This window comes from Aplidium turbinatum, chromosome 5 (genome assembly GCF_918807975.1).
Source record: "Aplidium turbinatum chromosome 5, kaAplTurb1.1, whole genome shotgun sequence".
In the NCBI taxonomy this organism is placed as follows: domain Eukaryota; kingdom Metazoa; phylum Chordata; class Ascidiacea; order Aplousobranchia; family Polyclinidae; genus Aplidium; species Aplidium turbinatum.
Genome location: NC_137476.1, coordinates 1,537,704 through 1,597,894, shown reverse-complemented (window position 1 = coordinate 1,597,894; position 60,191 = coordinate 1,537,704). Strand labels below are relative to the sequence as shown.

General features: G+C 39.7%; 2 protein-coding genes and 11 non-coding genes across 13 annotated transcripts; 6 read left to right on the top strand and 7 right to left on the bottom strand.

The window, feature by feature from the left end:
* The first annotated feature begins 13,449 nt into the window (after positions 1–13,449).
* LOC145770290 (calcyphosin-2-like) lies at positions 13,450–24,687 on the top strand. Its single transcript, XM_082581888.1, has 14 exons — positions 13,450–13,633; positions 14,092–14,326; positions 14,829–14,936; positions 15,367–15,421; positions 15,677–15,750; positions 17,010–17,111; positions 17,270–17,457; positions 19,490–19,657; positions 20,069–20,227; positions 21,052–21,185; positions 21,848–22,002; positions 22,610–22,691; positions 23,080–23,214; positions 23,360–24,687. The coding sequence occupies exons 1-14, from the start codon at positions 13,578–13,580 to the stop codon at positions 23,530–23,532; spliced, it is 1,824 nt and encodes a 607-aa protein (XP_082438014.1). The 5' UTR covers positions 13,450–13,577; the 3' UTR covers positions 23,533–24,687.
* A 3,340-nt stretch (positions 24,688–28,027) lies between these two features.
* On the bottom strand, positions 28,028–36,595 carry LOC145770520 (pancreatic secretory granule membrane major glycoprotein GP2-like). Its single transcript, XM_082582190.1, has 10 exons — positions 36,460–36,595; positions 35,656–35,731; positions 35,018–35,162; positions 33,926–34,092; positions 33,067–33,179; positions 32,235–32,379; positions 31,227–31,328; positions 30,666–30,732; positions 29,554–29,749; positions 28,028–28,508 (listed from the first exon to the last, which is right to left on the bottom strand). Exons 1-10 carry the CDS (start codon positions 36,497–36,499, stop codon positions 28,279–28,281), a joined length of 1,281 nt encoding a protein of 426 aa, XP_082438316.1. The 5' UTR covers positions 36,500–36,595; the 3' UTR covers positions 28,028–28,278.
* A 3,932-nt stretch (positions 36,596–40,527) lies between these two features.
* Positions 40,528–40,600, bottom strand: Trnat-ugu (transfer RNA threonine (anticodon UGU)). The gene has a single exon. It is a non-coding gene; the product is annotated as a tRNA-Thr (tRNA).
* A 219-nt stretch (positions 40,601–40,819) lies between these two features.
* Trnat-agu (transfer RNA threonine (anticodon AGU)) lies at positions 40,820–40,891 on the top strand. The gene has a single exon. It is a non-coding gene; the product is annotated as a tRNA-Thr (tRNA).
* Positions 40,892–43,171: 2,280 nt separating this feature from the next.
* On the top strand, positions 43,172–43,243 carry Trnat-cgu (transfer RNA threonine (anticodon CGU)). Its single transcript has one exon. It is a non-coding gene; the product is annotated as a tRNA-Thr (tRNA).
* A 968-nt stretch (positions 43,244–44,211) lies between these two features.
* On the bottom strand, positions 44,212–44,283 carry Trnat-agu (transfer RNA threonine (anticodon AGU)). Its single transcript has one exon. It is a non-coding gene; the product is annotated as a tRNA-Thr (tRNA).
* Positions 44,284–46,324: 2,041 nt separating this feature from the next.
* Positions 46,325–46,397, top strand: Trnat-ugu (transfer RNA threonine (anticodon UGU)). Its single transcript has one exon. It is a non-coding gene; the product is annotated as a tRNA-Thr (tRNA).
* A 4,215-nt stretch (positions 46,398–50,612) lies between these two features.
* Trnat-agu (transfer RNA threonine (anticodon AGU)) lies at positions 50,613–50,684 on the bottom strand. Its single transcript has one exon. It is a non-coding gene; the product is annotated as a tRNA-Thr (tRNA).
* Positions 50,685–53,608: 2,924 nt separating this feature from the next.
* Positions 53,609–53,680, bottom strand: Trnat-cgu (transfer RNA threonine (anticodon CGU)). Its single transcript has one exon. It is a non-coding gene; the product is annotated as a tRNA-Thr (tRNA).
* Positions 53,681–56,946: 3,266 nt separating this feature from the next.
* Trnat-ugu (transfer RNA threonine (anticodon UGU)) lies at positions 56,947–57,019 on the bottom strand. Its single transcript has one exon. It is a non-coding gene; the product is annotated as a tRNA-Thr (tRNA).
* A 219-nt stretch (positions 57,020–57,238) lies between these two features.
* Positions 57,239–57,310, top strand: Trnat-agu (transfer RNA threonine (anticodon AGU)). Its single transcript has one exon. It is a non-coding gene; the product is annotated as a tRNA-Thr (tRNA).
* An 830-nt stretch (positions 57,311–58,140) lies between these two features.
* Positions 58,141–58,212, top strand: Trnat-cgu (transfer RNA threonine (anticodon CGU)). The gene has a single exon. It is a non-coding gene; the product is annotated as a tRNA-Thr (tRNA).
* Positions 58,213–59,322: 1,110 nt separating this feature from the next.
* Positions 59,323–59,394, bottom strand: Trnat-agu (transfer RNA threonine (anticodon AGU)). Its single transcript has one exon. It is a non-coding gene; the product is annotated as a tRNA-Thr (tRNA).
* Positions 59,395–60,191: the final 797 nt, after the last annotated feature.

Genomic DNA, 60,191 nt, shown 5'->3' with positions numbered 1-60,191 from the left:
CTTAGTCTGTCGGGGTGGGACGCAGGCATCCAGTCACAGTACGCAGCGCATCGTTGATGGCGGTATTAATATGGTGGGTGTGAGAACTGCGGCACCAGACTGGTGCGCAGTACTCAGCAGTGGAATGAACAAGGGCTAGGGTAGTTGTACGAAGAGTTTTGGCACCAGCTCCCAAGCAGGAACCCGCCAATCGCCTCAAAAGTGCGAAGCGTGTAAATATTTTTTTGCGCAGTGACTCCAAGTGTCGGCCGTACGTGAGTGACCTGTTCAGGGTTATGCCGAGATAAGTAGGTTCGGCAAGCAGGGAAGGCGTTCCCCGTCAATGTTGATGTTTATCTCGCGCTGTGCTTCCCAGTTGTTAAGGTGGAAGGCCGCCGACACTGTCTTAGCCTTGCTGAGCTGTAGCTTCCATTTCTGGAGGTATGCTGATTGCTGATAGTGTTTGCATGTCTTGGCTGAGGTTCCTCTCCACTGACTGCCAATTTCCCTCTGAGTGCAGGAGTGCCAGGTCATCTGCGTAAGCATATTTCGTGGAGATGGTGGGGGCATGTCGTAGGTGTAGGCTATGTGTTGAACAGGACAGGAGCCAAGATTGAGCCCTGTGGGACGTCGATTTTGAGTCGGCATAGTCTGTTTCGACGACCGCTACCGGTTGTGAGGGTAAAACTGCGGTTTTGCACAAGTTCCATCATCATATGAACCATGTGTCTGTCAGGGAGCAGACGGCCGCAAAGTAAGGCCGACTAGCAAGTAAGGCCGCTATGCCATACAGTATCATAGGCATTAGGCAGCCGTGAGATTGACAACACGGCGCCAGCCTTCTTCTTAGCCGAGAAGCTGTCCTCAATGTCTTGGGTCATAAGTGTGACCTGATCTACGGTTGATCGTCCGTGTCGGAAGCCAGCTTGTTCACGGGGGAGCTGCGGATCTTTTATTGGTTCGACACGGGCGTAGATGAGTCTCTCGAGGATTTTGAAGGGGATGCAGAGCAGTGACATTGGGCGGTAGCTCTTCGGGTCCCCTGGGGGCTTCTTTGGCTTAGGAACCGCAACCACAAGGGCTCTTCTCCAGATCCTGGGAATTCTCAGGCGGCGCAAGCAGCAGGAAAGGAAGTCTTTTAACCAGGACTTTGAGGAGGCAGCAGCATGGAGTATCAACTCCGGGCATAGGTGGTCAGGGTCCGGGGCTTTACCTGGCTTTATGTGCTGGAGGGCGGCGGAAAATTCGTCCGTGGTGAACTCACCCGAGATGTTGTCTCCGTCTGGGGTTGTTACCTTCCAGAGGTCCGTCATTTCTTGTAAGACGAATCTGTCTGATTCACGGTCTCTCGGTTTGTATTTCCCGTTCTCCACAAGTTGTGAGGCGATGGAATTTGCTGAAACGGGACGTTGTTGACGAGAGGCATGTGATCTGCCAGTTAGGTTGTTCAATGTACTCCATGCTATGCGACTGGAGTGCGTGAAGTTGATTGATTCAACGGCTTCTGTTCAGCGCTCCTTCCTCTTTGAGTCCAGCTTTGCCAACAGAGCTGTGGCTGAACTGTTGGTGTCATTGCCCTGAGGGGCGTGGAGGAAGTCGGAGAAGAGGCTTTCGCACTCCTTGTCCCAGCACGACATGTAGTTCTTTTGTCGGCCGCGGGGGATAGAGTGTTTTGCCGCTGATGTTATTGCATCACAAAAGTCCTAGTAAACTTCTTCCACGTTCTTGGTGTGTGGTGATGGAAGATACTGCCTGGCTTCGTTGGTGAGGAGGCTATAGTACTCCCAGTTAGCCATTCTGAAGTTCCATCGCTTAACAGGCTTGCTCGGGACAGGCATTGTGAGCGTTGGAGCCGTGATAAGCGAGGGTCGGTGTTGGGACTTGGGGAACTTCTCTAGCACACGTTTGTCCGGTTGGCCATTATCGGGGTCATCACTCACGAAGCCAGGTCGGGGTTTGTACCAGTGTTCCAGCGCCCGGAGAAGAAGCTCGCTGCACCCTTGGGATCGTGCAGTAGGGTGAGGTTATTATTGGCTGACCATGAGGCCAGGCTTTCTCCGTCTGTGTTGGTGGTGTTGTAGCCCCAGTGAACGTGGTGGCAATTAAAATCGCCAGCATAGAGGCTGGGTTGGAGGAACTTTGTTTTAATTTTCAATTGATTGGTTTTAATGCATTGCCATAGGCTACTTCATTATTACATTGTTATAGGCCTACCTAAATAGTCGAAGATGAGCTGCCATACTGTATTTTCTGGTTATAGGCTACGATAGAAGCTGACTTTTCTCACCCTGTGGTATTTCACCCCCATCCAAAGTAGGACTTGAGTATGGTATCAGCACCATACGCATGATAATCGAAATAGCCTACTGCAGCGGTCCCCAACCTTTTTGCTCTCACGAACCGTTTTTAAATAAAAATTGCCTTGCGGACCGGCGATAGGAAAAACAAAGTTTGACATCTACGTAGGCCTATAGCCCAGGTCCAATTTTTTATTGCGGTTTAAACACACTTTGAGCAAGATTTGTAAAATATAATAGACAATGTAACAGTTGAGGTCGGAAAATGAAGCTAGTTTAGCAGGGAGTCTGTGAGGATTGCTCCCCAGAAAATTTTGACTAAATTTACGTTGCTTTGATCGCATTTTGATGCACTTTTAGGCCCAATAATGATTTATTTATGAAGTCGCACACCTCGTAATTGATCAACATCATCAAATTAAAAATAGATTTTTAGAAGTTTGAGTGACAAATTTTGATTTAAAATTAAAGTTACTTTTTAAATATATTTTCTTTCTCGACTACAGAAGGATTTCAATAATTTATTTGTTAAAAGTTTGTATAGTAGTATATTGTATGAGCTTAAAGTAAAATTTCGAAAATCCATTTCAGGTGCCCCCACCTTTCATATATAGCTTATACAATGCACATTTCACCTTATACTTCAATTTTATTGTTGGGTAGTTGATTGATTGATCTTTATCCTCGGACTGGGAAAGCTTCTTTGAGAGCTTAATCCTGACAGTTTCGCGTACTTGTAGAGGCTTTGAACCAGCCGGTCACTGAAATTGACGGAGTGGTATTTTCTCTTGTGTTCTTCTTGGTGAATTATTCCATCTACTTGGTGCCACTAAATGGAGAGCTAAACTGAAATGCGTTGCTCAGTCAAATACACACCCCGAGAGCCGAACCAGCGCCGCTTGATCTTGTTTAACTGTAATTAGTTTATTCTATGGCTACGGACATACTGGGTCGCGCCCCGGTTATTGGGAACCCCTGGCCTACTGTACAGCATAGCCTACCCGCGATCTTCATATTTAAAGCTGCATCGAAGAAATAAAAACAAACTGAATCTCACAATGAAGATAGAGTGGAAAGTCTAACTTTTATAAGCTAACGTCTTTCTTATTCCAATTTTGCAGTTCGCAATTTGAAAAAATCGTATCTCGAGTTGGCCCATGTTTAGTCAAAACACCAAGTAAAATGCAGAGCTTTTTATGATTATATGACGATTCAAGATAATGGAAATAAAAAACACGATAATCGTGGATGCGCAGTGTGAAAAATGGCTTTGGAGTCGGAACCTGGCGTATTCAGACAATGCCTGGAAATCCTAGACAATGCTTGGAAATTCCCAACAATGCCTGAAAGTAGCTACTCTACAATGCCTGACAACCCCTGAAAATGCTCGACAATGCCTAAAAATGTTCTATAATGCCTAACAAACCCGTCAACCACTGATAATGATGGACAATGCCTGGAAATCCTAGACAATGCTTGGAAATTCCCAACAATGCCTGAAAGTAGCTATTCTACAATGCCTGACAACCCCTGAAAATGCTCGACAATGCCTAAAAATGTTCTATAATGCCTAACAAACCCGTCAACCACTGATAATGATCGACAATGCCTGGAAATCCTAGACAATGCTTGAAAATTCACAACAATGCCTGAAAGTAGCTATTCTACAATGCCTGACAACCCCTGCAAATGCTCGACAACCCCTGAAAATGTTCGACAATGCCTGAAAATGTTCTATAATGCCTAACAAACCCGTCAACCACTGATAATGATCGACAATGCCTGGAAATCCTATAGACAATGCTTGGAAATTCACAACAATGCCTGAAAGTAGCTATTCTACAATGCCTGACAACCCCTGCAAATGCTCGACAACCCCTGAAAATGTTCGACAATGCCTGAAAATGTTCTATAATGCCTAACGAAGCCGTCAATCACTGATAATGATCGACAATGCCTAGAAATCCTAGACAATGCCTGGAAATCCTAGACAATGCTTATAAATTCCCAACAATGCCCTAAAGTAGCTACTCTACAATGCCTGACAACCCCTGCAAATGCTCGACAACCCCTGAAAATGTTCGACAATGCCTGAAAATGTTCTATAATGCCTAACAAACCCGTCAACCACTGATCATGATCGACAATGCCTGGAAATCCTAAACAATGCCTGGAAATTCCAAACAATGCCTGAAAGTAGCTACTCTACAATGCCTGACAACCCCTGAAAATGCTCGACAACCCCTAGAAATGCTCCACAACCCCCCGAGAAGCCGACAATGCCCGACAATGCCCGACAATGCCCGACAATGCCTGACAATGCCTGACAATGCCTGACAATGCCCGACAATGCCCGACAATGCCTGACAATGCCTGACAATGGGTATTTAGAGGTACCCGCAGAGGAGCACATATTGGTTGTGGAATTATATCGGGTGCAACCTAGTTCGTACCCTGAACAGTTTGTAACCTCAGTTCATACCCTGAAAAGATCAAGAAAAAAAATTTAAAAAAGCCGAAGTCGCTGTTCGAAGTTTTCACAAACAAACCAACTGAAAAGATCGATAGAAAAAAATAGAACAAAGCCGAAGTCGTTGATCGCAGTTTTCGTTTTTTAGCAGTTACCGCAAACATTTTAAAATTTGTGGTAATGATCCTAAGAGTGTGCCAAAGTCGCTGATTGCAGTTTCCGCAAACATTTTGAAAGGGTTAGGGTTAGGAAAAGATCGAGAGAAAATTTTTTAAAGAAGCCAAAATCGCTGATTCGGGTTTCCGCAAACATTTTAAAAGGGTTAAAGTTAGGAAAAGATCGAGAGAAAAAATTGAAAAAAAAACGAGTCGCTGATCAGAGTTTCCGCAAACAAACAAACTGAAAAGATAGAGAGAAAAAATAGAACAAAGCCTAAGTCACTGATCCCAGTTTCCGTTTTTCTGCAGTTTCTTCAAACATTTTAAAAGGGTTAGGGTTGAGATCGGAGTTTCCGTAAACATTTTAAAAGTTCCGGTAATGATCCTGAGAGTTTTTGTTTGTTTGCAGAAACTGCAATCAGCGACTTCTGCTTTGTGCTATTTTTTTTCTCGATCTTTTCAGAGGGAAAATTTTAAAATGTTTGCGGAAACTGCGATCAGCAACTTCGGCTTTTTTTATTTTTTTTCTTGATCTTTCAGGGTACGAACTGTTCAGGGTACGAACTAGGTTGCATCCGATTATATCATCCTCTTCTTCTACAAAAAATACAGATGCAAAAGCACTGTTTAAAGCATTAGCAATTTCAGTATCGCCATTATCAAGTATCAACATTGAAAAAGCATCAACATCACAAAGATCATGAATAAACACAAAAAAGATTTTTAATTCTACAAGGCTAATCAATAAAGGATACATTAACCTTCGCCTCATGCCTTTCTCATGAAGCTACTAAGTTGTTGACTAAAAGGAACAGTGTTTAAAGAACATCACGAGACTGTGAAGAAACAGCTAAACCTGTGACAAGGGGATTTCCTTTATGAAGCTTGCTTGCCGTCCACAAAAATTAACAAAACAAACGAGAAAAACAGAAACATGACCTGCGTAAATTATGAATCCAACAGATTTTTTCACTAAATATAGCAGAGTTGCCATTCAAATTTCAAAAAAAAAAAAAACAGCTTACATCAATGCCTTATTACTATATTTCTTTTCACTGGACTCAAAGTGAATTTTGATTGTTTTCGTCAATTTTTATTACTGAAAGTTGCGGCTTTGATTTTGATCACAACTATCAGAGTCAAGCATTGAACTGAACTGAAAAAAGCATACTTACTTACTTACATAACTTACATACTTATTTACCAGGGATATCTAAAGAAGGGGATACGAAGGCTTTTATTACGTCTGACAATAGAAGGGCTTTTGTTTATCGTAAATAATCTGTGTTTATCATAAAATGACTATTGGCACCGATAGTAGTTTAATAAATTTTGTTATGATAACTTGCATTGCGCTATTAGCATCAGGCCTAAAATATTCACAGCATGCTCATGGTTGTTTGTTAATTCAACTACCCATATACTTGCTTTACATCTAGCTTACTGCGAAGGCTTTGTTCAAAAAAACAGCTTACTGGTAACTTTTCAACTGTCTTTGTAAGCAAGTATTCTTTAAATATGCTCTACGTAACATTTGCTAACTGTCTCCTGTAGCTCACTGTACCAGCTGCACTACAAAACTTTCCACGATTTTAAAAAGAACCACATGCTTAAAGCACTACAAACTACCGCCCTGGTAGTGTCACGAGAATAAGGCAATCGCTGAGAGCCTTCATATCCCCTTCTCTAGATATCCCTGTTATTTACGAGCATGAATACACCTACGGTTACGACTAAGGGGGACACAATTAACTGACTACCTGTATTATAAATGTGACTAAAAAATGAATAGCCTACAACAAATTATATATTTTTATGCTTTTTTACCTTAAAATATTCAATGTAACCTACGGTACCGTTTTTGTTAGTCTTGCAAGGCTTGGTGAGTTGCATACTGAAATGGCTTTGCTAGTGAGAGGTTTTCTTTGACGATCAGCACTTTTGATAACGCACCAAGGTCGATCAACATCACAACTGTCTATTTTATCTTGTTTTTGTTTTTTTATTCTAAATAACACAACATTGCATTATTTGTTGATTCATCATGAATAGCTCAGTAAAAGCCTACGCAAACATTTCTTTGCGTCAGTTTTACAAGTTAATGGATAAAATTGCTAAGCAGCTTACAAATGATGGTCAGAAATAAAAACAACTGAACTGAACTGAAATATCGCATTTGCTAAATGAACTATTGAAAGGACTTTTGGTGATACCGTAATTAAAGAAAGGTTATGTTAGATCTTATTTGAGTAATTTTCTATAATTATAATTGTTTTTATTTAATCGTCAATCGTCATATAGGCTAGCCTACTGCTTGTATAGGCATACCACCTTGTTAATGAATTCTGGAAAAAAGGTTTGTCAACAACCGGAAAATATGATTTTTGTTTTTATTCACAGCATGTTAATTTGTCTAATTGGCCCTTCTTATGGATATTTCCTGCTGAAAAAAGTTTCTATTTTCCAAAAAAAATGATTTCTGTTCTCACTTGCCAAGTACTTCACGTTGCATCTTCACGTTACATGCGAGAAATCATTGGGCACGTGGACATCTCAAAATGAATTCGGGCGCGCAATTGATGATGCATTGTGGGTAAAATTTTAATATGGGCACTGTAGGAACCTGGGCACTGTAGGAGGTTTTCCCCTACTCCTACTGGCCTTCTGGTTCTTGTGTTTTTTTGTCCACAGAAGTTCGACAGAGTCTGCAGAAGTTTTTCCATCCTCTTCGACCAATCGCCATCTTTCGGTGAAGCGGTGGCCATGTGCTCCAACCAGTTGTTTTATATCAATATCTTGGACTGGATCGTCATGCTATTGTCTGATTGTTTATCTATTTTTCTAACATGCCGAATTGGATTTTTTTTTCACTTTTGTTATGGTTTAACGTGTAAAACATACGGTAACCCAAATTTATCATATTACTGTGTCATGCCACTACTACATCCCAGCTGGCGATGCCTGTCGTTTTTGCATTGATTCAACGTTTGCTAACGTTGGATCAGTGTGGAGGTGACGAGTTTAGCTGACTGGGGTCTAAAATTATCGCTTTATCAACGCAACTTTTATCAAAGCACGCTTGATATCTTCAAGACATAACTTCCCTGGGTATAATTAAATTTCCGCAAGATGATGATGTTGTTTTTGCTAGTTTGTTTTATTTGTTTTTGTCATTGTTTTCATGTCGTCAAGTTATAGCCTATCTATTTTGTGAGTCGTGCAAGGCCTATGGTGCGTTGCGCTTGAAATGGCTTTGCCCGTGGTAGGATTTCTTTGTGGGGTTTTCTTTGCCTGCCTTGCTCTTCTTTGCTATGAGCTAAACGCATCAAGACGTGTTCCCCTTATGACCATCAGCACTCTTGATAACGCACCATGGCCGATCTTCATAGCAACTGTCCATACAAATCTTAAATATATCAGGTAAAGCTATGTGGGCTAATAAAGCTATAGCCTAAATATATGTTGTTTTTGTAACATTTTATTTTTTTTATTTTCCCTTTATATCTTAAATTTTTCTGAAGGTGTTGCGACCGTGCCAAATTTCTTTCAACTCAATAACTTACTTCGGTCTCAAGCACGTTTTAACGTTCGCGTTTTGTCGCTTCTACCTTTTTCTCGACCTTTGCTATGCTGACGTGTATTGTTTTGATATGATGGTCAGAAATAAAAAAACAACTGAACTGAACCAGGGCCTCCGAGAGAAGTCAGCGCTGGTCGGGAAACAATACAAAAAATGGGCCCCATAATATTCTTTAGCAAATATTGCGTTGCGTGTTCGTGATAAGCTGAAATTAGCCTACTTTTCTCAGCATGAAAAGAGCTTCGTTCAATGTAAAAATCATAATAATCACTGGATTGCACTTGCAGCAAAAACGCCATTGAGGCTAACTATTTTGTCTAGAAAGCTTTGTAAACACACAATAGGCCTACAGGCAACGAAAATAGTTCAACCAAGCATTTAATTCAGGAGTGTCCAAGCTTTTTCCCAGGCGAGCCAGATTTGATAATAAGTGTTCGCAGGCCAACAGCCACAATAATTTTTCTGAAAACTGCAAGTTGAATTTATATGATTTTTGTGTGTCTGCAGGCCAAAATTAACACATTGTACACCAACAGGCGCGGGTCATACAAAAACGTCTCGAAGGGCCGGAGTTGGCCCGCGGGCCAGACTTTGGACATCCCTGATTTAATTCAACCCTTTTTGGACTTTTTGCAATGCAAAGTTACGGATCACAGCATCAAATGATAAAAGTTTGCGGCGTCTGAATTGATGCACAACATGTATAGTTAGGCTTTTCAATCGGTTTTGAGTCACAGGCCTACTGGAGCGCAAACAAATTACAAATTGCTAAAACCACGTTCTCGAAGCGCAACCGTTGGAGGTAGCTACCGGAACGCAAAAAAATCATAACAAAACTATTTGGAAAAACCTTTCGAAAGTTGCAATCAACGATTCCTTGTGTAGAGGTTATGGGGTGGCTCGTTCTGGTTTGCAGCTGAAGTTTGCTGTGTGGCTTTCTGCCAAAAGTACCAACTCATCCAAAATGTCTTGAAAAATGTCATTTTTGTAGCCTACAAATGGTTTAAATTTGTCCCACATGCCTGCAACTGCACAACAGACATACGATGAAATTTTCATGGAACTTCAAACTCATCGACGATATGTTTGAGTTTGTTGATACATTTGTCAATTCCAACAACTATCGAATCCTTTGCAATGTAGCCTACGGCAGAATGCATTTCCTTCGAATGATTCAGCTAGTTAAGTGGAGTTCCAAAAGCGTTCTGTCCTCAGGAAAAGAAAATCATTTTCTTTTAAATTTATTGCCACTGCAACTTTAACTTGCGAGTAGTAGCCTACTCTTCTCAGCTTTCTCTTACTTAGATTACATCTTCCTTTAATTTCATTAAATTCATCAGTGAATCTTGTTTAGGACCGTAATCCACATAATGCAAAGCAGTCACAAATTTAAAACTGCTAGTTGTAGGCTACTTTAGCGTTGACTCAGCTTCCGATCAAGCTCTTGTTGGTTCCAACTTGATGCATTTAAGAAACGTCTTTAGAGCTTTAATTGCAAAAGGGTAATGTAAAGCATTGGGTTTGACTGCACCACGCCTTGATTACCCTCTGGAAGTCAATTTTCTTTGCAAGATGATAGGACAGCTTTCTTTAGATTTTTCAGAATTCTTCCTCTGACTAGGCTATAACTTTAATGATGCCACTAGCTTACAGATAATCAATTACTCCACAAATGATAAGACATTTGAACAACGCTGTCTGTAGGCAACATTATGAATTCCAACTAGATTCAAGCAACAACATCCATAAACAAAAACTCAAATAAAGAAAAAACTCACTACCTTCCAAAATCAGATCATGAGAAGCATGACCAACAAAAGGCTACTTGACCACACGAAAACAGAAGATCTTTTAACTATGACAAAATTACATCCAGTTGCAACAATAAGTTAATAAAATCAAAAGTTTTAAAACTGTTCGGCCACACTAAAAGATCACAATTCGGAATCAGCAAAGTTTGCACAGAAGGCAAAGTAGAAGGAAAAAGAAAACGTGGCAGACAACCAAAACGATGACAAGACAACATCCAATCATGGACCGGACTCAACTTGGCGACACTGGGCGAGCTGGCTCAAAATCGCCACTCTTGGAAGCAAATAATTCATGTTGATGCGCAATCTGCTGAAGGCGGAGATGATGACTGATGATGATGATGATCCATAAACAAAAAATATACAGGATTTACTTTCTTTAATCGTGCTTGGACTGATACCTCTTTCCCAGATAACTTATGTTGGATACAACATCCTATGCCTGGCCAACGCAGATTTTGAAGTTAAGGTTCAGTTGTCAAGCAAAAATAGTTCCCGCTTAGCTAAAACAACACCAGTTTTCAAGTTGACACTATCAATACAATCGAAACCGTTCAGTGATACAGAAATCATTTCAGCTTCAGATTTTACGTCTTGAAGCTGTTCAACATCGCCTACCTTAACACGAAAATGATTTGTTCTTGATGAGAAGCATCGAGAGTGACATTTACAATGATTGAGAAATACTTGTAACTACGCACTTCATTTAAGAATTTGTTGAATATTTAGTTGGTACATTTTTACTTTAGTACTAAAAATGGGCCCCCCTCAAAAGTGCAAATACAAAAAACTACTCGTTTTTCCTTTACAATGTTTTGCTAGGGGGGAAACTGGCCCGACTTCCCCCCCCTCTCGGAGCCACTGAACTGAACTGAACTGACCTGAACTTAGTTGAAGATTCTGCTGTGATGGGCTACTACTTTTGGGCTAGTTGAATATGTCATAAAACAAACAAGAAGTGTAGCTTATAAACATTATTGAAAATAGAAGTGTGGTTATTGAAGTGTAACTTGAAAAAGAAGTGTAGTTATAAACATTTATAACACTGAAGATGAAGACAGTATAGTTTTCGAAACGTTTGTTTGCTGAACATGAGTTTGGTATCTACATTTTGGGCTCTTTATTTTTTGATTAGATTAACCAGGCGTTCCAACCATTTTGCTCCTAAGTTTTACTTCTTTTTAGCATTGTGCATTTGCTGAATGCTACATTGTGCTTTTCATCGCTTGGAGCAATCCAATCACACCCGGTTTTTTTTAAACCAACGCGTCCAGAGTTAAACCAGAATCAGTAGGCCTATTGTTTTTCTCAGTCATTGATGGGTGGTGCATTTTTTTTCAGTCAGTTTACCACGGATTCCTTTTTCTTCTTGAAAGTCATCGTACCAGTTCAGTTGTGGTGGTTGACTGGTTGTTTATTTTATATTTCGAATCATGATGTGATTAATTTCATTACGTCCGGTTTTGGGGTTGGTAGTGGGCTAACTTTTATGAGTTAATGCGCCCTGATGATTTGAGGAGTTGTGTTTTTGCAATAAACTCATAATTGTAGAAATCCAGATATCATTCTCGGATCATCCTCACCACCAATGTGCATGGGATGTTACTGCAATAATTACAGCTAGATTTGAACGGATGCTCTGGACTATTCGACGTCCGCTACAGTTCGCATTTGCCCTTTTGGACCAGACACACAGAGAGTAAAAAAAACAAGAAAAAAAACTTGCGCTGTGTGTGTTAATGTTTGGTCTTATTAAATGTAGGCTATTAATTTATAACATTATTTCTCTTTAGCCTACAGTCAGCTAATCCTTAAATTCATTTCGTTAGATTATAGGCTACTGGCTACCTACAAAATTATAAACACCTTTTGTTACCATCAAAAATATGTTTTTTGCAGCAATCATGTGGAAAATTTGTTGGAGCCAAATAGCTAAATTATACAGAACTTCAATAGGCAGTCAAATAACATTAGCCTAATTTACTTTTATTAAAGTACAAATCATCATTAAACCTACAAATTTTTCCTTTTTCAGTAGGCCTACTAATAATCCAATCATTGGTACACAGAAAAGAGTCCATGTGGGGGACTTCATTTAGATAACCTCATGGTTTTTCGTTGTCTCCATAGTGTGGCTTCCATATCAACAAAAGAAATATGTTTATATTTTCTGCTATTTCTACATTGAAATTTGTGTAGAGCTATGCCAAAATAAACTTGATTGATTGATGGATGCACTTGATTGATTAATGCAGTGGCTGATCCACCTGTTACGGCCAATCTCTATACAAATCAAACGTCATATAAAACCGTTCAGGTCTACTGAATCTTACGTCATGGAATTTTTCTTAGAAATGAGCCAAAATTGCACTATCGTTCGTAAGACTTGTGTCAAACCTGTTTAAACATGAAATATTGCATCATCACCTTTGAACACCTGTTTGAATTGCGTGACAATGTCTTTCACTATTACGTCACAGTACTGCGTACGTGAGTTTGAGATATTGATATCTATTCTGGTCATTCGTGAAATAGTTGCTTGAGAGTTAGTCGCACATTTAACTGTTTGCTTAGTGCTTGCTAGCTGGACAAAAATTCTGTCTTTATCTAATTAGTTTGTATCGTAGTGACAAGTTTTAGCGGTATACAGTGTTGCAGCGCATTTTCGACAGCCAGGTGGTTAATTTTACAGAAATACAATTTTGAATAGACGTTTCAGAAGAGTGTTTCTCTTTCGGTCATTACATACAGACGAACGGATTCGGGAATCTTATGTTACAATTTTCCCACGAAGAGATTATGGTTTACCGCTGTGACCACCACCGGTGCTCTGATGTTTAGCGCCAACATGAGAGAAAAAGATTCAGTCCCAAAATATTGAAAGTAGGTTTCGAAGGTTTTAATTGATGCAAATGCATTTAATAAGAAATAAGGGTGTACTTTGTAAATTAAATTATTTATTATTAATTTAAAAAATGTTATCTATAAATAATATCTTCCGTTTGACAATATTAAACTAAAACCGAAGAAACTGTTGTTGGAAGACCTTTCCGTTTTATCTTTTTTGTCCGACATTCCAAACCCGTCACGGTACATGTCACAGCTACATTTAAGTCATTGTGAGCAAAGTAATCAAATCTCCCAAGTTTATTATTCTAAGCACAAGACTAGTTTTTATTCAAGGTTGATATGTGGGCTAATGTACCAAAAACAAATGAACTAAATTTTTTGAAAAACAGTTTGCATCTAATGTGCGTAAACGTTTTTTTGAAATAGGTAGCAATGGCAACTAGAATAGAAAAACCTGATTCAACCCAAAAATCTCCTAGACCTGAATCGTAAGTGGGCTACATTACATATCTACTAAAACATGCAGCATGGGTTATATTTGCTATTTAAATTGTTAATATATTTTTTGTGAAAAGAAGTATTTAATTTTACTCGTAATTATGTCACTATTATCATAATTATGTCACTATTATCTGTATTGTGAAAGTTAGTTTTGTGGTTTATGATAATTTTCTATTGAATTATTGTTAGCCAGTGTTGATGTTTGCAAAGCTTATTTTCCTTTAGCTTAATAGACGAATATAAGAAAAAGAAAGATTTCTTTATCTATTTATGTATTGGTTAGTGGTTACGCGCCTGGCTCAAGATCATGCGGCATTGGTTCGATTCTCAGGGTGTGCGCTTGAGCAATGCATTGGTAACATTGCTAATGTGATAACCGATTTTATGTTTAACTCACTTCATTATCCGATTTCGCTTTTACTCACCTGTTTTACCTCATTTTTAGAGTCCCTCCATTGAAACTAGAAGGCTTAGTAGTCGATGTTCCTGCAGACAAGGTGCTGGAAAAGTCAATTCCACCACGAAACTTATTAACTTCCCCGTCCTCTCATTCTGTTATCAGTTGGGGAACTCCTTCCTCCACTCCTTATGCTCTGACAACACAAGATAAAGAATTTGGTGGAACAGTTCATCGACCCTGCACTCACAAACGGCACCGACAAGTTCAACCACAAAGAAATGTAAGAGATAAAGTAGATGGTGAACGTATGTGCTGGTTCCTCGATATTATTGAGAATGAAAAGTTATACAAGGATCCTTCATTAAGGGTGCAACCGAACAATTACCGTAAACACAATAACAAAATAAAATCTGCCAAGTTAAGAACAAACTGGTATTATATAATTTATTAATAAAGCTTTCACCGCAAAAAATCAACTTCTTTGACATCTTATTCAAACAGAAGTACTTGCTTAAGAAACTCACATAGACTGATAAAATATTGAAAAATATTGCAAATATCTCCTGTACAAAACTGAGCAAATTTGAGACCGCTGATTTGATGATTGTGTTGCTTTCGCGTGTCTGTTGTGTTACACCTGTTTCTCGTGACATTTGCCTTCATTGTTCAATTACTGCAAAGTGCAGGCGAAGCATTGGGAAATTATAGTTTGCCATTAAGCAACGTACATTTTCATGTTGCTATGTTTATTCTGTTTTTGGCTATATGTTTATTGCTTGCAGCCCATCACTCACTCCAAGCCTGCCGTTCATAATCGACCCAAGGTTCAAGACAACACCAGCCAGGAGGCTGTGCCGAAGCAAAGGAACCCAAACACAGAGCCGAAGCAGGTACCTGAGAGTAGTTTTAGGGATGTTCTGAATATTTTACTGAGTAAAAGCTTACTTGTGTTTGTCCGGGGCGGACCTATATGATTGATGCTTGTAAATGGGTGCTGTTTTATTAGCAATGTACCCAACCTGTGTTAAGGAGAGTTATATAATTATGCTGTTTTGATATGACGCCACATCCCAAAGATTAAACTATGTTGCTGGCTGCTGTACAAGTGTACATGATGATAGTGATAAAACAATTCATGCGGTCTTAATGTTCAGTGAAATAGACTGTTTTCAAGCGAGTTTTTGGATTTATTTAAATTTATAGCTTTCTCTGTACAAATAGGTAAACAATAACTACAGCTGGAAGCTGCAATTGCCATATTGTATCTTACCCCAGAGTTGCACATTACAGTTTTTATATTTTACTTTATGTTTCTTTGAGGTCACCATCGTCCAATCGCCGAAGAAAGCAGACACAGAAAAAAAACAGAAGCCCGGTAAATATTATTCAATGCATCAATTGATAAAACTGAATTGGATAACTGGTGTATTTGCCTCCGTATTGATATTGTCTATACAAGTACACTACATATACCATATCGGTGCAGGTCTTGTGTTAGGTGTCAAAACATGGTGCCAGGTTTATTAATTTATTAACATTTCTCCCGTTCTCATTATCCTCAAACCGACCCTGTTTGCTGAGGCGCATTCATTTCAAATATTAGTACCGTACCTGTTACTTTTATTTCCAGAGATGAATCACCACAACAAAGGAAAGTACTGGTACCTTGACGAACAATTCCAAGAGAAAAAAGAGGACCAGAATGTTAGTGTTGGTATTGTTGCTTTGCGTTAGTCAATTTATTATTGTATATTATATGGTTTAAAATCACCCGATAATTTCATCTCCTTCTCTCGTGTTGTCGCTATATATCAGGGCACCAGTCGGTGAGCCACTGCCTGGTGTCGTCAATGGAGACTAGGTCTTCTATACCATGAGGTGGTCTGTACCACGGGCAATCCTTGATTATGTGGGCTGCCGTCTGCATTTCACCCCACTTACAGGTAGCGGAATGGTCCGTTTCGGCAAGTCCGATTCGGCGATTTTTTTAAAATCCAATGAAGCCTTCTGTTTATTTAGAGAATTTTGTATTTTATTCCACAATATCGTTTCTTTTGCATTCTGACAAAGAAAAATAAATTAAAATGAAATTTAACGAAAAATGTTTGAACTGTTAAATTAAAATGTTTACTCACATAAAATTGACATGTATCCTACGTCATCCATCTTCTTTGCGTCATGTTTATGTCATTTGTCATGTCATTCATTTTTTAAATAAGCTATTTGTTGATTTTATATGAAATTTCAAATATATTTTACATTAAAACAACCTTTTTCACAAAACGATGCTGTAAATCAAAACAGTCAAAGAGTTTTTGATGTCAACAAAATTTTTTGAATATAATGTAAAGGCAATTACATCGTTTTAACGTCGCCAGACGTTGAAATCGTGTACAAAAGGGAACTTTTGCTGACCAGGTATAGGTTGTACGGTACCTGTCTGAGAAACATTTACAAAAGCCATTCGATTTGTTCAAAGAACCCAATTAGCCTAACAGTTCGTATTTACATTGATTCAATGTCTGAATATTGAATAATATTCAATCGTTGGATTTACAGAAGGCGTCGTTGGATTTTCAAAAAATCGCCGAATAGGGAACTCGCCGAATTGGATTTGCCGAATAGTAGCAGACTCCACAGGCAGCACTCTTTGCCAAGCCCCAACGCAACATGTCTGCACCATAACGTCCAACATCACTGAGCAAACGATTACGCCTTCATGAATGATGAACAAGTCTAGAGAGCCCATGATCCAACTGGTTCTCAGATGGAATTTCAAATACTTGAAGATAATTTTTTAATTTTCAATGTTGTTTACACATCTTTTGGGGATAATGCAGTAGTGGTCCAAAGCCCTAACAAGAAAGTTTAGTTTGCGAGCACTCAGTGAATTCGTGAAACAAGAAAGTATCCTACTGAATTATAATATACCAGTTAATAAAGTAATAACAATTAACTTGCAGGTTGAAAATGATGAAGTTGGGATAGATGAAGCAGCGCAGATGCAAGCCCAGTACACAAGTCAGCCCTACACCGGCTTACATCAAGTTAAAAAGTTTGCGGCTGTAAGTATCAAGTTTTGTTGAAGTGAATCTCGATAAGTTCAACCAAAAGTGCTCAAACAGAAGTTTCATCAATTCAAATATTCAGACCAACTTACAAGGATCTAAATTGAGGTCGGTCTGATGTGTCATCTTCCATGTATATACTTCCCATTCCGCAGGAGGATGACCTGATCAATAAACAAAAGCAGGAAATCATGGAGCAAGTCTTGGTCGATCAACTGTCACGTCACGTGCTTAGTGATGCGGAACAGGATCGCGATCCAGCGCGACAGAACCCCGCCGATCCCACATCGAGTTTCAACACCGCCCCACTCAGGTTTCGAAGCAGGAGACTCCATGAGACCAGGTAAATATTCTAAGCTTTGTCTTTGTTGCTTCAGCTCGATATTCACTTGAAATATCATATGCTTACTGTAACTTCAGTATTTTTCTGTTGTTTTGTTAATCATGCTGATGGTGCGGCATGGTATGGTATTACGGTTGATTGTTCATGTTACCCCAACGTAATTACTTACTGCTTTATAGATGATAATGCCGAGACAGTTCACTGGTTGCAGCAGGTGGAAGATGTTGCTTGAATTGTTGCCTCATGAGCAAAAAAAACTGGCCTTGCAAAAGTGCATCAAGCTACTGACTAAATCAATAACACTGACTAAATCAATAACACTGACTAAATCAATATGTATAACTTCTAAAATATTTAAAAGGCTTCTTCGTGTGTCACACAACCGTAGCCTAGAGCAGGGGTTCGCAAATACTTGTTGGCGCGACCTAAAATACAATCGTTCGAAATCTTCCCGACCCAAACGTTTCAGAAGCATATAATTTTGCGCAAAAAATTTGCAATTTAATGTCCATTTCAATAGGTCGTCCCCGCTTATTCAGCCTACATCCGGTTCAGGACCGGACGATTTTGGGCTTATTAAGTGGGGGACAATTTATTACCACTCCTATACCTTCAGTAATTCCGGAATAGACCAAAATGGGCTTCTAAGCGGGGGGGACCTATTAACCGTGGGCTTCGTCGTCGTCGTGTAAGCCTCTGGGACCGAGGGTCTATCCTTTTATCACTCCAGATTCACGATGTTCCCGGACTACACTGGAAGGCTACTAGAGAGCAGCCAGTCTTATGTTTCATCATCCATGACGCGTAGACTTTCCACTCCATTTAGTGGCTTGAAGATGGTACAGTCATTGATGATGTGGTCTGCGGTCTGTTCCTCGGCACCGCATTCACAGGAGGAGGAAGAGACCATTCCCCACTGGTGCATGGTTGAGCAGAAAAGCCCGACACCCGTACGGGGACGGTTGAGGCGCATCAAGGTCTGTGTTTGTAGTGTCAGGCCGATGAGGCGTGTGTCGGCGTCGGAGACGAACGAATGGAGTCTGGTGGCGCTTGACTTCAGAATTCCATTTATGGTCCGCCCAAGTAGCTGAAAAGATGTCTTTTCATCAGCTTCGTTGATCAGAAGTTGAGCCGCTGGCACGAATTGGCGTCTTGATTTTAGTCGACAGAGGTGCTCGTTCGGGAGAGCAGAGATCTTGTGGTGGAGAAGATGGTTAGGCTCCAGTGTCCGTCGGCCGAGAGACAGAGTGGTTGTGCTTGAGTAGCGCAGCGCGGGATGTCAGTTTCTTGTGCAATGACACCAACTGGTGGTGGTATGCGAGCATTCTGTCTCGTGTCACCCCAAAATATTTTGGTTCGAGGCAGTAGGACAGAGGTTTTCCGTTGTTCTCAACATGTAGCTCACGATCAGCTTCCGGATTGTGTAGGTGGAAAGCTGCTGCCACAGTTTTGGTTTCGCTGAGTTTCAGTCGCCAGTTCTGGAGATAAGCTGAGAGAGTTTTAATATCCTGGCTCATGGTGTCTTCTAGGCTTCATAACCGTGGGCTTAATAAGCGGGGACTACTGTACTACAATCAAAAGTATAAATTTTCTTGTACAAAATTGTACGAAACTCAGCACATCAAAGAGTATATGATTGTATTTATTTTTTCCATACAAGTTAGGCCTATATTTATAGTAAGTTTAAACCGTTTTTCGACCCAGTGGCCAGTATGCATGGTCTCGCGACCCGAATTTGGGTCGCGACCCATTATTTGCGGACCCATGGCTTAGAGCACCACGCAAGCTCTTGTTATACTGGGCTATAATTTTTTTCTTAAGGCTCCTTGCTGAATTTTTTAACTTTTCTTTGAAAACCCACATAGTTGCAGTTTATGTGAAATAAAAATCATCAAAATATCATCTTCATTCTTCAACCTGCTTGGCTGTGGTAGCGTATTAGACTTCCAAGGTCATTTAAGTAATGTTATAACTTCTTGTGAACTAAAGTTGGAAACGCTGCACTCAACCGATGATATTGTTCCTTGTCTAGAGTGAGCACCCAGGGAGCGGCCACCGAGTCCACGTTGAAGGATCGAATCACCTTCGGAGCACGCCTCGTCACCAGAGGTGGCAGGGACGCACTTCGGGAGTTATTCGGCTTCTTTTTCCATACTGATAAGACGCTTACCGTTTATGAGTTTCGGCAATTCGGAAAGAAGTCAGTTGAGTATATTGTGAATTGAGAGCGCCACATGAACTTACAATATGTTTTATTTCTTAAGCAAAAGGAATAAAAGAGTTTCACATAACTTTTAAAAGTATTATAACAATATTTTTAATTCAAATAGAATGATTCTATTTGAATAAGGCACTAATGATGCTCTACAGTAGTAGAGCGAAATGCATATGCCATAAATAGCAGGGCTGTGCTGATTCTCCATCCATTTTTAATAAAAAATATTGAACTCTGAACTGATACTTGATGGAGAATCGCTGGCCTGTTGCTTCGTAGTCAGGAGATCCCCTATCTTTAATGGAACTCAATAAATGTCTTTCAAGTATATTATGAAAAGCATGAGTGAAGCTGATTGTCAAAAAAGAACGTTTATGTAATAATTTTACGTTTCAGCTCCCACAAGGCCCTCCCCCTGATAGACAGGGGCAAGTATTCCCACGCCCTGGGCCGACGGAAAGGGAAGGTCTATGGTCCAGAAGACTTTCAATTGGGAAGGAATTTGACTTTTCTAACGCAAAACCAAACTCACCTTCCTGACACCTTGCGGCAGCAGTAAGTTGCCATTGGAATTATAGAAATTTTCTTCATAGAAGCTTTTGTCGCAAGAAGTGTTAATAAAATTTGCTCCAACTTTATGGTTCTATTTGAGATAATTTTCTCTTACATTTGATATGATATTTGCTTGTTCAATATGTTCTCTTCCATTGAAGTTTCTTTATGACTCATATGAATAGTTTGTCAATTCCTCAAACAATAACTAAGGCTCAATACTGTAAAACCACGGCGACCTATATGCACACTTGCACAGGCCATGCCAAGTGCGAAGGCTTCAAATTTTGCTAGAGACCGATCTGATATTCGATAGCGACCAAAATCGTTAGTAGAAGTTGATAATCTGAGTAGCCTAGTATAGTTGATATAGTCTTTGTGTAAATTTTGTATAATTTTTGGCAATATTTGTGCTATTTTGGCCATATAAGAGTTAGACTAGAAATTGGTACTTTGTGAATATCCGAAGAGCATCTGGCAACAGCTGTAATAGGGAAAGATTTGTCATATTTTAACTTAAAACTCGGATTTTTCTGTGATTTGAGATTCACTGATTGTATATACTTTGATAATTTGGATTCTCAAAACTATGTCATATCAAAGAGATATAAAGCACATTTAGCCTAGAGATCGAAATTACATCAGCCTCCACCTTCCAGTCCAGTCATTATTGTAGATTCACACGTTGACAAGGCCTTTGTATATAGATGGCCATTGGAAAAAGTTATCTCACTGATCGCAGCATGCTCATCATTACAATTTGTATTAACCGATTTAACAACCCGAACAATAGCCACACGGGTGACCATTTTCTTCTGGCTTTCCAGAAAGGTCCTCACCATGAGGATTTGCGATGCGAGCAGCTCCGGAGCAGGAGGAGGTTGGGAGGAGAGCGATAGAACAGGAGGAAGCGACACTGGGCTGGAGAGGAACGACAGGAGGATCACTAACGATGTGCAAAGTGAGGCTTAACCATTGATACTTACTTCAACTTCTACCAAATGCTTATTTGAATTTTTTTTCAACATTGTTTGTGAGCAGAAAGCTAACTTAAAAAAAGGTACCTATAATAATTGCAGCGGCTGTTGGGTATTTTATTGCGGGTGCTGGGGTTGCTCGAACCATATTTCCCATCTTGTTATGTAATGACTTCTTTGGATTGTTTGGTCTACTGGAATTGTTTACCCAACGTATTACTATTTATATAAAGGCTGAAAATTTAAATCAATTCAAAACTCGCTTGAAAAGATTTTATTTCATTGAACGTTACGACTGACAGTACCACATTATTTTATCTCTCTCGTCATGCACATCGCCTAGGAGCATAGATTGCACTGTGGATGTGGCGCTATATAAATGCTATTATTGTTAGTTTGGACTTGTTAGTTTTGTTAGTTTGTTAGATTTATTATTATTAGTAGTAGTTTGGAGACAAAAGTATCAGTGAGGTTGATGCTGATATTTGCAGACTATGTAAATATTGATGGTTTTGAAAGCTTTGTACTTTTGCTTTATATTACTTTGCAACAGACCTCATCCTCAGCTTGTCATCGGCATTCCTGGCCATGTGCAACATGTTTCCTATCCTTTGTCGTGTCATGACTACTCTCATTGTTTTGTCAGAATACATCCGACAAAAGCTCGGCGACAGAAGCGTCAGTGTAGTGGTCGGATTAGGGAGGCTCTTTCGTCTCCTGGATGACTCTGGAGATGGAGTCCTCAACAAGGAAGAGTTAGGAAGAGCGTTGGAGGAGTTTGATATTTCGTTGCCTCAAAAGGTAAAGATTACCTTCAAATTGCTAAATTGTTATAATAAGTTGAAAATAAATCTTTAAATTGTTCAAACCCTTGACAGCCTGTTTCACCTAAAGGAGGATCATCAGAAGGTCCTTATTCAAATAGAATCTGATATTTAAAAAAATTGAAAATATTTTGAAAATTTGAAAAATAAAAAAAATTCAAATAGAAGATTCTATTTGAATTTTTGTATTCTATTTAGAAGATAGAAGATTCTATTATAGAAGACTCTATTTGTATTCTATCTGAATTTTTCAAATAGAAAATTCTATTTGAATAGAAGATTCTATTTTGAAGGACCTTCTGATGATCCTTCAAAATCCTCCTTTCAAAGGTGAAACAGGCTGCCAAGGGTTTAGATAGTAATAACTATATGTGATTTAATTCGCTCTGTTTGCTTTTTGCTTGGCATTAAGCACTTTTTGCAGTATTAATAGTTTTCATTGTTTAAATTGTTCATATATTTTTTATCTCGTTTATCTTCCGTTGATGTTGATGGTTATGTTGCCTACTAAGGACAAGTTTACCGTTAATTTCTTTCTATCCATACATAAGTTTTGTTGACTTTCAATCGTAATTATCCTCCAGGACTTTGACGCCGTCTGGAGAGTAGTTGATGAGAATGATGATGGAGCCATCGACTATGGAGAGTTCATGAGAGCGTTTATAGGTAACCCTCTTTGGTTTGGTGTGAGCTGGAAAGTGAAGGTTGGAATTGTGATTTCAACTTGTGAAAGCATCAAAACGTTACGAACTTCTTTGATCTGGTGAATTAAGATGTTGAGTGGAACTTTTCGCCATCGTCATCATATCCGTGACGCTGAGCTCGTACGTTTTGTCATTGATTCTTATGTCGTGTAGTGTCGGTGAATCATAGTTGACTTGGCCGAATACTGGGGTGGGTGGTCTATGTATCTTTCCCCAGGGGACGATATTAGTTGTAGCGAAGACCCCATCAACAGAACTTCTCTATCCTGGAGCGCTGGTGATATCATTCACACAAGTGGAGGCTCCGTTCCAAAGCCCGTGAAGCTTTTATTTTTTTTATTTGTTTGCAGGAGAAATGAACGAAATCCGGAAACTAATTGTGCGAAAAGTTTTTCGTAAACTGGACCCCCATAAAAGTGGAAAAGCCCGACTGCTAGACATTGAAAAGCTGTACAGTGCTAAAACCCATCCCATGGTGGTGAACGGTAATGGATGTGGAATTATATCAACTAAAAGATAAAATTTTCTCACCAAAGTTAATATTTTACGACTAAAAGCAATCAGACACTAAGTAGGCTATACTTCTATTGGTGGGATGAACAATTCTGAGCCATTAAATTTTTTTCTTAGGTCAACTCAGTCAGTCAGAGATGGAAAAGCAGTTCATGGCGGCATTTTCTGACCTTTGTTCAGGGTCAGAGGTCACGTTCACGGAGTTCGAAGAATATTATGAAGGGCTGAGCATTGTCATGAAACGCGATGAAGACTTTATCAATATGATGCGCAATTGCTGGGGCGTCTAAACTTCGCCAGTGTGGGTTGCCAACTTATCATGTGTGGTCCCCGCTGTTAGAGCTTGGTCGATGCCATGGCGGATGGTCCAGGACACTGAGCTTCCGCCATCAAAGCGAAAAGAACGAAGGATTGAAGATGCAAGTTCTTTCTGTGGCAATTATTAATCTGTTGGGCTCAGATGTTCAAGTTCTGTAGATTCGTGTGTTAAATTATTGCACATAATCATATCAACCATGTCCAAATCCATTATTCTTCTACAAGAACATTCCTGCACAGTATTGTATACAAATGTTAACTTAATTGTCTTCTAGCAATTGTGAAACGTGTTTTTGCAAATCGTTTTTGCTTAACTATATATTTCAATAAACATTTGAATGGTGATCACACCAAAATGCATAAACAACTGGATTTCAAAGAGAGTTGCAGTAAAGCATGGAAGTCAAAGAAAATGTCGTCTCGGTCGACCTTCAGGAGCGGGAGATTGGAGAAATGCCATTGTCAGACAAAATGGACATTCGTTGGCGTCTAATTCTCGCAATACGGGGAACTGGAGTCGTTAAATCGTATAGACGGAGAATAAGCTCACGGTGTCTGTCTGTAGGCCTATACAGCGTGGCTTAATATTCCGTGCGCGGACATTTTGCCGAAAGACATTTTTGTGTTATATGTATCGATATTCTTCACAATGTGTTTTAGTCTATCGTTCACAACCTTAGTCCTTTTGGCAGTTTGTCCATTCGGCAAAATGTCCGGGTACCTTATATTCGACAACGCTCATATAAACTTAGTCTACAATAACTATGAAATTTGGAAAATGCTTGTAGCCTGTATGGACCTACCATGGCGTTCAATAATGTGCTCAATGTTTGAGAATCTGTTACAATATTTCTTTTTAGATTATGACTTGCATGATTATTTGATTAACCAAAGCAATATACAGGCACCATTGTTCAGAAATAGTAGTTTCGCGTTAGTAACGTGCGGCTTTGTAAATTGTGGGCTTTTACAAACAGGCAAGCGTTTGTCTATTTTTCAGTTTATTAAAGATAGATTCTATGACAAACTTAAACATGGCATCTGGCAACACTTTTATTTAACCCACCCACTCATGTCTGCCCGTGTCCGACGTTTTCTTCGTAAACAGTTTTTCGTAAAACAATTGTTCGTAAGCAATTGTTCGTAAAAGCAATTCTTCGGGCATGCAATTGACCGTAATACTAATTGTTCGTAAACAAATGTTCATAAAAGTTAGGCTACAGCTTTAAAAAAAAAACAGTTACAATATTGTTTACGAACAATCAATTAGGGTAGCCTATATGCTAGAGATGTGCTAATTGTGCTTAAACACATAATTGTGCCACTGAAAGAAATCTGCAGCTCCTTGCCCGTTCAAAGCACTGGTATGCTGACGGCACCTTCAAGACAGTGCCTTCAAACACTTCAGTGCCTCTGGTGTATGCCCTGCTGGGGGACAAAAGGAGAGGGACATACATTCATGGAGTTGTTACCTGCTGTTCCAGAGACAATCATGACTGACTTTGAGATGGCCATGGTCAATGCAGAGAGTACCCACTTTCAACTCACCGTAAAAACATGGCATCTGGCAACTCAACTCACATGAGGTAGGTGTGAGGTACAAGTAGCACCTTTGAACCCTGGGCAGTCGCCATGGATTGTTACACTATGGGTCTCGGGGAACACTGGTCTTGATCACACACCAAACTAACAAGTGGGTCCACGTCCCACCTCATGGGCAACAACCTCGACTGGTTGGCTAAAACTTGTTAGAAATCCTGCTGCCTTGCAGGAAATACTTTTTTAAGTAAAGGCTAGGCCCACCGCCAATAACTGTGGTTAGCGTCAGGAAGGGCATCCGGCTGGAAAATCTTTGCTCCAAAATATTATTTAAATGCAGCAAAAGCTAAATACTAGAGCATGGAATGAAAATTGTGGAGCGAATACTAGAAAAGAGGTTGAGAACATTGGTGAAATTAAATGATATGCAGTTTGGATTTATGCCAGGAAAAGGTACAGTGGATGCTCTGTTTATATTGAGAAGAATGCAGGAGGAATACCGAGAGAAGCAGAGAAAACTATATATGTGTTTCGTCGACTTAGAAAAGGCATTTGACAGAGTACCAAGGAAAGTGATGGAGTGGGCAATGAGGAAAAGAGGTATACCGGAGGTAATAGTGAGAGCTGTGATGTCTATGTATGAGGATGCAAGAACAAAAGTGAGAGTTGGATCAAATTATTCAAACGAGTTTTTTGTGAAGGTTGGTGTACACCAAGGATCAGTTTTGTCACCTCTGATATTTGCTATTGTGGTTGACGTTGTAACTGAAGGAGTGAGGGAGGGCTTATTGAGTGAAATTTTGTATGCAGACGACCTGGTCTTGACAAGTAATAGTATGGAGGGACTGGAGAGAAAGTTTGAGAAATGGAAAGAAGCATTTGAAACTAAGGGTATGAAGGTGAATCTTGAAAAAACAAAAGTGATGGTGAGTGGAGCAGAAGGAACAGTTGTTGAGAGCAAAGTAGATCCCTGTGGAATATGTGGCAAGAGAGTGATGAGAAATTCAATGCAATGCAAGGAATGTGGAAAGTGGGTACATGCAAGATGTGCTAATGTCAAGAGAGCCGCAACAAGATTGGCGAAGTGTTTTGTTTGTGGGAAATGCAGTAAAGGAAGGAATGAAGTGGAAGGCCATGATGATGAGTTCTGCCATGGCATCGAAACAGTGACAGACTTCTGTTATCTGGGTGATCGGATAAATGGAAGTGGTGGATGTGAAGCAGCGGTGACAACAAGGGCAAGATTGGGCTGGGCAAAGTTCAGGGAATGTGGGGAAATGTTGTATGGCAGAAAATTCTCACTAAGGATGAAAGGGAAAGTATATCGGAGCTGTGTGCGGCCTGCAATGCTATATGGTAGCGAGACATGGATATTGAGAGAGAGTGAACTGGCAATCCTGAGAAGAACGGAAAGGTCAATGGTGAGAGCAATGTGTGGGGTGAAAACGAGAAGGGAAAAAAGGACTGAAGAATTGTTGGATATGCTAGAGATGAGAGAGACCATAGACCAACTGGCAAGGGCAAATGGAGTAAGATGGTATGGACATGTGATAAGGAGGGAGGAAGGAAGTTTTCTTAGAAAGGCACTAGATCTAAAGGTGGATGGGAAGAGGAAACGCGGTCGTCCAAGAAGAACGTGGAAACAACAAGTGAAGGATGAATTTAAAAAAGTCGGACTGAAGGAGGAAGATGCAAGGGACAGGGTGAAATGGAGAAAAGGGATTAAAACAATTGCTGCGCGGAAACAATCGGCCACCCCCACTAGTGGGGAACAAACCGACGATGGATTATGATGATGATGATGAACTCACCGTGGCTGTTTCTTCTATTTGTGCCAGTGCATTTGGAGAAAGACGATGGGAATGGATTACCAGATGTTGCTCAGCCATTAATTGACTACTTTGAAGACACTTGGGTTGAGCGCCCAGATTGTCGTCAAGGGCGCCGTCCTCCAATGTTTGCAATTCAAATGTGGAACTGCTATGGTGGCGTCCTCAGTGGCCTTCCCAAAACTAATAATAGCATTGAAGGATGACACAGAGGGTTCATGTTCCAGGTATCTGCAAATCATCCAGATATTTGGAAGTTCATATCTGCAATCAAGCGAGAGCAAAACCTAAATGAGGTTCGCATTGAACATTATGTCAGTGGCCAGGCAGGACCCCCTCCGAAGAAGAAGTACAAGGACAGTGCAGAAAGACTAACTAGAGTCGTCCGAACCTGGCGTCAAGACTTTCAAGATAATGAAATTTGTGATTACTTGCGTGGAATTGCACACAATACTTCATACTAAACTTGGCTCGTGGACAATTTGTACGAAGTTACTTAAAGTAGTATTGGTAGTGTAAGCAAAGAATTGCTTAACACAGACTATTGTTGCATTCCAATAACTAACAAAAAATGCGCTTTTTCATTGTGCTTATTTGTTTATGTCGTCGTAACTTGGTTATTCAGGAAAATTTGCATTATGCACCTTCATCGGAAATTGTAAGACAAACCTTGCTGTTGCGAAAAATTGTTCACGAACAATTCACCTATCACCTGTTTACGAACAATTCACCTATACGAAGAATTGATGTATACGAAGAATTGCTTTACGAAGAATTGCTTTACGAAGAATTGTTTACGAACAATTGTTTTACGAACAACTGTTTACGAACAATTCACCTATAACCCTGTCTGCCAGCTTAGCCCGTGCTTTATTTACCTCTTTATGATAAGGTTCAATAGCCTACTTTCGACGTGGTCATTATTGAACAAATTTGTACATTAGCATACTTTACGCCAAACCACATCACTGGTAAGAATTTAGAATGTCTCTACTGTAAAGAAAATATTTGTCCAAGAATGCTTCAAATCATTATCACAAGGTGGAAATTATTTAGCGTTGGTGCAGGCAGTAATAGAATGTAAAAATAAATACCAACACGGTGTGGAAATGATGTTTATTAACGTTAAAAATGCAAACACACAGACCAATACTGCTAACTGTAGATAGAAAAATCTTGTCTTCAGAAACCAAGTTTTTATTGCAACACGTCATCCTATCATAAGATCAGGATTAGCCTACGTTTGTTTTTCTGTGGTTGATTTTGCATCAATCAACATCAATTTATCGTTAAAGCGATATGAACTTCATTATAAGTAGCCCTAACTCCAGTCAATTCATGGCAATGTTTCTAACTGATGGGCAAGCGCTTCTCCTTGTGAATGGATGAGTATGGAGTTAGGTCGGAGTGTGGTGAGGATCCGGGGGAAGAAGAGCGGTATAGAGGAGGAGGAGACGAAGGAAGCCTCGTTTTCTTTTTATTCTTCCTTTTTTTCTTTGATATTGTAAGAAAGATAAGTGCGATACCTACGATGATAAGGACTGCTGCCAGTGATCCGAATATGTAAGCCAGGAGAAGTTCTAAAAAAAATGCACAATGTGACAATCATTGATTATACTGTAGCAAACCACTAAAGCATTGGCTATGGCAATACTGTTTTCTAATTAGCCTACACGTAATGGCTTCGCAGGCACATTCAAATCCTGCATGAAGAAATTAGACTTTGCATTGCTTTACAGTAAACGAGACCCAATAAGCCATCGTCCGCCCCGTTAGCTCAGTGGTTACGCGCCCGGCTCAAGATCACGCGGCGCAAGTTCGATTGGTGTGCGCTTGAACAACGTACTTTCAGGATTGCTCTCCATTCAGCGGCATTTAGTGAATGGAATAATTCCCCTACAACAACATTTCAACAATCGGAAACATCACTCTGTAAATCTTGGTAACCGGCCCTGCGTCAAGAGCCTCTAGAAGTATGCGAAACTACCAGGAATAACTTATCAAGGCTTTGTTAGTCCGCGGATAAAGATTCAAAACCAACCAATGCGATACAAGCACGTTAAAAGGACTTCATTTTCTAACCATGTGGAGAATAGTTGGCGTGCATAGTTTGTGCATTTTCTTCTATAAAATGCTTTCATATAAATAGGGGCATGTTCAGTTGTTCACCACATGATGCAAACAGTACACAATAAGTTCTACTAAACAAGCATCTAGCTTGCATGGAGAATCAGACGAACTGTAAAACGTATTCATTCGATATTTGTCTATCAAATTAATTTTATTGGTTATAAGTCCTAAAAAATTTATGAACATCTTCTGATTTAATTTGTAATACAAATTTAATAACATAAGCCGTACAGTATTATGTGGAGTTAGACAACTGAATTATACAGACTTCCATCAGGCGGTCAGACAAGATTAATTTACTTTCATTAAAATATCAACTGTCTTTATCCCTGATATAAATGTTTACCACAGTATGTATTGTTAATAAGCATTTTCATTTGCAAGAGATATCTTGGCATCAGACAATCGTGATACTTATCATAGGGAATGAAAACGTTGTAGCGTGGCACATTACCGAAGTAGAACAAAAAACATGTGAAGCAAAAAAAAAATTACTTTGATTCTTTTCTGTTACTTCCACATCCGGGACCTTTTCGCTTTCAACGTCAGAAATAGTTGCTTTTCCGTTTTCTAACTTTGCAATAGAGATTGGGCCCAGACTAAGGAAGCCAGTGTTCCCTTGTACTTCAGGCGAAGATCTTTTTTTCCTTCTAGCAAATGTTTCTTCTTCCTCCAATCCACTGCATAATGGCTGGGGAAACAAAGCAGCAAGTTTTAGCGCACCCATTCAAGGACAGGTATTATTTCTATTTTGCAGTATTTTACTGCATATGAAAAACTATTTGAGTCGTCCCTCAAAATTGCGGTGACTTTCAAATTTAGAAATCTTGTATTGTAAGTCTCCCTATCCTCTTCTAAAACTTCCTGTAACGCACAATTTTTTGAAGCTTATTTGTTTTTTCTTTTTGAAGGATTAAAAAATAGTTCTTTACAAACACCAAAAATATCAATACCAAAAGATATCAGTCATCCGGACGGCATTAACAAAAAACTGAAGTGATTGAAAGTAAACAGTGAAACAATAGCCTACTGGCTCTACCTTTAAGAAGGCGCCTTCCCGCAGGTAAAGCGCTAACGAATTAGGTGACGCGTGCGCAGACACAATTAAACAAATGAGCCTTGGGAACACTACAGTATGTCAAAAACAGAACGACACACTTTATAAAGTTCAGTCATTAGGCACGCAATGATCTTCAGGTAGATTGGCGACATTTCACTTGTTCATGAAAGAGAAACTTGCTTTTGCAACTTTCCAGATTTTTGCAAGATTCCATTCTTGTAATGTAACTTATGGACTAAAAGTTTGTTAACAATTTTTTTATGAATCATGCGCTGACGTCATGTTGAGATGCATCTTTTTAGAGACTGGTCACTCTGAAGCCTACTTGCTAAATGAACATGTGCATGGCAGCCCTATCAAGGCACTCACTTTGCTGATTGCTTATTCTTCAGATGAGCTGGAATAAAAATGATCTTTTTTGTAAAGCCTACAGAAGCTGGTGTTTTGATTGGCGACACTAACTCTGATAAATTTGTGATAAAGAAGTTATAATAAAAAATAAATTAATAAAATGCGTAACAAAATTTGTTCAAGTGTTTCAACTCACCCCAGATCCAGAGCAGCTTTCTTCAGTTTTATTGCAAACTAGAACCTCGCAATGTAGATACACATACCTGAAACATGTTGCTCATGATAAATTAACAGCGATTGTTGGTGTAAGTGAGCGTGAGCCAGTCTTTACTTGCCATTGACATCCCATGTTACAATAATGTTCTTCGTTGCTTGATTGTGACGAAACAAAGCGAAAGATCAAACCGAATGAAATCCAGATTTAACTTTTACCTCAAACCAACAATAAATTTATCATTGCAGGTATTATTCATTACAACAACTTTTCAAGTTATTCAAGCTTCATACCAACAGATTAGCTACCGATTAAAATCGGCCCATTAAAGATATTGGACTAAGCTTTTCCTTCGGGCACAAATCATAATCCACTAATTGGAATCGCAGATTGCAGTTCCTCAGATGAATTTGACGTCAATTGGTTTTTAAATCTTGTTCTAATAATAAACGATTAATCTCATTGTCCACTTAAACCGCTTTTGTTGGTGAGTCTATCACTAATTCTACATTTCAAGAGCTTCACTCTGCTACTTCGTCTTACTCAACACCATCCTTCCATTGGAACATTTGGAATGAAAATCTTGACTGGAATCCGACCCCGTTGGAATAGATGCGAACAGTCCCGTCGTCATAATTGGCACACCTAAAGGAGAATAGTTTTATGAAACACAAAAACAAAAGTTAGATTACGGAAAACATAACAATGTGTGACATTTGTGTGACTCGTAAAATCAAGATAAAACCTAATTTTTCCCAATTAGAAAAATAAATCATATTAGGCCCCCACGTAAATCATTTAATTTTGTATGGCCAAATTATTGGCAAACTACTAAACAGCAGAGCAAATTTGGCAGCCCTGATAAGAATCAATGAAATGCCGCAAGCTCTGCATGGTTGAATTGAGTGGCCATAGAATGAGTTAGATTTTGCTTTTGGTATTTTTTTTGGTAAGATTTTAGAGTTCCTATACTATGGTTGCCGTTGTTTCAAAAGCATTAAAATCATAAGTTTGAAATTTAAATGTCTAAAAATTATTTAAGGAGCACGACTTAATTTCTCTTCACTGCGCAGGTGCGCCACTTCCCAAATCATTGAAGAGATTTTCTTCTCGAGAGCTATCGCGTTTATGCCAAAGAACGAGAAGGTCCAGAACCAAATGTTAGGGGGCTTTTGTCAGTGAGAAGAAAATTTTCCTCCAGATAAAAATTATATAGATACGACACACTTGGCGATCAAAACATAAATTATTATCATCAATCCATCAATCTATTAAGTTTGCTTTCAGTATAGCTCCCCATTCATTTCAACGTACAATGCCAGATAATACAACATATTAATGTTGTTCACATACAAGCCACACCATAGAGGCACCGGAGGCACGTTACGAAGCTACAGTGCATTCAAGGCTAATAAGGGCGACAAAATTGACTAGAGACTATCTGATCTTTAAAAAGAACACAAATGGAAAAATTATACATGTATGTCCATTACCATGTTTGAACGGCAATGGTTGCACCCTGAAAGGCTACGTACACCATCTGGCTCTTACCTTCCAATGATGAGGTAGTGAAAGTTTTCCGCTGGAGCAACCCCGTAATCGTCACTGGTTGTTGCATAACAACTCTGCATTGTCATGGCAATCTCATCCGTACCAAACACGTCAACCATGTCCACAGAGACATAGACTGGAACGCCTGCAGAGCAAGGACAACCATTGGCCTAAAAGTTTCAGTTTTTCAGTGACGGGCCAGACGGTTTTGAGAAAATCTGTTTCATAATTTAAAACTTTTGCATAAATTTACTAATAAAGCTAAGAAACATCTAATGTGTTTTACTGAATTGGTGCCAACTTAAGAATTTTGGTCCAATAGATCTTTATGACGATGGGTCTTGACAATATTGGGCGAACTAGCTAAAACTAGCCGAACTCAATTTGACGACACTGGACGAGCTAGCCAAAAACCGTGACTCATGGAAACAGATAACCCATGGTGATGCGCAATCCGCTGCAAGCAAAGATGGCGATTAAATACAGTAAGCTTATAGCCAGGGCCAGATTTAGCTGATGGGGGGCCCGGGGCACTTTTAGATCGGGGGCCCTGCCTACCTACCCTACCCTACCACCTACACCCTCTGCCCCCCCCCCCCCCTTAAATTGGGGCCTGAGTATAGCCTATGTGTTTCGCAGAAGGTCGATGTAGAATTTGAATTGTTCTACATTGCATGTACAGCCTACTTTTATTATTTTCTAGCGGTTCAAAAATAAGCTTGGAGCAATTAGCAATCAGGCAATCACATAATTTGGTAATTTTTTTTGTTTCCTATTTTCGTTTCTGAAAGCCTGGAGCAATAAGGCATCACAAAAATCATCTTCAACCTACCTACAATGATCTTTGGCCTGTATCCAAGTTTACTCTTTGGATGAAAATCACTTCTTTGGTACAAATTCATCTCCACAGCCAAAGTTCCTTGAGAGGTGATAAAGTTTAAAGTCCTGAAAGAAATCAATATATTTTTCGGTCAGTTTCATTTTTCAATGCTTAACTCATTCACATCTTGAAGGCCGCACTTAAATTTCCTCTGCAATGTTGAAGGCTCCGGACATTCGATTGGCAACAGCAAAACTGAACCAATCAAGCAACGGACCATGATTTTTATGCAGCTTCTTTATTTCAATCTTAGATAGTTGACTGAGATGATTTTAAAATGGACGTAGGGTCGACATACAGAAAGGTCACCTGATTGTGCTTTGGCACAGCACTTAAACACGCTTGAAAGTGGACGCAAGGAATGGCTCCTTTGCCTTCCCAGCTAACGTACACTAAGTCTTCAACCACCAGCAATTACAACATGAACAAACGCGCATAATCGTAGCCTATATACTGGGAAGTGGAGGCTTGACAACTAATTACTAACTCTAGCGTAGTGAGTGTAGATTTCAAACATAGGCTGCGCCAACGCACGGCATGAAGCATTTTGCACGGGCAATTGTGTTCATACATCGACGCTGTCAACTCAGGTTTTAAGATTGTCTCTGATTATTTTTAACTATTATATCAAGACCCTTACGTATTAATTGGTACACACTTTATTGTATGGTTGACCGTGGGCGGGCCTGTGACTTCTTCTGTGAATTATTTGAAGTATTATTATTATACTAACCAAACATCCAAGATTGAAATAAAGATGTTACAAAATTCCAGTTCTTCGTTTTCTTGAAGCTAACCACATGATCCTCACCTGATGTCAGGAGTAAGCGCGAACTCGGAAGATACATTATATTTGTCTTCATAATCGCAAGTGAAGTTGAGGAGAGCTTTTGTGGTCAGCAAGGCGCCATCTTGTGATGGATTACCGTCTTTGGAAAAGACAATGACATTTCTGTAAATGTAGTTGTCGCTGTTGTGCTGAAATTAAACGTTAAAACAGTTAAAGAAGAACGTTATATAATGACCCCAACCTTTTTTAAACAGACAACGAGAAAATGAAACAGAGTAGCTCATTTTTCATTCACAATTGCTGGTGCATTTTACGTGACTCGTAGCAACAAGACTAATGCACATAATAAATAACTCAGTAAAGTAGAGTTCTGTACATACGCCATAACAATAATTAGACCTAATAACGATCAAGTTTGATGGATTGCCTCATTATGGGAACAGATTTATTGTTTGACGATAATGTCTCCTAAAGTTTTCAACACCGTCTTTGCGCAATGTTTTTCTAAGAATTTGTCCGACATTTTAAGAATCCTAACATGACTTGTTTACAATAAGCATTACAATGAAGATAATGCCTTTAGCCGAGTAGCACAGCAGCTCATAAAAAGTAATATTTTATTTATAAAAAATCGTTGATGCTTGACAATTACACTTCGGTTATAAGCTGAAACTTCAAACCTGTGTCACTCGCACAATGTCTCTATAACGAACAAAACCGCCAACATCACTTTTTTATGCAATAGATTGAGTTTCTTTGTGGTAGTGGCAGTTTGCACTACAGTAGCTTTGGGATCACAGCTCCCAAGTCATAGCACATGACTAGGAAACTGTGTTCCGAAAGCAAGTGCAAACCACCACTATCTCAGCGAACTCGCAGCATCAGACTAAAACAAGTTCATTGTTAGATTCTTAATTGGGCATTATTATTATGAAACTTAATGGTTTCTAAAAGTCTGTCAATTATGTTTTGTGATGACGCAACAAACATTATTTTACGAAATTGTTTAAATTAAAATAATTGACAAAACGCTTCCTGTCCTTTTACAATTAAATGAAAAGCAATGAAATGTTGGAGCTATGCCTTAAACTTCGAATGTAAACAATGAAACACCTCAGGGGGGGTCCCACAACCACTGAAGGGTTGATAGAGGGTAAGTATGAAGCCTTCGCTGTCTTCATCGGCGTGGCATTGTGGGTTGCTGTTGACATGGATCTGTTTGGCCGAGGTGACGTCGATTTCGTTAGCCGTGAAGTAGCTAAACATTTGGAACAAGAGTTACCGAGGAATGTCAAGCGTTGTCAACATTTCATGACATAATCACAGCTTTTTGTAGGCTACTGTCCATTATCATCATTTACTTTTTGGTCCACTCACAGGTTGTGTTGACATTTGTGTAAATAAACTACATACCAATTCAATAAATAAACTTCATGCCAAATAAACTACATACCAATTCAACAAAGCAGCCTAAAACATTCAACTGCATCGACGAATTGCTGATTTCAAATAAAATGTGGTAAGGTATGTCAAATGCTATGCATGTATGAAAAGTCTGATTAAAATGTTTTTAACAACGTAGGTAAAGCGTCTGAAACCGTAGCAAACAGACTTAATCATATTTCATTTTGTTTTTGTTGTTGTTAGCTTATATAATCACTCGTTAGTTGTAGCCTACAATGTTGGAGTTAATTTTCCACAAAGCAAATAGTAATTTATTTCGTTCGTTCTCAGACATTTGGACAATTCACCCATGACTGAACGTTATCACGATGCTGTTGGAAAGGCACTCCAAAGTCACTTCTTCTTTTTCAGCAAGAACTGCCCCTGTTGGAACAAAACAAGAAAAACCTGATGCGAATCAAGATTGAACCTACACTAGGGATGTGACTTTTTTGAGGTTACATGGTTAGTTTGCAGCCAGTTTGACACAGCTCAAGAGCATGTGTCTGTGTCCTTGGCCAAGACACTTAAATGCATGCCGTCGATTACGGAGAGGCGCCCTTTCGACTATAGCCGTTGCTTTTGCATGTATGAATAGTACGCTGCTATGGAGAGAAATGCCTACGGCCTTTTTTAGGGCCATGGTCTGCTGAAGTAAAGTTTGGCAGGGAATTAGTGTTCTCGTAAGTATAAAAATGGAAATGAAAGTCATTTTAGAGTGGAAATTATTAACATTTAATTGTAAAGTAACAGTGCAGACTTATGAGAAGTTAGAAACTGATGCAGTAGGCCAACGCAATGATGTCTTAATATGTGGCATGCTCTAAAAACACTCCAGTCAATGTTTCTCTCATGTCATATTGTGTAACTTGAGCGTTTAAGGAAGAAAAATTAATTGTGTTGAAAGTTCAATAACCTACCTCAACTTTCAAATATCAGAGCAAAGGGCAGATGAATGTTCTAGCAGAATTCTTTTACAACTTTTTGGAGATTCTTTGTTGATTAAACCGACAAACTTCAATTTTTGCTTATACTCGATTCAATGAAAACTTTCGCTTTTGGTGAAAGTAGCTATTTTAGAAAGTTGACTGAATCGTTTATAAAGGTCTTACCTGCGCACAATGCCAGCAGCAAACCAACTCTCCAACTCATGACCCTATTCAATATTCGAACAATACACAATAAAAGGCGTTTGAAGCAGTTTGGGATTATCAAAGCATATTTTTTTACATTTAAATAATGTGAAAATCTGAAACTGAAAGAAGAAACTAAAATATCATCCGTAATCTGTTACCTCATGGATTTCCAAACTACGGATCACTGCAGTGGATAGAAATTGACATGATGATTAGAATCAACTCAGATTTTAGGTGAAAATATATTTCACTCTGCAGAGCACCACATAGTGCTTGTTGAAAAAAAGTCTTCAAACAATGGTAACGAGTTCTTTTTGTTAATAATATTTTGCTTAAATTAATTATTATCGTGATGGTGACAGCGTTACAAACCAGTCAGGTTGACAATGGCTTCGGACTGTAGCCAAATTTTGGGGCCTGGTACTACATAATATTAGGGGCCTAAAACACCCTTTGGAAAGAAAACCGTATTGTATTTTGCTATACTGTAGAATAGAGCGTTCGCATCAAGATCTTTTTATTTAGGAACAACTTAAGACTGCTGATAAGTCTGCTAACAAACCACCAACGTCTCTTTTCTGGATTTTATTGGTAATTCTCTTTAGGTATTTTCAAAGCTGTGACTTGTTTGCAGTTGTTGTTTTTAACAGTGTCTGGTTTTATGAGGCCGGAATATCGTATTGATATCGACGGCCTTGATGCTCACATGACACATTCTGTCAGTAAATGCAGCTGGTTTTGTGGCAAACACTGTAATCTAAACTACTAGTTAATCCATTCATTAAATTAATAATAAAGAATGGGCTCTCAAAAGACTGGTTTCTGTTGTAGCCCAAGTTTTTTTTTTTCTTCTTATGGCTTTACCATACTTCAATGTTGGTTGTTGGTGTAGATTGCAGTACTCCACAACATTCTGTCAGCAGTATCTTCTTCTTTCACTTCCACTATTTCTATATCTTCTGCCACACATCTCGCCATATTCTCTTCGGCCTTCCTCGCTTTCTTTTACAAATATCCAACTGTCATATTTCTCTTCCAACATAATCTTCGTCTCTCCTACGACGTGACCCAACCATTGAAGGTGTGTCTCTCTCAGCTTGTCTTCCAGCTCTTCAACTTGCATTCGTTCTCTGATGATTTCATTGCTTGTTCTGTTATTCTTGTAAGTCTCAGCAGCCTTTTAAGCTCTGGAGAGCTTTCTAAGCATCTCTATTTCTCACAGCTAAACGAACCTTTCATTTGTGATCAATGCTGACTGAAAAATGTAGTCTAGCTGTACACTTGTCGAAGCTCAGTCATTTAAAAGTTAATTACTGATCTACAAAACATTTGTAAAGGTGTTCTCCATGACCTAATAAAAACCATTTAGAAATCTAGTCTGCTCAAGTTGCAGTAAACGCAATCGCTGTATGAAGCCGCGCTTGGCTGAGGTCTTCGTTTATGACGTCACGAGCATTGATAGTCAAAACCAGTTTGGCTTGCCTCGGGGCTATTCCAGATAACTCAGCAAAGGATAAGTTTACCTCTTAACAATTATTATTTTCAGGTTTAAAATAGTTCATAATGAGATATCATAATGAGGGATGCGCAGTGACAAGGGTGCGTTATAGATGGATCTGTTCAGCAGCGGAAACGCCGCTGTCAAAGAAACGTTTATTCGGATGGTCACATTCCTTTTGTGATGCAAAGAAGCATTGTGTAGAAATTAAAGAAAAATTAAACCCAAAGTAGTGGAGGGTCTGAAGGGACGTGACTCCCAAGATATCTTGACCAACGTTGCTTTAGTTTAGTTGTAAAAATTTCCTTTTGTTTTAACTTTTGTGTGGGGACTGGGTTTTTGTGCGTAGATTGTTGCACACTTGAATCCTGATCCATTGGTGTCTCTGCTCCTCAGATGGTGCTACTGGTTGTCGCTAGGAGGCGTTACATCCAAACAAGAACCACGAGCTTGAGCATCTTGGTTATTAGCAGCAACATCATCCTACTGGGAAATTCCAACTTGTTGAAGCGCAATTGGTAGAACTTAACCTTTATCCCTCCTCCGCATGTAAACCATTTCCCTCCCCAGAAGACGAGGGAGCTCATCTTTTTGTCTCAAATCACCGCCACCTACACTTTGACGTGCGCCGAAGCTTAAAATGCTCTCACTGATAAAGTCAAATACTCGGTTCCTTTCAGTCACCTTTGTATCAACTTTTCATCATCCACAAACAGTTTACATGTTCATCCGCCCGAGGCACTCCCACCTCCGTTACCAGCCGTCTTTACTTCTGTCCAATCATCAATGACAATAACTGACCAACTGTGGGCAGCAATGATGACCATGTCCAATCTCTCTCCATCCAACATCTACACCACACCTAGACGCCAATACGCGGTTTGTTTTTACAAGAAATGATGATGTGATCCACGACAGCTCCTTCCATTCAGTGAAAGTTGCCCGCTCTGAAGCATGGAAATAGCTGTCTTCAAATAAAATGTTTCCGCCAACATCATTGGTTTAAGGTATGAACAACCTCGGAGGTGGGTATCCTCTACTTTGAAAGTAGCGCGGTATCATTGTGGTTATACGTTTTGATGAGGAACGAAAGCAAGTACCGTACGTGGTTCCGACGTGGTCGTAGTTTTGAAACTAAACTTGCTACAGCTATCACTATAAAATTATTTGATTAAGATGGACGATATGGTGTAGGCATGTTGCATTGGAGCTTGGCAGAAAGTGCTACCTGTGAGTGTGGTGAAATGCAGACGGCAGCCCACATAATCAATGATTGCCCGCGGTACAGACCACCTCATGGTATAGAAGGCCTAGTCTCCAATGACGGCACCAAGCAGTAGCTTGCGGGGAAGGGTGACTAGTCCTCACACCCGTTGATCGACGTTGCCTTACATGAGAGATTTTTTTTTCATTCGCGCAACGCTCAGAGTTCAAGATGAATACCATTGCATCTTGCGGGTTTATAATTTTCCACATGAAATGGATTTGTTCCCGGTCTCATCATTAGTGCGTCCGCCCGTGAGTCGTCCACACACCCAAACACTCAGCAGGCACACCATACTTACCTGGGAGATACCTACCAGGGAGACGAGGGACTCACTACGACCGGAGCAAGAGTGGGAGCTCCCGATGTTGGGGATTTACACCGAAGGCAAGTTGACCCCATGTGTTCTATCAGAAACAATTTAGGTTTGTGGTATAAAACGAAGTAAAGCGAAATCCCGAAAACGGATTTAGCTGCTGCGTGCCACAAGCTCACCGACTGTGCCCTGATATACATAGCGACAAAACGAGAGAAGAAGAAAAAGAAGAAGTACCTTGTGAAGCCAAAATGACCTTGAAAACGAATGCTATAACGTTTCAGTAGCTTACTAGGCTACATCTTCTACTATAGTATTTCAACGTTATTATGGGAAACAAGTTGTACTTGACCATTTAGTGGGAAGACGATTGAGCTCTACCCAGTTAAGCTAAACAACTGAATTAAATTTCACCACTGCAATTAAACTGAGTCAACAACGAGAGTTGAACCCGGGACCTTCTGTTTACGAGACAAGCACTTTACCACTGGGCCATGGCGCCACTGAAAGGATTACAAATTTTGAAGACTTTCCAAACGTGGATTCATTCAACTTGTTAAACTTTGATTGAATGATTGTGAAAACAAACATCGGCCTATTTTCTTGCAACTGAAAAAGTATTTTAAGCATAAGATAAACATCCACAGCAAGGGTTCTCGAATTTCGTGTAGAAACGAGCGTTCCTCTTGACTGTCCTTGCCAGAACTCTGCGCTGTCTACATCTTGAAGGCATAGCTTGAGATGAGATTGAATGATCGATAATGGGAGTTTTTATCCTCGAATTGAGAAAGCCTAAATGAGAGCTTAATCCTGACTTTTTGTATAGGCTACTTGTAGAGGCTTTGAACCGTTGACGCAAGCTCGGTTACCGAGGTTGATGAAGTGACGTTACCGCTTGTAGGCCTAGTAGGCCTACAATTAGGCCTAATATTAGTAGACCATAATACAAAAATAATAAAAAAAATTAGCCTCCAGTGAGAATCGAACTCACGACCCCTGGTTTACAAGACCAGTGCTCTAACCCCTGAGCTATGGAGGCTTGCCCAAACATAATTTGTTGAGTGAAAGTGATCGTTTTGATCAATTGTTGACAAATCTGTGAAGCCCCATCCAAGCCACTTGTCAAAATGAATTTCAATGATACAACACCAAATTTCCTTGATACATCACTACACGTATATATAACGTTGAAACAGTTGCAGTTAAATGAGTTTGGTAATGGTGATATGATTAGGTAGAAGTTTGTTGTCATCCATCCGGCGCCATGGCTTAGCGGTAAAGCGTCTGTCTAGTAAACAGGAGATCCCGGGTTCGAACCCCGGTGGTGCCTCGTTTTTAGTCTAATCATCATCAATATGCTCCTTTCTCGTATTGGAGATTGGATACAATGAGCTGCTTGAAATATATTTATAATTTATTTTTGTCCATTGAGACATATTTGTGTCCAAATCATTCTTGGTCTACCCTTGTTTCTTTTACCATTTATCTTCCCTTCAATTAATGATCTTTGTAACTAGTTTTGCCTCATTGTCTGTCCGAAATGCTTCAATTGATTTAAAGTGATCGAAATTTAGCCACTGAAAAAGAGTGAGAATCGCACTTTGCATGAAATTAAACCCGTTAAGTAGGCTATGTAATCCAACCGGCCTCCAGTTTTCTACTAAAATGCTGAAGCCGCCAAGAAATATGGAGATGTTGTAGGCTATTTAATAAAGAGACGTTATAAATCTACACTAAGAAAATTCAAGTCCTTTGCTTCTGTCAGGAAAAATGCCTCCACAATTGACTTTTTTTTTCCGTACCGACGTTTCATGCGATGACATCAACACACCAAAAAATTCATCCTCGTAATTGCAACTTGTGTTTACTTTAAAAATATTGCCTATGCCAAACTGCCAAGATGAAGCTTTTGAAGATTTGTTCTCAGTTCAAGATAATACGTATGCTTTCAGGGGCGCCGGAACGATTTTTGACTGGGGGGGCAAGATTAAGAAAAAAGGGCACTTTTGTTTACTAAAAGGCCAATTTTTTTCAAGTTTTAAGATAAGATATAGCGATAATGCTCATCTATCAGCTCATTATGTATTGAGTAATGATAGCCTACAAGTGTCCGGTATACAAAGAAGGGCATCATGCTATGTTATAATGATGTAACCTACTGTCAAGCCTTAAAGCAGTCTGCGGCCATGGCCGCTAAGTAGTGCTTGAATGACAGCCGGTGCTACCTCCTCAATCGGCCAAGTTTGGCCGCCAGTCTTTTCTAACTAATTATTTAATTTCGCAATAGAATGATTGTGGATTAACTGTCGAAAACATGTATAGTATCAAAGAGTGACGCAAAATTAGGTCAGCGCGTCATAATCGCCACTGTTGCATTGTGCGGGAATATTTGTTGTTGATGGAATATATCCATCTGCGATCACCAGCGCTGTAAGTCTTGTTTGTAATTCCCGACGTTTCTTTTAACAATATTGCTGGCAATATTGTCGTTTTTATGTCGACTCGATGTTGTCGGACATTGAATCGTTGTTAAAAAGAAGAACTAGATTAGTTGACGTCCGAGGGAAAAATATTTTTTGATCATATTTTGCAAAAATTATGCTTCTTTTAGTAATGTCCTTCACATCATTGAAATACTTATTTTATTACCTTGCCGTCATCGTCAACACATGTCGAACGTTGCTTTTCGTTGCTAAAAAGAATTCTAGGGTAGTGGCGAACCTTTAAAATCAGCCACATTGGAGACACTTCAGTGGCGTAGCTAAGGAATGTGCCACCCGGGGCGGATTCAGATTTTTCCGCCCCTTCAAGAAAAAGCATGTGAAAATGAAATGCGTTTTTTTATCAGATTATAATCAAAATCAAAAATCGTAGTCTGAAAGTGCCGCCCCCCTCGCCCTGCCCTAGCTGAGACACTCGTGCGAGTGTCGTTAGATGGTCCGCAGTACTGGATTACAATCCCGATAAAGCAGTTATTGCGTGGTGCAACGATTCTATTGTACGACGTCGCCCAGGCCCAGACTTCAACAACGCTAAGTGATCATTTTAGCATTGTTGCAAGTTTAATTCTATTTACTTGTGCCATCGTTATTTTTAGTTTGTATTTTGGCCTTCAAGCACGCAGATTTGGCCGCCGAGAAGGAGCTCCCGGTAGGCCACGATGGCTGCCGAAAAAAAACGAGTTTTAAGGCCTGTATCCTACTGTGTTGCAAAATTTTGTGCCGTAAATATTATTTTGAGGCAAAAATGAAAGATTATAATTAGGCTAAAAGCGAATAGCAGAAATTGTTATATTGCAAAATGTGCAGTAGTTTACATGACATTAAAAGGACACCATTGCCCCCCTTGCCCCTGAATCTGCAGAAAAATTGAGAGCAGGGGGGGCATCCGCCTCCCTGCCCCCCCCCCCCCCCCCCCCGCTTCCGGCGCCCCTGTATGCTTTCTTTCGGAATCGGTTAATTGAATTTTAACAGAATATCGTTTAACGAATACGTTAATATCTACATTGTGAAGTAAGCAACGATCATGCTGCTAAAAGAGAAACTCAATTAATTACATAACTTTAACAAGTTGAATGAATCAAAGTTTGGAACTATTTAGTGTTTGCCGTGGCGCCATGGCTCAGTGGTAAAGCGCCTATCTCGTAAACAGAAGATCCTGGGTTCGAATCCCGGTGGCGCCTGTTGTTTAATTGGAGTTGTTGGATATATTTCAGTTTTTCAGAATTATTGGTTTTGGTATTATTGGTCAATAAGCTGTGATTCTTTTAAGAGTCGGATGCACCAACAACCACGGCCTCCGAGAGAAATCAGGACTGGTCTGGAAACAATACAAAAATGAGCCCCACCAAACTAAGTTTAAGCAAAACATCAAAGCAAATTTACCGCTAAGCCATGGCGCCTGTTGCACGGGAAGAAAGTTCTTACATCACCAACACCAAAGTCATTCAACTGTAACTTTCCAACGTTACGTTACATACGTGTAGTCAGGCGCAAATCTAAGAGTTTTTTTCGGGGGGGGCCAGAAAATTTGAAAATCAATTAAAAAGAAAGAAAAAGCTAAACAGATATGAACAATGATACTACGACATATACGATATGCTAGAAAATAGACATTAAAACAACCATTTTCATCAATTTTGATGCCGAGGGACTAATATCAGCTGTTTAGAAGCATATCAAACCATTTCATGCGGAAACATACAATTTTTCACAAAATTTCAGGGGGGCCCGGGCCCCCTGGGCCCCCCCATAAATCCGCGCCTGCGTGTAGTTACGGTGTATCAACAAAAACTTGCGTTTCACGATGCAAGCAATTTCGATAAGTGGCTTGGTTATTGCTTCTAAACTTTCAATTAAACAAACATTAGGCTACCTAGCAACAACACCATACTTAATTAACATTATACTGTAAAAACAATAAGCAAGCGTTTTCGGCTAGTCATACAGCCATTTTCAAGCCTATTTACATAAGAAATACTAAAGAATCATACAGTGTCACAACAAAAATTGGTCAAATGTAAACATTTTTCTTACAGGCTAGAATGGCTAAGGTTACCCTGTTTATTTACAATTACTGCAAAGTACGATTGTCACCCCATTTCCAGATAGGTTTTCATTCATAAATTTCGATCAATTCTGATTATAAGCGAGGCACCACCGGGATTCGAACCCGGGATCTCCTGTTTACTAGACAGGCGCTTTACCGCTAAGCCATGGCGCCTGTTGCAAGGGAAGAAAGTTCTTAGCCTATAACTCATATCATTAACACCAAACTTGTTTCTTTGTAACGTCGTCGTCGTCGTCGTCGTCTGAGCTTCTGGGGCCGAGGGTCTATCCTTTTACCACCCCAGATTCACGATGTTCCCGGACTACACTGGAAGGCTGCTAGAGAGCAGCCAGTCTTTAGTTTCATCATCCATGACGCGCAGACCTTCCACTCCGTTAGGTGGCTTGAAGATGGTACAGTCATTGATGATGTGGTCTGCGGTCTGTTCCTCGGCACCACATTCACAGGAGGAGGAAGAAGCCATTCCCCATTGGTGCATGGTTGAGCGGAAAAGCCCGACGCCCGTACGGAGACGGTTGAGGCGCACCCATGCCTGTCTCTGCAGTGTCAGGCCGATGGGGCGTGTGTCGGCGTCGGGGATGAATGAATGGAGTCTGGTGGTGCTTGACCTCCATTCAGAATGCCATTTATGGTCCGCCCAAGTAGCCGCAGAGATGTCTTGTTCGTCAGCTTCGTTGATCAGAAGCCGAGCGGCTGGCACGAATGGTTGTCTTGATTTCAGTCGACGGGGGTGCCCGTTTGGGAAGGCAGAGATCTTGTGGTGGAGAAGATGATTAGGCTCCAGTGCCCGTCGACCGAGGGACAGAGTGGCTTCTTCGCGACGAAGCTCAGCAGGTTGGATGCCAGCGAGAATGGGGAGATTGTCCAATGGTGTTGGACGCAGGCATCCGGTCACTGTGCGCAGGGCGCTGTTTATGGCAGTGTCGATGTTGTGGCAGTGAGCACTGCGGCACCAGACAGGTGCACAGTACTCTGCTGAAGAGTAGACAAGGGCTAAGGCTGCTATTCGCAAAGTGTCAGCCCTCGCCCCCCAGCTAGAGCCTGCCAGGCGCTTCAGTAATGCAGCGCGGGATGTCAGTTTCTTGCACAGTGACACCAAATGGTGGCGGTATGTGAGCGATCTGTCTAATGTCACCCCAAGATACCTTGGCTCGGGGCAGAATGACAGAGGTTTTCCGTTGTTGTGGACATGTAGCTCACGATCAGCTTCCCGATTGTGTAGGTGGAAAGCTGCCGCCACAGTTTTGGTTTCGCTGAGTTTCAGTCGCCAGTTCTGGAGATAAGCTGAGATGGTTTGCATGTCCTGGCTCAAGGTGTCTTCTAGATTTTCCCACGACTTTGTGGAGTGGAGAATTGCCAGATCGTCCGCATAAGCGTATTTTAAGGAGACCGTGGTTGGCAGGTCGTGGGTGTAGATGTTGAAAAGAAGTGGAGCCAGGACCGATCCCTGTGGGACGCCGTTTTTCAGGCGTCTCAGTCTGCTTCGCCGTGGGTTGCCGGTGGTGAGGGTGAAGCTTCGATTCCTGACAAGTTACATGATCATATGGACCATATGTCGGTCAGGAAGCAGGCGAAGCAGCTTGTAAGTAAGGCCGCGATGCCATACAGTATCGTAGGCAGCTGTGAGATCTAGAAAGACAGCGCCGGCCTTCTTTTTTGCCTCAAAGCAGTCCTCGATGTCCTGGGTCAACAGTGTGACCTGATCTACAGTGGATTTTCCGCGCCGAAACCCAGCTTGCTCTTTTGGAAGGAGCGGGTCGATGATTGGGTTGACGCGGGCATAGATCAGTCTTTCGAGGATCTTGAAAGGAACACAGAGGAGGGATATCGGACGATAGCTCTTTGGGTCCTCTGGTGGCTTGTGAAGCTTAAGGATCGCAACTACTAAAGCTCTTCTCCAGATTTTTGGGATTGTGAGGTGGTGCAGGCAGGAAGAGAGGAATCTACGTAACCAGGACTTTAGGGCATGGCCAGCATGGAGCACAAGCTCAGGGTTACACAATCATACGTTACACATATGTGTTACACATTTCCAACGTTACAACGTTACACATATGTGTAGCAACGTTGTATCAACAAAAGCTTGAGATCCCCATGGCATGCCATTTCGACAAGTGGCTTGGTTATTGCTTCCAAACTCTGTTAACACTTGATCAATGTGATCACATTCAATCAACAACTTGTGTTTGGGCAAGCCTCCATAGCTCAGGGGTTAGAGCACTGGTCTTGTAAACCAGGGGTCGTGAGTTCGATTCTCACTGGAGGCTATGAAAAATTTTTACATAGTTTTTAATCAATCTTCTTATCATAATATAAACTTTGATCGATTGATTAACAGTTGATTAACAACAATTGATCTAAGTCTCTAAGGGTCGAATGCACCAACAGTGATTAACTTAAACAATGATTAAAGTTAATCATTGATTAACTTAACAGTGATTAAAGTTAATTCGTTGTTGGTATGCACCAACAAAATTTTGTGCATGATTAGCTAATCAATGATTTAATCAGACTGTTGATGGTTTTTGCTGAGTCATAACTCTAGCAATGAGTATTTCTTTGATTTGTTATGGGGTTCAGTACAGTTCAGTGGTGGAAAAAGGTAGGCCTACATACATTGTTTGTTCATAGCAATGGCAAAAAGCGTTACATTTGCTGATAAGTTATTTGGTAGAAACGTAAGCTGGACCGGTATTCACAAATTTGCTCGAAATGATATCTGGTGTAATATGTGAGCCAGGCACTAAGCAGCCCTTTTGTCAGGTGCCAATGAAACACCTTTTTAAAGTGCTCCCTGGTTTTAACTACTTAAGTTGGTGTGCCTTAACTTTCACTACATTGCAGAAGCAGCCTGAAATCAGCTGAATTTAGCAGTTGCAGTTAGGCTACAAGGTTGTACATCAGAAATTTGAAAGTGAATCTTTGAGACAATTCCACTTAGAACAGTGTTTTCTAACCGGGGGTAGGAGAGGTGTTATGACAGTCTAATATCAAGAAACCATTTCTCATGCCTTTTAGGAAGTTGTGAAAGGGCAGTTCAAGTGTCAGCGACGGTTGTGCAAGGTCGCTTTGCTTTTCAAAACTTTAGGGGCCCGGATTTTTGCTTGGTACCGGGCCCGAAATGTTCTCTCAATGGCCCTGATAGAAACCATCGCATTTTGAAAGAGGTTTATCTTGTTTTTGACCATTTTGTGCTCGAAATACTCAGAATGAACTAAATTTAATGTAATTTTTTCAAAATTCCCTGAGGGAGGCCTCCACCTCTTACTGGGGTTGCCTACGTCAACACACTGGAGGGGGTCCATCTGCATGGATTAACTCCTTGCTGTTTAATCTCCTGGCAATGCCACTACAAGACTACAGGGTGCTAAACTGTCCAGACAAGTTTACAGTAGTGCTCAGGCTTTGTTAAAAACAACATGTTTTATTTTACGCCCATTGCGACAACATACAGTACACTGCGATTACACATGCAACACAACAGACGACTGGAAGCAGCGAAGGAACCATACAGTTATCGAGCAGACGCTCTCACCACTCAGGCGGCTAGATGTTAAAGGTGGAGGTAATAGAATGCTTTTCATCAAGACACAACTGCCAACTAGAAATTTATTTTCATAAACATTGGGCTAATGTAAATTTTTCTGAAATGATTTGACTACATTATTCTACTGTTTTGTATTTCAGTGTAGAATAAATATTTCACAATTTTTTCTTGACTGTTAAATTTAATTCATTTATAAAATCTCAAAACAACGATTGCAAAATTTTTCTCCACACGAAAAAGACCTGTTTCTCACTTGCATTGCAACATATCGCAATATTATTGAATGCAAGAAGACTGATGGTGTGACCACACACAACAAAAATGATGCCTGGCGGGAACTCACCAAAGATTTTAATGGTGTCTCAACCTTCGCAGTTAGAGAAGAGGGTACTCTTCGAAGGTTGTGGACAAACATGAAGGCCCAAGCAAAAAAAAGGGTCTCTTTGGCCCGCCAAGAACGCTTCACCACTGGCGGTGGTCCACCCCAAAAGAGTAATGACACCGAAAAAGAAAATTTGAATTAGCTGAACAACTGATACAGGCACAAATCGAGCAATGTAAAAAATAACAAATTTGAGCTTTGCTACTCTGTTTAAGTATTTATGTGATAACTAGGGCGATTTTTGTAACCAAAGTTACTTTTTTATAGTTGTACCAATTAACAAAAGAAATGTATAACCAAAATTTCATGGTTGTGTGGAGTCAATGTTTAAGATGCTATAAAGTTACCAAAAGTCACTTTTTGTGTTTTTAGATTACTTTTCATTTGTTAGGTCACTTTATTTTGCATACTTTTTTGCCTAATTCCCCTATTTGTATATCTTTTATTGCTACTGGAGAGATGAATTTACATTTTATGTAATGCCAAGACTTTTAAAATATCTTCTACTATGGTATGGATTTTAGGTATGCACGAGCCCATGCTTGTTCGTATCACGTGTATTACCGAAAACTCGTTAATAAATTTTTGCGATCAAACAAATTGTGTTAACTATATTTAACCAATTGTTTTCCCTGCAACAGCTAAAGTGTTTGTTTTTTCCTGCTGTTTTCCCTGCAACAGCTAAGTTGTATAAAGTGTTTGTTTTTCCCTGCAACAGCTAAGTTGTATAAAGTGTTCAATTGACAGAAACTTCTTCCCAGAGAATGTAAAACATTACATTGTGTAATTTGAATGTGTAATTCTGATTTGAGTACAAATTAAAACTAATTTAGATGCTTTTTTATGTGGAATTGATGCGATTTCTTTCGCTTTCTTGTTTTCGTTGAATAAAGTTACTTTTTGGTGACTTTTTTTGCAAAATTGAAGTCATTTTGGTTACAAAAAATCGCCCTAGTGATAACATTTTGTATATGTACAATTGAATGGTTGTAACTTTTCGCTGTTCGTAATTGTTATTCATACAGAACAATTTAGAAATAAACACACCAGGTAGCTGTAGCCAATGCACATATTGCAATATAACAATTTCTGCTATTCAATTTTAGCCTAATTATTATCTTTCATTTTGCCTCAAAATAATATTCACGGCACAAAATTCTGCAACACAGTAGGTTACATCATTATAACAAAGCATGATGCCTTTCTTTGTATACCGGACACTTGTTCATTACTCAATAGTGAGCTGATAGATGAGCATTATCGCTATATCTTATCTTAAAACTTTTAAAAGAATTGGCCTTTCAGCAACAAAAATGCCCCTTTTTTCATAACCCTGCACCCCCCAGTCGAAAATTGTTCCGTCACCCCTGGCTACAATAGCCAAATTTTGGTAAGCAACTCATAACCTCAACTATTTTATATACAATTATAAATCAGTTGCTGTCCATGAAATGTGAGGAACCTTTACAATTACATTTTGGTCATTCTAATCCTATCACACATCACACCTTCCATAGTTCAAAAGGTGCAGCGTGATGTTGCAATTACCAAGAACTAATACAATACCTGTACTAGAACCCTTTGCTGGAAAGTTAATCAAGTTTTAAACCTACTCTGGAGCTGTATTAACTCTGTTACTTAACTTGCCTAGTTAATCACAGTTTAATCATGGTTTAAATAGCCCTTGGTGTTGGTGCATACAAAGTCTAACTTAATTGTAGTTTTATTCAAGATTAAGTTAAATGCAGTTTAATCACTGTTGGTGCATTCGACCCTAAGTGATCGCTATCAGTCAACCACTTCTGTGCAGGTGATGGAATGGAAGGCATATTTTGCGATGAAAGTTGGAATGAGATGGAAGATTTGGATGATGGCATGGAAGACAGTCTTCCATCATTCCATCTCAATTCTATCATTAACTTTCTAGCCTAACACGGTTAAAGACATAAAAAAATTGCCGTTTGACTTCGCTTCTTGAATTAAACTTAAAGAGCACATCGCCTCTTGTGAAACGTGCACTGACAATGCATCGATCGACCAATTTAAAATCATCTCTCGAGGCAGACCTGATTTTCTGACTAAGATCATGGAAGCCTTAAGAATCAAACGTAGCAATCCATCTTTCAATCGGCAGCTATTCGCCTGTGGCTTATCATTCTTTTTGTGTGTGTTCTAATTGTTTGTCACATGCCTGTAGTTTACACATGTGACCTGTTTCCCGCCGTATAATTTACTCGTAATCATTCTTGTATCATTTGTTCAGTTTGTGCTTATCAGTTCAGAATGGCATTACAGTTGTAGTGCAAAGTCAAATTTATCTTACAACTTCTCATTTTATGATTATTGCAGATTTAATTGATGATGAGGACACACGTGTCGAAAACGTTTGAGCTCTTATGTTATATCTTTTGTTTTGGGTGTAATACATTGTGTTAAACCCGCTAAGGTTACTTTGTTTTGCTTGTTTATTTACAATTACTGCAAAGTACGATTGTCACCCCATTTCCAGATAAGACTTTATTCAAAAATTTTGATCAATTCTGATTAAAAGCGAGGCACCACCGGGATTCGAACCCGGGATCTCCTGTTTACTAGACAGGCGCTTTACTGCTAAGCCATGGCGCCTGTTGTAAGGGATAAAAGTTCTTACAACTCATATCACTTGGTGCAACTTTTTAACGTTGCACATATGTGTAGTAACGTTGTATCAACAAAAGCTTGCGACCCACATTGCAAGCCATTTCGATAAGTGGCTTGGTTATTGCTTCCAAACTCTGTTAAAACTTGATCAATGTGATCACTTTCGATGAACAACTTGTGTGTGGGCAAGCCTCCATAGCTCAGGGGTTACACCATTGGTCTTGTAAACCAGGGGAAGTAGAGTTGACAGGGATGTTTAGGAGGTACTTTCAGGGGAAGTAGAGTTGACAGAGATGTCTAGGAGGTACTTTCAGGGGAAGTAGAGTTGACAGGGATGTCTAGGAGGTACTTTCAGGGGAAGTAGAGTTGACAGGGATGTCTAGGAGGTACTTTCAGGGGAAGTAGAGTTGACAGGGATGTCTAGGAGGTACTTTTAGGGGAAGTAGAGTTGACAGGGATGTCTAGGAGGTACTTTCAGGGGAAGTAGAGTTGACAGGGATGTCTAGGAGGTACTTTCAGGGGAAGTAGAGTTGACAGGGATGTCTAGGAGGTACTTTTAGGGGAAGTAGAGTTGACAGGGATGTCTAGGAGGTACTTTCAGGGGAAGTAGAGTTGACAGAGATGTCTAGGAGGTACTTTCAGGGGAAGTGGAGTTGACAGGGATGTCTAGGAGGTACTTTTAGGGGAAGTAGAGTTGACAGGGATGTCTAGGAGGTACTTTTAGGGGAAGTAGAGTTGACAGGGATGTCTAGGAGGTACTTTTAGGGGAAGTAGAGTTGACAGAGATGTCTAGGAGGTACTTTTAGGGGAAGTAGAGTTGACAGGGATGTCTAGGAGGTACTTTTAGGGGAAGTAGAGTTGACAGGGATGTCTAGGAGGTACTTTCAGGGGAAGTAGAGTTGACAGAGATGTCTAGGAGGTACTTTCAGGGGAAGTAGAGTTGACAGGGATGTCTAGGAGGTACTTTCAGGAGAAGTAGAGTTGACAGGGATGTCTAGGAGGTACTTTCAGGGGAAGTAGAGTTGACAGGGATGTCTAGGAGGTACGTTTAGGGGAAGTAGAGTTGACAAAGATGTCTAGGAGGTACTTTCAGGGGAAGTAGAGTTGACAGGGATGTCTAGGAGGTACTTTTAGGGGAAGTAGAGTTGACAAAGATGTCTAGGAGGTACTTTCAGGGGAAGTAGAGTTGACAGGGATGTCTAGGAGGTACTTTCAGGGGAAGTAGAGTTGACAGGGATGTCTAGGAGGTACTTTCAGGGGAAGTAGAGTTGACAGGGATGTCTAGGAGGTACTTTTAGACACGTGTCCGGGGGATTTTAGAAGCAGTAGACCGTAACCTCACTTTGCGCCCCAGAAACTTGAAATACCACAGCATATTTTTTGGATATCGTGTCCTTTTGTTAGAAGTATCTTGATTTGAATGCCAAAGATTGTCATGTGTACCGGGCCCAAATTTTCCTCTCCACGGCTCAGACCAGATACCGTTAGTTCGATTCTCACTGGTGGCTAAATAATTGTTTTACATGCTTTTTAATCAATCTTCTTCTTTTGTTTTAAATATTTTTTAACCAATTGTTTTACATACTTTATAATCACTTCTAACAACTGATATCACCAACACCAAACTTGTTCAACTGCAACTTTTCCAACGTTACAATTACGTGTAGTGATGCATAAACAAAATTTGGTGTTGTATCATTGAAAGTCTTTCGATAAGTGGCTTGGATGACCCTTCACAGCTTTGTCAACAATTGATCGAAACAATCACTTTCGGTGAACAAAGTGTTATGTTGTCTTGTATTATCTCTTTACATAATTAAATTGATTAAGAAGATTATTGCAACAAAATTAATAGAAATCAGTGAATGTTGTTATTGAAAATGTATTTCATTCTCTGAACATTCCTTTACACCCCTTTCCATAAAGCATTACTTGGAGAGGTCTATGAGTCTTCTATTGTTTTTTTAGAGCTGCACTGGGCCCAGTCGGGCTTGCTTTTATTGTTCATCATCTCAAAACGCTAATCTAATAGAAATTTATGCTCACATTTAGATTCAGCACCACCCGAATTTGCGCAAATCAGTTTGATGTAGAAATAGAATCAAAATATTTTTTATTGGCCTGTGTTATTAAGCTATGTCCTTGTACATGTTACATCCCATTCAAAATTTTCTTCAAACAAATTAATTATGAACAAGTGGTTTTATTTGTTTCTGGATAAAAGTCAATTGTCTGTAGGCACTACGCTCTTTTAAATTTTCCACAAAAACATTAAACCAATGGTGACCACGACTTAGGCTATTTTGCTTTCGTTGATGCAACAATACTGTATAGCACACATAAAATAATTATGCAAGTTTTGTCAAAATTGATTAAAGCTTTGATTTTCATTAACATCTAGCATTTGATTCTCACTGGAGGCTGATACTTAACTTTTGATTAAACTTAAAATTTTATTTCACTTAACTTTTGAGCGAAATCTCACAGAGAAATAATATAGAATATGCGATGATATAATCTCTGATGAAAAATGGATACTCTTCAAAAAAAGATCGGCCAAGATAATCACAGAATGGACACCAAAATATACAAAAAGAACTAGAGGTAGACCGAAAAGAAGATGGCGGAATGACATTGAAGAAAGCCTGGCATCACCTGGATGAGAACAGCAAAAAGCTGAATTGTAGAGGTCGTCTCCCACCAGTGGGATGATTGGCTGATGGTAATAATGATGACTCCTCAAAACAACATCACTCTTGGTGGTGTGAGCCTAATATTTATCTCTTTACAGATAGTGATAGAGTAAATAATTTGTTGTTGGTGCATTCGACTCCTATAACACATTGATCAATAAGTTTAAGACCATTCTTCACAAACCGAAATATATCAAACTACTGCAATAAAACAGCAGGCACCACCGGAATTTGAACCCAGGATCTTCTGTTTACGAGACAGACGCTTTACCTCTAAGCTATGGCGCCACGCCAAGATTACCAAATTTTAAGTATTTACCAAATTTTTTTCATTTAGTTTTTATTGACTATTTGTGAAAACAAAGGTTGATTGATGTTTATTAGCTTACACAAAGGACATCACACAGAAAGTTCAAGCAAAATACGGTCGTCAGTTCGTCACCCAATTCCAGGTAGGATTTTTTCAGTCAACCAATTTTGATTAAAAACGAGGCATCATCGGAATTCGAACCTGGGAACTTTCTTATCTAAATGAAGGGATTTCTACAAGTACGAGATACGAAATTACCTTTTCAGAGTAGGGTGCGTTAAATGAAGAAAGTAGCCAGGCGTTGTTTCAGCAAAAATCTTTTCATGACTTTCTCAGATATGAACTGATGCTTGTTTGGTGAAGTTATGCCAAAGTTTATAAAATTCCACAACGTTATTTTATCAACCTTTCACTGCGACATTATTTGGAATTGGAAGCTATTCAAACAATAAGGCTCCTGTGAAAACGGTGCCCATTGTGTTCTTTCTTGCATAACGCTGACAAAGTAAATCGGGTAAAATTGTGATCTTGATATATCGTCTTACGTACATCGTAAATCTGATATATAGGCAGTGGTGGATTTCCAGAAGATTAGCTTCCGGAGCGCTAGTTTTTTACTTTCCAAATGCGCTAGGTGCTGTAGAAGAAATTCAGAAATATGTCTTTATAAGACTTTGAAACAACACACTTGATGTACCTAAAACGTTGCTAAAGTAAGTATCATGTTCTATAGATGGTATAGCGTTGTTCAATGCAAATATTCATATTTTAGTGAAACAATAATACAAAAAAATACAAGTTATAGCCTAGAAAAAAGAAAAGGAAAACATTTGTTTTTAGTTTTTTCCACTTTTGATTTTTGATTTTTCAAGTTATAGCCTACAATTTTTAAGACACTTATCGTATTCAAAATCATAAAACCTCTGGCGACTTCGGGTCTCAATTGCTGGGTTACGTCCATGGCGTAATCAGGATCCAACATACTTCGCTGGTTAAAAATTTCTCAATGGAAGACGGATCATTCGTATAAAGAGTAAACTTGAAACAGTTACAGTGTGTGGAGAAGCACGGTCAGATGTCAGTATGAGGTTCATTTGTGAAAATCCTCGCTTACACTCGCTCGATGAAACTGGAAGGGATTATAGTGACGTTATCAAATTTTGAAGACTCTGGGATCTTCTTTTCGTAGTTATATATTCACGAAGTCCTCTCACAGTAGCTTCGCCATCATCTAAGCGCAATCTCTTTGCCACTTCAATGATTTCGTTTTCTCCGTGTGTCATTAGGCCACTGTGTCCTCTAGCCAAATAGTTGAATCAAGTATTTTTCAGCTGTTAATAAATGACAAGTCTGTTGAATTCAACAAGCGATCTTGGATGGAATGTCCTAAGTGATTATACACCCTTCTCTGTTGGGTGGAAAATATCACCCTTTGATAGGGTGGAAATGACCATCTTTCCCAATAGGCTATGGGGTGGGAATGAAAAAGTAGAAGTGGAATTTTTAGACCACCCTTAGAAGTGGTTAAAACTACACTTTTTGATTTATAGTGTGGGGGTTGATTAGCGGGTTATTTCTGCAATTGTTTACATGTAGTCTTCCGAGTGGTTAGCGCGTTGGGCTCGCAGTCGAGAGCCTGCATGTTCGACTCCAGCCACCCGCATTTGCTGTTGTTTTTCTGGGCAAGAAACTTTACGATAATTGCCTCTACCCAGTAATCGATTTCGAGTAATGGGTAGTACCAAATTTAAGTCATAAGTAGAGTAGACAACCGGAAACAGACAGTGCCGTCGGCTGCAGCATGGGTCAGGTGTACGTCGGAAGGCGTACACCGATGCATAGCGCTCAAGTCCGCTTTCCCAATGCAGGGTAAAGATAAACAAAACAACAAACAAACATGTAATTCTTCACCTTTGAACTCTAGGTTTTCTTCAGCATCCTTAGCAATGCCATAATGTCGTCCGGGTTCGTTCCTTCGTGTTTCAAATAATTTTGCAAGATTATTAGTTTTGTTATCTGCATCTCAAATAGTAGCCTACATGCTCTGTTTTACAATTCAAGACTTAGGCTATTTCGGATAATTCTTGCAAATATTCGTACATCAAAGCCAAGTCCAACAAGAAATCCGTGGATGTTATCTTCGACAAGAGTCCTTGATATTTTGCACGTTCCCGAGAATCTCTTGTGTCGCTAATAGTAGCCCCCTTTTTGAAAAATTCGACAAGTGCTGGGAAATCATTCCAGACGGCACTAACTGTGTGGAAACTCGAGGCTACCCAACGTGTGTCCAGTAGGCCTACCCTTCCGATTTTCAACAACTGCGCTTCAACAGCCGCTGCACATTCACCCAATTCCCTGCTATTGTTAGGAGAAGCGTGGTAAAGGCTATAGCGTTTGTCCATAAAAGATCGAAATCGATTCAAATTACTGACTGATATTACAGCATGACGAACCGATAGTTCCAATCTATGGTTGCACAATACCATACCACAATGTCTGGAAATTTATCACGAAGCAATTTTGCTACACCATTTTTGCGACCTATCATCACAGCCGCGCCATCACATACAACACCAATCAAACAAGAAGATAAAAATGTTGCAGACATGCCATATGATTTTAGGCAGCTCTTCAGGGAATCATAGATGCCATTCGCTGTAAGAATAGTGAGCTCAACAAGACCTACAAAATTAATACATTCACAGGTTCGCTTCCGTCAAGACTGGTACGAAGATATATTATCAGAGTGAATACCCGATTTAACGTGTTCGACTCATCAAGAATTATGGATATACTTTTACTGAACAGGGCAAAGCATAATAAGAGTATAAAATATTTGAGCTTCCGGAACGCCGTTCCGGAGAAGTCAATTTTTTGATCGAGCTTCCGGAGCGGCGCTCCGGACCGCTCCGGCTGAAATCCAGCCCTGTATATAGGGCTAGTAGGCCACAAGGCAAGTTCGACAAATTATCTTGGAATCAACATGGACGAAACTTTACTGTAGATTGGAAAGTTCATAAATAAGGAATACCTAAACAGAGAAACTTTACTCAGCATAAATAAACTATCATAATACAACATTTCGAGGATAAAAATTCAATCAATCAATCAAATCAAAAGAGTTGAAAGAGAAAAATCAAGCTTTAGCCTGAAACTACAAGGTCCAAAAGTATGGAAAGAATTACAAAAAATATAAAAGGGCTTCACCAATTTCGGTTTGATACAAGAATAATAAACAAAAATTAGCCTCCAGTGAGAATCGAACTCACGACCCCTGGTTTACAAGACCAGTGCTCTAACCCCTGAGCTATGGAGGCTTGCCCACACATAATTTGTTGAGTGAAAGTGATCGTTTTGATCAATTGTTGACAAATCTGTGAAGCCCCATCCAAGCCACTTGTCAAAATGACTTTCAATGATACAACACCAAATTTTCTTGACACATCACTACACGTATATATAACGTTGAAACAGTTGCAGTTAAATAAGTTTGGTAATGGTGATATGATTAGGTAGAAGTTTGTTGTCATCTATCCGGCGCCATGGCTTAGCGGTAAAGCGCCTGTCTAGTAAACAGGAGATCCCGGGTTCGAACCCCGGTGGTGCCTCGTTTTTAGTCTAATCATCATCAATATGCTCCTTTCTCGTATTGGAGATTGGATACAATGAGCTGCTTGAATTATAGTTATAATTTATTTTTGTCCATTGAGACATATTTGTGTCCAAATCATTCTTGGTCTACCTTTGTTTCTTTTACCATTTATCTTCCCTTCAATTAATGATCTTTGTAACTAGTTTTGCCTCATTGTCTGTCCGAAATGCTTCAATTGATTTAAAGTGATCGAAATTTAGCCACTGAAAAAGAGTGAGAATCGCACTTTGCATGAAATTAAACCCGTCTTACATGCCGGTTGGATTACTTAGAGGCCGTTAAGATTACTTACAAATTAAGTACGTAATCCAACCGGCCTCCAGTTTTCTACTAAAATGCTGAAGCCGCCAAGGAATATGGAGATGTTGTTGGCTATTTAATAAAGAGAAGTTATAAATCTACACTAAGAAAATTCAAGTCCTTTGCTTCTGTCAGGATAAAATGCCTCCGCAATTGACTTTTTTTTCCGTACCGACGTTTCATGCGATGACATCAACACACCAAAGAATTCATCCTCGTAATTGCAACTTGTGTTTACTTTAAAATATTGCCTATGCCAAACTGCCAAGATGAAGCTTTTGAAGATTTGTTCTCAGTTCAAGATAATACGTATGCTTTCTTTCGGAATCGGTTAATTGAATTTTAACAGAATATCGTTTAACGAATACGTTAATATCTACATTGTAAAGTAAGCAACGATCATGCTGCTAAAAGAGAAATTCAATTAATTACATAACTTTAACAAGTTGAATGAATCAAAGTTTGGAACTATTTAGTGTTTGCCGTGGCGCCATGGCTCAGTGGTAAAGCGCCTGTCTCGTAAACAGAAGATCCTGGGTTCGAACCCCGGTGGCGCCTGTTGTTTTATTGGAGTTGTTGGATATATTTCAGTTTTTCAGATATATTGGTTTTGGTATTATTGGTCAATAAGCTGTGATTCTTTTAAGAGTCGGATGCACCAACAACCACGGCCTCCGAGAGAAATCAGGACTGGTCTGAAACAATACAAAAATGAGCCCCACCAAACTAAGTTTAAGCAAAACATCAAAGCAAATTTTTTTTATTATGCGTTGCATGTTTGTCTCTCAAATGTGAAAATACAAAAAAAACAACTCGTTGTTTCTTTACAATGGTATGCTAGAGGAGAAAATTGCCCAACTTCCCTCTTTGTGGGAGCCCGTGCCAACAACGAATCATTCAAACAACCAAGCAAATCTGATTAAATTATTTATTTTCCGAACTATACTTTGGTATTGTTGCTGTTACTTGATGACAGGCAGCACTTCGACTAGGAAACTGAAAGTTATTCGGTGCTGCCAGTCCTAACGTGTTTTATTGCGTAAATACTTGATTTTCTCGCTCAGGAAGGGCTTGGAAATAAAACGTCAACTCAATTTCGATTAATTCAAAAATGAGGCACCACCGGGATTCGAAACCGAGATCTCGTGTTTAGTAGACAGGCGCTTTAACGCTAAGCCACGGCGCCATTGGCGCCTGTTGCAAGGGAAGAAAGTTCTTACATCACTAACACCAAACTTGTTCAACTGTAACTTTCCAACGTTACACATACGTGTAGTTACGTTGTATCAACAAAAACTTGCGTTTCACGAAGCAAGCAATTTCGATAAGTGGCTTGGTTATTGCTTCTAAACTTTCAATTAAACAAACATTAGGCTACTGAGCAACAACACCATACCATACTTAACATTATAAAAACAATAAGCAAGCGTTTTCGGCTAGTCATACAGCCATTTTCAAGCCTATTTACATATTTTTAAAAGAAATACTAAAGAATCATACAGTATCACAACAAAAATTTGGTCAAATGTAAACATTTTTCTTACAGGTTAGAATGGCTAAGGTTACTTTGTTTTGCTTGTTTATTTACAATTACTGCAAAGTACCATTGTCACCCCATTTCCAGATGGGTTTTCATTCATAAATTTCGATCAATTCTGATTAAAAGCGAGGCACCACCGGGATTCGAACCCGGGATCTCCTGTTTACTAGACAGGCGCTTTACCGCTAAGCCATGGCGCCTGTTGCAAGGGAAGAAAGTTCTTATAGCTCATATCACCAACATCAAAGTCATTCAACTGCAACTTTCCAACGTTACACATACGTGTAGTTACGTTATATCAACAAAAGCTTGAGACCCCCATGGCATGCCATTTCGATAAGTGGCTTGGTTATTGCTTCCAAACTCTGTTAACACTTGATCAGTGCTGCCACTCCTAGTGTTTTCCCACTAGATCTAGTGTTTTTGGGTTGCATCTAGTGTTCTAGTGTTTTTTTTCTGCTATCTAGTGTTTTTTTAGCGATTTACCGCTATGTTGGTGTGCATAAGTTTGGACAGTGTTCAAAGTAGCCCTCACCTATCGTTGTTTGGCTGCATCAGTGTGTTTGTAGTGCTTTTCAAAGTGGACTCGAGTTTTTTGTTTAGTTACACCCAATGATGACCAAATTTGAGATATTTAGCATAAATACTTTAAAAAATACACACAAATGACTGTGAAAAGTGTTCAAAGTAGACTAAAGTAGGTAGCGTAGCCTACCTTATAGTAGGCTTGCATTTCGTCAGCTTACATTTGATGAGTGTGGAGTTCTTAGACTACACTACCAGAGATGATTGTGTGTAATACTGCGTTTTTGACAATATATTTCCAAAGGCCAAATTTTGGAAAATTTTGTTCGCCCCCCCAAAATGTTTTACTCCCCTACGGCTATGACTTCAGGGCTCTCACTTTCAAGGAAATTCAGTTCTATTTTGAAATTTTAAGGACTTTTAGCACTCACTAACGCCATTGGCTGTCATTTTTGTACATTGTGCATGTAAA

What these genes read in the sequence shown, in the direction of transcription:
- LOC145770290 (XM_082581888.1), top strand. Translation starts at nt 13,578, where the DNA reads ATGGCAACTAGAATAGAAAAACCTGATTCAACCCAAAAATCTCCTAGA. An exon ending in AAATCTCCTAGACCTGAATC is followed by an intron (nt 13,634 to 14,091) that starts GTAAGTGGGCTA and finishes CCTCATTTTTAG; the next exon opens with AGTCCCTCCATTGAAACTAG. An exon ending in GTTCATGAGAGCGTTTATAG is followed by an intron (nt 22,692 to 23,079) that starts GTAACCCTCTTT and finishes ATTTGTTTGCAG; the next exon opens with GAGAAATGAACGAAATCCGG.
- LOC145770520 (XM_082582190.1), bottom strand. Translation starts at nt 36,499, where the DNA reads ATGAGTTGGAGAGTTGGTTTGCTGCTGGCATTGTGCGCAG. An exon ending in GCTGCTGGCATTGTGCGCAG is followed by an intron (nt 35,732 to 36,459) that starts GTAAGACCTTTA and finishes TTGTTCCAACAG; the next exon opens with GGGCAGTTCTTGCTGAAAAA. An exon ending in GTGATAACGTTCAGTCATGG is followed by an intron (nt 35,163 to 35,655) that starts GTGAATTGTCCA and finishes CCAAATGTTTAG; the next exon opens with CTACTTCACGGCTAACGAAA.